Here is a 72,089-nt window from a genome sequence, read left to right on the forward strand (position 1 = left end):
ATTGGCATTTTTGTCAAGCGTGATCTCATTCCATTTGAATACCCACATCTCCATACACATTTTTTTTTGTTACTATGTTCTTCAAAACTGACTTTGGATCAGATTAGGATTAAGTCAAAATGAGGCATATTGGTTCAGAACATTATTATAGAGGATGCAAATACTTGTTAGAAACATCAAAATTGGCTTGGTCATTTTATCACACATTGCAAGAAATTGAGACATTCTAAAACCCTCGTATGTGTGGGTCATTGCACCAATCTAGCAGAATGCTCTATGTAAACTCCCAGAGAAAATATGGTAGAGGAAACCAAAATGCACAAGGATTTGAGCATTTTTTATTCAGGTTTTAAGGCCCGGATCCCCCCCCCCAATACTTGAAATATTAGTAAATAAAGAGTTGATCTCAGTGTTTAATCTTCCTCATGATAACTTTCCCTTGCAGATTTAGAATATGTATAACTTCTCCACATCTAATCTTACCAAATTGTCAGTCCATTGATGGATCACCCAGCCTAAACCATATTCAGTGCCCTTATTAGCAGTGATTACCTTGAGGGAATAGCCAGAGTTGCAATCCTCAAAGGTAAACAATATAGTACACTAGTTGATGTATCAAAATTCACCAATCAATATTTGCAGCATACATGAATCACTTAGTCATCAAGCAATCATTGACTTGAAGGCTAGATAGCTTTTGGAAAAAATGATTATAGAATTGGCCATCAAATTAATATTTGAGATAGTGGAAGAAGATGGGTTGTTTGAGGAATTAGACAAAATTAACACATAACTAGCTTTGGCACTCTCTAAAGTTGTTGTTCATAAGGAAAATCTATCACCTATTGCCTATGGTCAGTCCTCTCTACCAAAAATACTTTGTGAATTATAGGAATGCCAAAATCCACTTGATACTTGTAATCTCTTGACCATTTAGGATATTTCAGAACTTGAGCACGAAGACAACCTAAAGGAAATCATACATAAACAAGGTGGAGAATGGAAATGATATACTACTCTTTTAGTAATGGACTATGAGGAGATACAATATCTTGGCAATCAGGAGCAAGATATGAAACCTCAAAATTTAGAATAGGACATAGGTGCCTATAAGAAGAAGACTCATGAGATAAAAGAAGTAACTTCAGATTACTCATAACCAAATCCTAATCAAACCTCAATACAATCAGGTTGCAATTACACACTACTATATATCCAACAAACCCCCTCTATGAATGCCCTAGTCAAGCCCAAAAGGAAAAAAGAGGAAGAAAGCCCAAAAACACTCAGACTAAAGAAGAAATTGTAGTAGGTATCCAGTCTACTATGAATGGAAAGTTCACACCTACCCAAAGATTGATGAGGAGAACAATGTGTTCTCCTTGTTAGTAATAAAGATTATCTCATGGAATGTAAGAGGTTTAAATGCCTCTAACAAAAGGGATAAAATTAAGCAATACCTTGATTCTATGAAAGTAGATATCATCTTGTTGTAAGAAACAAAATTGTCACTGGAAAATTTTGATAAAACAATTGGGAAATGGACAAACTAGTAATTGGTCTAGAGACCACACTTGGGTGCCTCTGGGGGCCTGGCTATATTATGGGATCCTAAGTCAATCCAAGGATAGATCACAAATCAAGTGGATAATTGGCAAGCAGTAAGCATGAGTTGTTATGACAAAAAATTCCTCCTCATCTATGGTCCCAATGCAACAATGGATAAGCAAAGAATCTGGCAGGAGTTGACACAAATGATTCAGTCCCACTAGTTATACCACATAATTATGGGGGGTGATTTTAATGCTATATTAAAAGTGTCAGAAAAATGTGGAGGCATTAGTCCACCCTTGAAAACAATACAAGATTTTTCTCACTTTGTACAAGATAATAATCTTGTGGGCATTGAGCCAAGTAAAGGGACATATACTTGGACCAAAAAAAGAGTAAAAAATGCTCAAATTACCATTAAACTAGACTGGTTTTTTGTATCGCAACATTGGGTACTTTCTAAGATAACCTTTCAATTAGAAATCTTACCAAAAATAGGCTTAGACCATTTTCCCATCAACATCCAAGTAAATTTTAACTTGGTTTCTCAGAATATATCTCATAATTCATCCTTCAAGTTTGAAAGAATGTGGTTATGGTAGCCATCATTCATACCTCTAATCAAACAATGGTGGATGAGTGTCCCTCACTTGGACAATACCAAAATGCATCAATTTGCAACCAAGTTGAAATATACTAAAACCCAAATCAAAAAGTGGACTGAAGTAATATTTAATCTTTGAAGTGGGAAGAACTATGCAATAGAGAAGAGATTTATTGGAGACAAAAATCTCAGGAATTATGGTTGAAAGAGGGGGATAAAAACATAAAATTCTTCCATGCATCAGCTAAACAGAAAACAACAGCTAGACGAATTTTCTCAATCAACAATGTAGAGACAGGTGCCTTAATTACATATTCCCAAAGCATACAAGATGAAGGGGTGAGATTCTTTAAATCCTTTCTGGCCCCCTAGATCCCACATCCCTACTTGGTTGACTGGGAGGTAGATCTTCTTGTAGCCATTCCATCTATTGTTATAGAATTAGATAACATTAAGCTAATGGCACCATTCACAATTTAGAAACTAATAAAAGTAGTCTTCTCCCTTCCTCTAGATAAAGTGCTAGGTCTAGATGGATTCACAACTCTCTTCTTCCAATCATGTTGGGACATAGTAGGATGGGACTTATTGGGAGTTATTAAAGAATCAAGATCTAGTATGACCATGTTAAAATACTTCAATACTACCAATATAGCTATTATTCCCAACATGAAAGTACCTAAGACCTTTATGGAGTTTAGACCCATCTCCTTGTGTAATACAATCTACAAAATCATTAAAAAAATCATATATCTTAGAATACAGCAATTAATTCCAAGTATAGTATCTCAGCCTCAAGGTGGTTTCGTCCCTGGTCAGGAAATAATGGAGGGAGCACTAGTAGCACATGAAACACTCCATTCCATTAGTATAGGCAAAACTCCAAATTTTTTCATTAAGTTGGATATGATGAAAGCATATGATAGGGTCTACTAGAATTTCCTATTTAAGGTCTTGCACAAATTTGGATTCTCAAACACATGGTGTAAATGGGTACGAGCCAATGTATCAGGGGCCTGGTTTTCAGTAGTGATTAATGGAGTTCAAGCAGGATTCTTCTCATCTACATAAGGGGTTAGGCAAGGAGATCCTCTATCCCCAGTTCTTTTTATGGTAATGGTTGAATCTTTTAGTAGACACATCCAACACAAGTAGACTACAGGACTATGGAAAGGTGCATGTATTAGTGAAACAAGCATTTTCATTACCCACACCTTATTTGCATATGACACCCTTCTATTTGGAACTTATTTAGTTTAGAAGCAAAACAAATTAAATAATCTCTAGATTTATACACATTAATCTCAAATCAGAAAGTGAATTCACAAAAATCTAAGATTTACTTGTTCAATACAAATCAAATAATTGCCAACAAAATTGTCAATATTCTAGCCTTCACAGTTGACTTTCTACGATCAACTTATTTGGGAATTCCTTTCTTTATAGGAGCCAACCAAATAAGCTATTGGATACCAATTACTAATAGAATCAAATCAAGAGTGGTTGCATGGAAAGTAAGGTGGTTGTCTTTCCTAGGTAGAATCCTTCTTATAAAGATAGTGGTTTCAGCAATTCCAAATTATTATCTTTTAGTACTCAAAGCTCCCTCTTCTATCATTAAAGCCATACAAAAGATTTTGAGTGATTTCCTATGGGTAGCAAATATGAATGGAGAAAAGAAAATTCCTTTGGTATCTCTTGATTGTATGACATAAACAAAACAACTTGGCAGAGCGGGGAATCATGACTTCCATAAAAGGAACAAAGCATTTGGAGAAAAGTTAGTTGGCAAATGTATTCTAAGCCCAACAATATTTGGTGTCAAATCATGTAGCAAAAATATTTAGATAATAACAATCCTACTAGAATCTTGACCATCCTTGATCCTCTAAAAGGTTCAGCAATATGGGACATCATGGTAGCCTCAAGGGAGATTGTAACTAACTATATTTCCTAGGAAGTTAACAATGGGTATCAAGTTAAATTTTGGACTAAGCACAATGGAAGGATTTGATCACATGACAATTGCATTCAAAAATTTGTGGGGGTCACTTCTGATAAACTATGTATCTACAATCTCAGTACATTCAAGAAAGGTGATCTAGAAAGATCCATCGGATTTGAATCTTCCTCCTCAAGATTTCCAACTGTTGGAAAATATTTTTTCAAAAAAGATAGTGTACTTATCAAATACTAATGACAAGATGCTTTGGGCCCCTAGAAAAGAAGGTAGTTACAACATTAAGAATGGGTATGACATCATCCAACAATAGGAAATCAAATCTCCTTACTACCGAGCATTCACATTTTGTTGGAGCCAATTAACATTACCCAAAGTAGGTTGCTTCTTATGGTTAGCATTGAAAAATAGGGTTTTAACTAGTGACAGACTTCACAAACTAAAGATTGCACAACCTTTTAATTTCTTACTATGTGACCAAGTATCAAAAAGTGTAGACCATTTGTTCTTATCCTACACATTTCCACTATATTGTTGGACTTTTGTGCTGAGAAAACTTCATTATTCAATGCCATTAGCAAGAAATCTCTAGGACTTGTTCCAATCTTGGCTAGAATTATATCTAGATTCCTTATTTTTTGCATTATGGACATGTATACCAGCATTGGTTGTGTGAGAAAACTGGTGGGAGCAAAATAAAAGAATCTTCTACAAAATCTCCTCTACAATTGAAGCAATACTATCTAACTTGGAAAAGTCAATCTCTAAAATGGTGAACTCTAGTCATTCAAAGCTTAAGTGTAACCTATGTATGACAAGTTGGGATAGTGTGATTGCAAGGGAATGGAAACACATACATGTACCATTTGGTTAGTGTCAATGAAATCATAAATTAGATTCAAAAGATCACAAACTAATTTTTTGGCTCCCTCCAACTGAAGGGATTGTGAAACTAAATTTTGGCGGATCCTCTAGAGGTAACCCAAGTGATTAAGGAGTAGGTGTATGTATTTGAGATCATCATGGAGTAGTTAAAGCATTAAAATCTTTCCCTCTTCCTTGTGGTACAAATAACATGGACTATTCATAGGCCTCACATTGGCTAAAGCAGCAGAATTTAAATGAATGTAAATAGAAGGGGACTCTTTGATCATTATCAATAGCTGCATAAAATAGGAAACACGCAATTGACAATTAGGATATATCTTTCGACAAATTTGGTTCCTTTTGGATTCTTTTGATGAAATATAGATATCTCATACCCTTCGCAAGAGGAATGCAGTGGTAGACTATCTTGCTAATATAGCATGTGATGGCAAAGACATGATGTCACTTGCACTTGCTAAACTCATTAATCAAGACACTAAACTATAGGATCTGGTTTGTGCGGATATGATAGCCTCCTTATCAGAGAAAATTGTGAATTTGGAAACTTAAATGATTACTTGGTGTGGGTGTTGTGAGGAAATACATATTGTGAATTTGGCAACTTAAATGATTACTTGGTGCGAGTGCTACGAGGAAATACATTCCTAGAATATTTTGTCAGAACTCTTCATTCCCAATGTACAAATGAAATCAACTTACTTCATCCCTAAGATTTATGGAGATTTGATGGACAAGGTAATTTATGGCATGAATGATGGGAGTACACCTATGGTTCTATTTGTTTCCTCATTCACACTTACACATCACTCAGTTTGTTTAGTCCACCAATTTACAACAATGGAGTTGTGGACTAAGCGGATTTTGAAGTGTAGACAATGCAACAGGTATCACCATGATGTGTTTCCAAGAAATTATAGACTAAAGATACAAGCTGTGGGAAGGAAGAGGTCTTTCCTGGGAACATTAAGGATGACTCTTTTGATGCCATGGTTGTATGCCACTCACCGAGAATTTAGACAATTATCAACATAGTAATTGGGGTATAAATCTTGGCACTGAATGTTCATCAATTCTTTTTCCCAGCACAATGTATAGCCATCTTCCTGTCCAATGCTCTAGATCTCATTCAATTAGTGTCCCTATGCATTTCATTGGCAAGGAAAGTCATTAATTGTAGAACAATGAGCTTATGAAGGCGATACAAAAATCCAATCTATGGGGCAGACTGGCATTAGTTGGTGGTTTATTTTCCAACTGCCAATTTTTGTAAATATGGCCAAGTGCTAATTGGATATCTTATGTAACTGCATATGTAACTGAATACTATTGAATATATAATTGTATATAACAATGATCTTAGGGTTTCTTACTGGTTCTTCCATAGGGGAGTTATTGAATCAAATTATTATTAATAAAATATGGTGGATATTCCACTTTTGCTTCTTCTTTTTTTAAACATCCATTGAACTTCATAGGTTTCACTACTTTCAACATGACACTAGAAGATGTTGTTTTCTTTTAGACATTATCAACATGTTTTTTACCACTATTTCCATTAGGGATCAAGAAAAATTATAACTCTCTTCTAATAAAATAAGTTACATTGATGAGCTCTGCATAGCCATCGGACATTCTCTAATGATGTTATCAAGAATTGAGATGACTAAAAATAATTCTAGCCGATAGTGTAAGCTCTTTCAATAGACTTCACGAGTGTAACATTGTTTGATGCTTTGTTTTTCCTTTGGTATATTCTTTCATGATCATTTTCTCATATAATCCTTAAGAATATTTCCATGTTGCAATCTCCATTGATAATTCCATCAAGGATCCCAAAAAAAACTTTTTGCCAATATTTCTAGTCTTGTCGATGGATTTCCTTGTGCATGCTTTCCCAATATGTGATATTTCTGAATTCTTTAGGTCAACAATTAGTTTAACTTTATTTGATATATGTTTCTTTCCTTCATTCTTTCCCCACTTTATCAGTATGTTTCTCCATGAAAGACTTTTTTATCTTCTTTGGCTTGACTTCTCCCAATAAGTGATATTTTCTTACTTTGAGCTTTTTGCATACTTTATCCAATTTTGAAGTACCCATTCTGATTGCCTCTACTTAGATGAACTTTCCTTTATCCTTAGGAAATCAATAGTGATGCTTTCCTGCCTGTATTATAGCCAATCTTCACTTTGGACAAATGAATGATATTCAATTTCAATTAGAATTGACCTAAAGTTACCCATATTATCTATAAGTTATGAGTAACTAAAGACACATGAATGATGGATCCATCTACGATAATCTTCCATCTTGTATAGGCAAATCAACAATAATTATTCTAATAGTTAAGCCTACATCATGCAAAATTTTGAACCAAAATGAAATAAAACATGAAATAGAAATAAGTGCATAAGGAGATAAAGTGGAAAATGTAGGTGCCAATAGTGGCTCTTTTTGAGGATGTATGCCCCTTGTAGGCATAATGAGATTCCAATTTCTCTAGAGAGAAGACCATTAACATTGGAACATAAAAATTGAAAATAACTTGAAGTTATATTAATCTTAAAATAACTATATTGATTAACTATATACAAAGAATTAATCTTAAAACAACTATGGTTTCTCTGGACGAAAAGGGAAGAAAAATTGTTTACGGGAATTTCAATGTAGGTACAGACAAGATGGGGCTTGTCAGAGAACATGTTAACCTACAGGTGCTCGAGGGAAGGGATTGTAAAATTTAGTTGGAAGAGCTTATTGATCCTGGCCTGGTGATTCTTAGTGACAATGCGCAAAAGATAGTTATGAACTTCCTGAACAATGCCAGAAATAGCCTCGTGGACAATTTTTGGTCCTTGAAATGGATATTTCATGAAATTGAGGAAATAAAGTACAAATTGCAGGGTCAAGAAAGGCTAGAAGGGGTGGGAGAGAATGTCAAAATTGGCAATCTGGAAGCTAGGGTTTCAGAGATTGTAAAAAGGGTGGAGAGGATGGAGACTATGCTTCATAGCTCGACTAATTAGAGCCTTAACATTATAAAGGTCTAAATGATAACATCATTCAATTGTATAGGATGATGGAGGAAAATAAAAAGAGTAAGGTGGAAAAGGACATAGACAGGACCAAGGTGACTGAGGAGGAGGAATCCTTACAGGAGGAGAGCCATAGCATAAAGAAAAGAGTGAAAAAGAGAAAGAGGGAGGAGTTGGCTTCTCAGGATGACAGTCACCCAAAGACTGACAAGGTGGAGGCCAAGGAAGAGATGGAGTTAAAGAAACAAGAGTTGGTTAAAGACCTTGTTCTATGATCACTCTTCCTAGTTTTTGTCAATTTCTTTGCTTTTGGACTTTTGGTTTATGCTTTCATTTGTTGGTTGGGCCTGACCTTCTTTTTTTTGTTGCTAATTATCTAGACTTGAATTGTTAGTTTATTTTTTGTTGTTAACTGGTGAGTTTCAAGAACCCCGATAAAAAACCTATTTTACTTAACCAAAAACTATTTACAAAGAATTAATACCCTTTGGATCTATTTAAGATTTAAAAAATGCTCAAGGTATTACCCGTGAATTGGGAATTCATGTATGTTCCCCTTAGTATCTTGTCAAAAATATGTGTCTTCACCTCCTTTTCCCACAATGATGTATGGCCCTAGCCAAAGTGCTTTTGTTTTTCCTTATCTTGAACTTTGGCATTTCATTCCAAAACCCATTCTATTTCTTTGATTGTTCTACCTTTTTCTTTATTATCATACAAGAACTTTTCTTGTTCTTTCCTTTAAAAAAAAATGGCTTGTCTCTTGCTTTCATCTAATTTAATGAATGCATTAAACTTGTCTTCCATGAAGTCCGTGTCTTCAAGCTTCTCCTCTGTAACAAATTGGTAGACATGTTACACATTATGGAGTGGCAATCTAGTTTTCTTTCTATATGCCAACTCATATAGGGCATATCTAGTGGATTTCTTAATTGTGATCATGTCAATCCATAATGTCATATTCAATTTAGAATAGCATGCTCTTTTTTATTATCAAGAACTCTCTTAATTATTTAGTATATTTTTATTACATGATTCATTTTGGTCATTCCCTTGGGGATGATATGGGATGAATAATTCAATACAATACCATAAGAATTACAAAAAAAAAAAAATATTTAGATGTGAAACACATTCCATCATCTATTACAAGTTTCTTTGGAAATCCAAATCTAGTTTATTTTAAGAAATTTTATTAATACTTTACTGGTAGATTGCATTGTAGGTATTTCTTCAAGCCATTTTGTAAAATAGTTTGTAGCCACAAGAATCCCTTTATGACCTCCATTAGATTTATCAACAATCACTCTAACAAAATCTATCCCCTACATTTAGAATGGATCTTCATTGTGTACTCTAAGAGGTAATCCACGTTTCCAAAAAATTATTGACAAGCATCATATTTTCTAACATATATATGGCACTCCTTAAAAATTGAAGGCCAGAAATACTCAATTTATGTGTTGTTGTTTTAGCTAAAAATGCCCCTCACACACTTCCTTATGAAATTCCTTTAAAATGGTCACAACCTAATATGTATCTAGGTAAAAAATTTAAAATTACATCCATGTTCTTCCAATATAAATCACCTTTGATAATGAGATACCTTGCAACTTATATCTTGACAATTCTTTTTTGGCTATTAGACAATGCTTCCTTGCACTTCATGTGTCTTAAATAATACACAATGTCTAAATACCAAATGCATTCACTTTGAGAGTTCAATACCAATCCCTCAAAGAATCTCGTTGAGAAATTTATTTCCCTATGTTAACACTCAGTGATAAATTTTCTTTATCATCGATTTTCAATGCTTACCTTAGTATCTCAAATTTTATCTAGTTAACAAATGTTTCTTCAATATTTGATTTGGTCAAGAGTTTGGAAAAATCATGTCCTCTCACTAACTTGGTTATTTGGATGTCTCTGTTGAGTTCATGGACTTGGTTTATCCATTGATGTCTCCTATGAGTAATTTCAGACTACCCAAAACTATCTTTGATGATAGCATTGGATACATATGTAGTTATGATTGCTCCTACAAGATACAGTTTGAAATATTTGATCTCTCACCAAACCATATGCTTTTTTCTCATTTATATCATAATTCAACTCCGATGATTGTAGGATATTGCTGAAAAAATCTATTAGTTGTTCATACCCCTCTTCATTATTTTTATCATGTTTCTATATCCAACCCTGATTCATTCGAGATCATTTTTTCATACTTAAATTAATACCATAACCTTTGTCCATCATCTCTCCAACACTAAGAAAATTATGCTTCAAATCTTTCACATATTAAAAATCATCTACATTATCCTTTCCATCTAAAGAGATGGAACCTCTACCTCATAGCACACCCTTAGAACTATCTACCCATCTTAAAATACCACTATCATACATCTCATAGTTCAAAAAATTTCTATTGTTACTAATAATATGATGGAGTATTCATTTTCTATAACCCATTCATCATTTTTTTTACATCAAGAAGCTAGGGATTTTTCTTCAACAACACAACTATTAGAACTAGTAGGCATGGAAACTTCAAGATTAGACTCTCCATATTTAATAGAAACTAATGTAAATTAATCATAACTCTTATCAAGATCATTATATTCATCACTTATAACTTCATAAAAATCAATGGAAAATTAGTATTTCCTCATAACAGTAGGTTAGTTATTATTAAATATAGGAACCATTTCAGGACATCTAGATGTAAAGTGTCATATCTTATTGCATGAAAAACATTTGAGAGGCATCCTACCTTCATACTTATAATAACATTTTGGTATTCTTTCGGCAATTAGTTCGTCCATCTCTTGAAGCTCTCATTCTCTTTAATTTTTCTCATATCTTGGCACCCTTCTTGTGGATCCTTCTCCTAGATCTGGTCTTTGCATGTCTTTTTCAAATATAGCAACTTTGAAAGATGTATTAACCTTAGGTAATGAGCTAATAAACTCACTTAACTCAAAGGTATTATTATTACCAATTAACTTATATCTTTTCACAAATTTCACTTTCTTAATTTCCTCAATTGTTGTAATGTTGTGTCCATAGGCCAGGAGGAAGTTGTTAGAAATTCTTTAGAATAATTGAGAGGAGGGTGAATTAGTTATTCAAGGTCCAAATGTCCTGATAAAACTTTTTCACTAAGTATAGTGAACCCATTAAACTAACGATGTGTCCAAGCTAAACATTCATCTTAGCAAGTTACTGAAAAATCAACATGCAAGAATAAGACATGAAAGATCAACACATAACATAGTGATTTACATGGAAACCAAATTTGGAAAAAACCACCAGTAACATGCTACTCAATTCTCACTCTTATGAAGTGATGCCCTATGAAAGGCCTGCCCTATTAAAGGCTACAAAACACAATGTTAAATGTGACTTGGTTAAACGATTTCAGCCACCCTATTAGAAGTGGGCCTGATTAAAAGACTTTAGAACATTCACTTAGAATGCCACCCTATTAAGGATTTACACAATGGTTGTTAAACCAACCTAATTCCATAGGATTTTACCCTAACTGATACAATTGTTAGAGAGTAACAATAAGGGCTTTTGATCTGATACAACTCACAACATAACTTGTAGATCTCATATCTCAATTTAGCTCACAAATTTGTTTTTCTTTTAGTCTTCTGCAATTCTGACAGCTTGTCCTCCTTTCAAGCTTTGTCTCCTTGAGTCTCCATGCTTTTTGTGCCAATGCATTCACCTCTGTGGTCACTTATTGAAGCAAAGTCTCTGTACTCTGTTCTTCCCTCTCAATGTCTTCTCCTTGACACCACACACTATCTCCAACCACTCTTGCTTCTTGACCTGTAACTCCTTAAATAGAAGTCTGGAATACTTTTCCCACTCATTTTTTTTGGTTCGAATGGATTAGGTAAGATACAATGTATCTACCCCTTATCTTGTTTCTTCTAGAAACATCATGTAGAATCAACCTATATTTTCCCAAAAATAGTTTACCTAAAATTTTGTACCACTAGCTCATCATTCTTATCTTCCATCTGGTTCACAAACTTCAAGGTAACAAACTTGTCAACTCAAATCTAGTGAATCTTTGACTTTTCAAATAATGCAGCAGCTCGACACTATTGAATTTCTGATGCTTGGCACATATTGTGTTACTCAACACCTATTGTGGATTCACTTGGCATCACTAAGTTTTACTGATGCTTAGCACCTATTACATTTCTATCTAGCTCGCAACCTGAACTTTGCTCAGCATCTTCTGTCTCACTCGGCACACACTAGATTTTGCATTTGTTTAGCACTTACTAATAATCTACTCAGCATGAACTAGCTTGCTTGGCACTCGCTAATGAATTTAGTCAAGCTTCGCAGACAACTTTGTTACAACTTATTCTTCTAGAGTTTATAAGTGTAGCCAACCTCTGTATCTTCAAGTGTATTATCAATACATCACTTTACCATTGTCTTAACTGATCCTTGTACTTCATTAAAAAACCATAACTCAACCTTTCCCTTAGGTGCTTTTGTTACATCTTATTGATTAAATCCTCTTCATCAATCAACTAAGTGATAGTACTTGGATCTTATAAGCAATTGTCATTCGAACAAAGAGTAGGTTTGACATCAGTGACAAAACAATGATTGAAAATATTATTTATCAACAATCTCCCTTCTTTTCAACAATCTCCTTTCTTGAATAATGATCTTTTCAATCAGATTTCAATACAAGTGACCTCAACACCATTGCAAAAATTTCTTCTTCCAATGTACCTCTATCACAATTGATAAAATAAACTTCCTCATTTATAGTAATCATAAAATATGCAATATTTCTATATTCAAGGCTTCATATTTTCCCTTCAAATTATACAATGTGGCAATGGTCACTTATTTGTCTCCTTAATACAAGGTCAGCAACTTCTTCCACATCTCATTCATCATTTCAATTCCATGAAATTGGTAATTTCAATATATGTTAAGGCACTCAAGAGAGATTCATTTTTCTTTATATTACCTTGGGCACCATTGACCTCTTGTGATGTAGTAGGGATTGTACGAGCATTGTAGGTTAACTTGGTAACCTTTCAATAATATCCATTAATACATCTAAGATGAAATATTGTGTGACTCTTCCACAAGGTTTAGTTTGATCCATCAAACCTTGGACTATCCCCTTATAAGTCAACATCTTTAGATCACCCTCAAGTTGTTAAGTTATGTTCAAGGGACCAAGCTCTTGTACCAATTATAGGAAATATGGAAGCAAGCAAGTGAGACGAGTTGAGTCAATTGCTTCAAATAGGCATTTTAAAACTTCTTATCCCTTAACCTTAAAACCCTTATTGCTAATCAAAGTGAAACAAACTGGTATTCATGATCATAAACATATTCACAATAAATAATATAGATTATCATTGCTGAAATCCAAATAGGGTATAAACACCCACATAAAACTATACATTGTTATAAGTATAAATTATTACAAATGGGGAGTTCACATGCATTCAGGAACACTTTCTAGATCTCACTGCTCAATTGCAAGAGAGCTACAACCCTAATGAAGGGTCACTACCTTACAGGCCACTACAACGATCATAGAAATTTTGTGAACTGAATAATGACATCTAATACATTATCAACATTGGCATTATCAACATTATGGTTGACATGGGTCTTCCCCCACCCCCATTGTGGTTTGTGGCCCAATTGTGGTGGATAGTGTGGATTTCTACAAATATCACAGGTTGCTCTATAAATTTGTGGGACTCTAATCTTCTCTTCCAAATTCATATTATTGGGTAACTAGTTCTTGTGACCCTTAGTTTCTACCAACATTGAGCTCCACCCTTGTGCAATGGGATTTTCTATTACTTTATTTTCTTCTTCTAAAAATTTTCATTTTATTTAAAACAAGTTGTATGTTTTGGGAAATCACCCCTCGGGCAATATCCTTCAACCCCCTTCTTGAACCACTCTTTCAAGGGATGTAGTGCTCATGTTTTGGGAAAGGCCATGGACTCAAACATTGGATTACAAGATCTTTCCCTTCAATTTTTAACACTACTTCTTTATTGGGCTTATGTTTCTATGTTATTCTTTTCTACATTAAAAATTTGTTGCTACTTGGTGGAAGGATGCAAGTGATGATCATTTAAGAGTGTGTATTTTTTATTCTCTTTCTAATTCTTTGTTTTAGTATTCACAAGATATTGATGGTGATGAAATACCTTCTAAAAATATGGATGATGCTCCTATTATTGATCAAGATCAAGTTTTTAATGTTAATTCAAGTCTTTCATTAGTTTCTACTTCGGGTATTGCCCCTTCCACTATGGGTTCACACCCTTTAGTCATGAGGACTTTTCCTCTCCTTCTTTGCACCAATATTTTTTGACACTTCTTAGCTTCTTTTTCTCTTTATTCATTCTAGTGACAGTTTCCCTAGCAGAGTTTCTTTAATTTGGGAGCCATCCTAAGGATAGAATCACCTAGAAAACCATATGATAGTGTAGGAATTACTATTCTTCAAACCCGTGCTCATATTCTTTTATGGTGTGAGTTTGGCCTTTTCTGTGAAGGGATCCTAGCCTTTTTGCTTCATGTTATATTTCTTCTGTTACCATCTTTTGTATTGTTGATGGCATGTATGACTTTGCAGCTTGTTTATGTAAGTTTTTTCCCCTTTTTAGGCTAATAAAAAAAACTTAACCTCTCTTTTATCAATAGAAATATAACTTGCTAAAAAATAAATATAATATTAGATAAAGATAGAGGAGTTGATAATGACATAGACTATATATATGGTATTTGTATAAAGATATCAACAATTTGTATTTTATACAACAAAATAGTTCTTGAATAATTGTCTCTCTTGTCCAACCATGTCATCAATGGATGCTTACTCTCACTCTATTTTGTGACTCATGGGACATTAATGGGTGCAATTCCACCTAAGACTGTGAATGGTTTCTCAGTTGTTGGTGTGGGGTTTCTATTAAAGAAAATATCACCGGGCACTCTTCTAGGAGACTTGTTCTTGGATATTCTAGTGTCATGAATGTGTCCCCACCCCACCACCCACCCCAAAAAGTAACATCATTTTATAGATATGGGTAATGTTTTCCTTGTGCTTCCACTTTTTTGCGTAAATATTGACCTCTTCCTTGTGCCAAGGCCTCTCTATGATGGTTTTTGGCCTTGATGTGATGGATATTTTGGACTTTTACCAAAATTGTGGATTGGTTTGTATATGTTTTGGTTTCTAGCTTTCTCTACCTAATCTTCATCATTGGGTAATAAATTCTTGGAGACCCTTAGTCTCTAGTAACATTGAGATTTTTCCTTGTACCAAGGGCTTTTTTGCTGATTTTATTTCTTTTGATAAATGATGAGAAATGTGTAGGCTTGGGGGAATTGCTTTCTTTTGATCAAACCTTGGATTTTCTTCTTCAACCTTCTTACTAAAACACTCAATGTGTGTCCATTATAAGTTTTTCTTCCTTATTTCCCCCTTCGTGTCTGGGAGAATTCTTGTTTTGAAGCCTTTAATAATTTTGATGTTCGTTTCTCAGTGGTGGATGATATACTCATTTTGGTTGATATTGAATTCTTCATATCTCTTTCTAGAGATGTGGCTCTCATTGTTGGGGATAGGTTATGGACTCCATCATTTGATTATGAGATTCTCCCATTTCAATGTTATGTGTGATTCTTTACTAATTGCATGGAAACAAAACTATTCCCTTATTTCCTAAAGGTGTTATGAGTTGGTCGAAGGATGCAGATGGAAAATTTTTCATTGTCCTAGATTTTATTTCTTCCTTTGATGACTCTTCATAAGTTGATGATGGAAGCGCTTGAAATAATGCTCCTAATGTTGTTTTGGCCTTCTCAAACCTTGTGGATCCCACTTCACCTCTTTTGTTGATGTAGTTGTTGCTATCCTTGTGGACCCCTCTTCAAATGTTACTCTTACTCTACTCTAGCCTTTGGCTCATAATGCACATCCTTGTCAATACTTTACTCCTTGTGCTGATAGTTACACAAAGAATATTTCCTCACTAGCCCCTTGTGGTGGAGAACCTAGTGATAGTATTACATAGGAGGTTGTTCTCTAGCATAGGAAAGATCATTCGTATGTTTCTTATTCTCCTCCCATCACTATGGATGAGTTGTATATCAACTTTTGATGTTAGTTACTAGTCATTGTGCTAATGTCGAGGGAAAAATGTGAATCGAGGGAAGTAAGCCCAAGTTCATCACATAACCCTAAACACTTAAGAGGGAAGTCAATGAAGTTGATACTTTCAATTCCAATTCTTAAGTAACTAGATCAAAGAAGAGTATTACTAAAAAAGTGATAAAGGAGCACTAATGCTAGCCAAGATCTAGTAATGACAACTAAAGAAGGGATACAAAAGTCCTTAAAACCCTAGATGTAGCATGAGCTTCAAAAATAAGATGCTAGATGTAGGTAATAGGTTTACTAAAGTAATGAAGCTAACTAGGAGACTCACCTAAGGAACGAAGAACTTTGAAGTTGATTTTCAAATGTTTAAACAACTATAGTGGACAAATAATTCAAGCCCCCTGCCTAAAACTATGAGACCTTTGGAATCCAGAGTTGATTTTTCTCAACAACAATGACTTTTCCCTATGCAAGGAAGATATGCAGTCCTAATTAGTAGTGTCTGAACCTGATTCAGATTTTGCACCTCCAAAGTTCCACGAAATGGGTATTTGGATCTGCAGCCTATATGTCTTTCTAAGATCTACAACCTGCAAGAAAAATGTTATGTTTGTTGATGTGGAGATTCACCTTGGTTAAACCTCATTTTAGGAATTAACCTCGAATTGAAATAATTAAAATGTTGAAATGTAAAGTAAATACACAAGTTCTCTTTACAATAGCAAGATCTCTCCAATTGGATACAAAGAGCCCACTTTACCAATTAAATTGGATCAAGAGGAATGATGAATGGATGTAGAAGATGCAACAAAGGACCTTAGATGGATTAAGGGATATCTTGAATGCTAGATAAACTCCTTTAATTACTTGAATGGTTGAATCCTTTATCTTAAATAAGGGAAATGCTTAAATATTTGAATACTTTAGAACTTGGATGCTTTAGTTTTCAGTGCCTGAATTCTTGATAATAGTATGAGATAATGTACAAAATGGAGCAAATGGATGGGCTTATATAGGAATCAAAATTAACTTTCTTCTCTAGGTCAACTGGACATGAAAATTAACACCTCGAATCAACCTGGATACGAGACCCAAAGAGTGGACCCAATATAGGGCCCAAGAAAGGATGCACTACAACCCTAATTAGGCAGAGACGCATTACATTGCTACCAACTAGGGCCCAGAGCCCTCAAGGTTCTAAAACGGGTCCCAAATCATAGAGATCAAGTGTAAAATTTGAGATATATTGGTCGTTATGATGCAAAAAATAGATTTTGAGTGATTGGATGAAGGAAAGGGAGGACCTAGGTGGTTAGATCCTTCCTCAAGATTTACACCATCAAAATAGGAACTTTAAAGAGGTTATATTAGGTCCTACCCCATTTTCACCTAGGAGAAACGAGAAGATAGGGGAGATAATGGGAGAGATGTGATCTTGCTTAGATAGGTGCTAAAATATCATTAAATTTAAGTACTTCAAATTTAAGATGGTACAGGTATTGTTTTGTTAATGGTGTGTTCTTTACATCATTGTAAATGGCTTTTGTGGTATGTGATTGTAAATGCCAAAACCCTTCTTTTGTTTCTTTTTATTTTAAAAATAACTTGCATTTCATTTCAATTATAACTGAATCCTATAATTCCCTAACAATCATCACAAAAAATTTACTTTAATCCTTCTTACAAATTAAGATTTAACAAGACAAAAACATTAAACAACCTAATAATTGTATTAATGTGATTACAGTGAAAGATTGGTCTCTTTTCAAATAAAACACTTGTAAGTTTAACAATAACGTGAATAGAACAAATCAATTAGTAATTACTAATTTATTAATTAGATAATAGGCATATTTCTCTATCATTATCAATATAATAAGAAATAAAGAATAAGCATGAACCTACAACACAACGGTAAATTGTGAGCTTCTTATTTGGTAGGTCTTTGGTTCAATTCTACATGATCTTCAAAAATGATAATAAATATTGATAAAAATTAATAATTAACCTTGGCTTCAGCCTATTTCTCATAAAAAAATTTAAAAACAAATAAACAACAAATATATATATATATATATATATATATATATATATATATATATATATATATATATATATATATATAGACCGACCTAGTAATGAATAAATCAACTAGAAATAATTATTTTTAAATTGAAAGTAATTGTAGTTCAACAATCATTTAACTATTCCAAACCTAAGAATAATTGTTACTCTATTATCTACTATCTTTATTTATTTATATTCTACTTTTTGTTCTGATTTCTTTTTTTTAATAAATTTATTGAAGTCCTATATTATTATTTAATTTTAATTGCTATTATCATTTGCAATTCTTACCTATATCACTATTAAATGATTAAATTAATTTATGATCAATTTAATATATACTTAATTTTAGTGAATTGTTACCATCAAAAATTATTACAAAATAATTATTTATCCTAATAATTGTTTGGTCATTTTTTCTAGGTTGCAAGGTTATCAAACCTAACAGCCATTAGTGCAAAAGGTTTATGTGATTCCTTGCATGCATGATGAGTTTTTATTTTAGCTAATCATGATAATTGTTTTGGAGAATTAATCGGCAATGATATAAAGCCATTTTTTGTGATAGTTGGAAAGTCACTAAGAAAATCCATGCTTATGGACTCCAACATGTATTGTGGTACCATAATGAAATTCATATTCCCTTGTTTGAAGGCTTGGCACTACTATAAAGGGCATAGTATGGCACTCGATGTTTGCATCTAAAGCCAATAAAAGATAAATTGAAGCATTGCAAGTAGTTTAGTGATACCAAAATGTCGTATCATCCCTTATATGTGTGCTTTCCAAATTAGTCATTGGTAGGACAAGCTTACAAGAATACAAAATGACTATGCTTATAAAGAATCTTGTTGAAAAAAATACAACTTTTCAACCTGAACATCTTGTGCAACCATAGCTAAAGGTAATACACAAAATCTATCAACTAAGTAAAGTGGCACCTAATAAGTATAGATAGTTGTAGGAGCCTTTGCCACGATAAGTGCATGGATTGGTTGCTAGTTAAGGTAATAATTACCTTTTTGTTGAGAATATCACCAAGAGGAATTATTTAAGTCATCCATTTGATCTATTATATGTTATCTGACATATCACAACCTAACATCCTACATATCTAGCTACCAAAAATAAGATTGAAGGCACCAAGATAGTTATGCCAATGAACAAGACCTATTATGCATTACTAAAAGTATGAAGTATGACAACCAAGCCAATTGGTACAACCTTCAAGCCAACACCAACATGATGGGAACTATTGTTTTTCAAGAGTATTCAAATTCTTGAGCTAAGCATAGACTCACATATTTGTACACTAGATGTGCAATTATATGGCATTGATCACATGAATATCATGGCCTTTCATATAGTTGTAGGTGCCACTATCCAACGAAACTATATTTTCAATGGTGATTATAATCCATATCTATTTCTATAATCCATAGATTTTAAAATATTAACTACAAACATTACCATAATAGCAAAATATTTTAAAATATTTCTATAATCCAAAAATTTTAAAATATTATTTGAAGTTTATAATAGCAAACATTACCATTTTGTTGTATTGGCAATGGACTTATGAACACATTTGCAAAGTATACATGCTTGTGTACTTGTATAATACTTAACATAGTACAAACAAAGAACATAGTAGTATCCATCATTCGATCAAAAACAAATAAGCCAAAGTTTGTCTTGGTTATGTCATTGTCATTTTTTTAAGACTTCAAACAACACATTGTGTTAAGTTTATAACAGCAAACATTATCATTTTGTTGTATTGTCAATGGACTTCTGAACACATTTGCTGAGTATACATGCTTGTGTACTTGTATAATACATAACATTGTACAAACAAAGAACATATTAGTAACCATCACTCATAGTGTACACTTATAATTGTACATATGTCCTAAAATATATTCTCTCTTTCTAAATCTTGTTTTTTAAATAAATTTAAAAGATCACATGTTTATTTTTTCTCAAAGCACAGCCCACAATTTCCAAAGAAATATTAATATTAATGAATACTAGATCAACTAACAACTTCCACTTATAGTTCCAGATCACGTGTTTATTTTTTCTCAAAGCACAGCCCACAATTTCCAAAGAAATATTAATATTAATGACTACTAGATCAACTAACAACTTCCACTTAAAGAGAGGTGTCTCTTACTCATCCACAACAATGTGCATTTGTACAAATCAGATGACAATGTGCATATATACCTACAACAAAGTTTTTTAATGAATAGGTATTTTCCATTGATATTAATATAAAAGTACATATTCAAAGAATTGATATTAATATAAAAGTACATATTCAAAGAAAAAAAATTTACGAATAGTTATTTTCCATTGATACTAATATAAAAGTGCATACTCAAAGAAAAAACTTTGGAATATGAAATTATGCCCAAGTTTTCAAACAAGACCAAGTCCGAAAAGACATAGACAAAGCCCAGAAATTAATCTCGCCATAAGAGGTTAGAGCAGTGCCAGCTGTGCGCTTCAAACATCTCAGAAATAAAGAATGAGTCCACAATCAATAATCATTTCAATTTGTATCTACAATCATTTAGCCCGATATCCTCAAATATATAACCTAAAAGAGCAGACTACAGTATATCAATGGGCTCAAAACACAATTTAGGAGACATTGGAACATGAAAGATTAAATAATAACACATAAATGACATCTATATGCAGAAAAGTTGAAATGAGAAAATCAAAAGAGAGAGCGTGCGACATGTGTACCTAACCACAACCACATTACGGAATCCTAACTAATTCATGCTTCACAAAACTGCTTAGAAAAATGGTTCAATAATACAACTGAGAGAGGGAAAACACATTTGTGTGATACTTTATCTTTCTTAATCATTAGTAATATAGTACTATTCACCTTAGAGGTGATGAAAATAACAGTTGCATTTCTTTGAAAATGGCATAGTTCATGCATATGGAAAACATAACACATTCGAGTAAAAGGATAATATTCCAGAATCCCAGTTAAGAACGGTATATTTTTTCTGCCAGAGAAAGTCTTAATGTTAAAATTGTATATGCTTTAACCCATTGCATACTTCTGGGTCCAGCTCCTTGCAGTCGTTTCATATTTAGATCTGTCTGTCTTGTACATGTGGGCAATCTCAGGTACAAGAGGATCATCTGGGTTTGGATCAGTCAATAAAGAGCAAATTGAAAGCAAAACCTGCAAAAAAATGAATTCACTCTTTGGTTATATGCTTCAAACAATATGCTGAATGGTGAAGATTCAACAATATTCATTATTACTGCTTGTTACAGCCACAAAAATGGAAACATGATAACCTTTGAGATTGTCAATGCAGGACTCCATTGTTCCTTCAAAATATCAAGACAGATACTGCCGTTGCTGTTAATATTTGGATGAAAAACTTTCGTCCTGAAGGCAACCTGTCACAAAAATATTATTTACCAAATATTAGCAAAAGTTAAATGATAAAATAACATGGAAATTGCCAAGAGTCGCTGTTTTTTTTTCATGTATACATTACCAAGAAGCCCCTCAAGATAATCAAACTCTAAACATTAAAAACCTCAAAAAATGGTGGATGTTATATAAACAGACCTACTGTTTTCTTAACTTTGGGTCATACTATATATACCTCAACAACAGGGACAAGTGCCCAGAAAGAACCACCCAAGAGCATTATTTACCAAGGCTATCTTAAAACAATTACCACGAAATGTTATAGTTACTATCAAAAGTTTTAATGGATAAAATCCAAGAAAAGTCATATAAGATTTTGAATCTTAAAACTAACTACAGCAGTCATTTGTCCTCAAGATTAGACAACAGGTTGATCCAATTGCCTTCAAAGACATTTTAATTAGCCCATGAGAATCATTTCTTAATAGCTGCAAAAAATCATACCAATGGTAAAGATCTTGAGGAAGTCAGACAAAAACGAAAAAAAGCTCTCAGAAAAAATATGCAAACTGTCCACAAATGTTGAGAAAATTAGTTGATAAGCACTATGGCAATGCAGAATATCTAAGACCATTCAGCACTCCACTAAAGATGATACCACTAATCTAGAGCAAATATTAAGCTCTATGTGCACATGTTTCATCCTACTCTTTATTTTAGCCATTCTTTGACCCAAAACAATAATTATCTTCAAGCCCAATAACTAGAGAACTATAGGTTTAAAGAGGTATTAACATACTAAGTACTCCAGTAAAAATATATATTATAAATTCTGATGAATGTTGACAGACCCAATCCTACCTTTCTTCATCAGATATTATGTGAAACCTGTAATACTCAGCGGAGTCAGGCTACCCCAGAGAGTGCTAATGCAATTAGTAATCAGCAAATATTAAAATGCATATAGCGATTAAGATCTGTTGTGGTAGAATGCATCGCTACACACACTGGGAGACGAGAATCTAACAGAACAATCAACTGAATAAAAGATAAAGAATTTGGAAGAGTACAGGTCCAATCAAAAACAAAATATTTAAGCTATTTCACCAGTAAATTATACAACACAGTATCTAAATATATTATGTTGGTACTGTAGACTCACTTTATGTGATTCTAGAAACCGGTTCAATTTAACAATGGTCAAGCGAGAGACGAATTTCATCCTCAAATCATATAAGCAGATCCAAGCCATCCACAGGTCTCTTTTAGTTCAGTTGGGTAAAGGAATGTACTCCTGATAATCCCATGTGCCAATAAAAGAAAGCCATAAAAAACAATATTATATTAATAGGACAAATATTTTACAAAGAAACAACTCAAATTTCATAACTCAACATCTGAAAACAGAAGAATTAATCCCAGAGAATACTAGGGTTCCATAACAAGATGTTATAGAAAAAACATTTACCACTGATAATCCTTATAAACTCTTTGGAACTCCTTGCAAACTGACTAGGTAATAAATTACAAAACAGAAGATTATGTATTCATTTTTAATTCGATCACTCCCCACAAGAGAACTGTGGCCTTAATTAATTAGGAACAGTCAAAAATCTTTTTAAAAATGTAACCATACTGGTATATCCTAGACAATGATTCAAAATGGGCTCTGACATCCCACGAGACTAGCTACATTTTCATTCATAGCATAATTCAAAGGTAAAGAAATGTACATTCAACATGAAAACTTATGCATTCACTTTTGAACCACAATATCTCGTATATATCAATCATGAAAAGCTTTTCACATTTGATGACTATGTATTTACTTCACCAACTAGCCTACATCAGAGACCCCAAAGATTAATTACTGATCAAGCATACATAAGCAAATGTTACTCTAGAGGCAAATTTAATCCCCTGAATTATTATGCTAACTGCGGAATACTTCTTGCCATTTAAAAGATTTATGAAAAATTCCAACATAGACCCTGAAACTAGACTTACAACACTCCAGAAAACCTAGACATAAAGAACACCAGGAAAGCTAAAATGGACCAGAACTCATATGTTTAGCATAAGGAACAATGCTCACGCCACAGATGATTGACACTTGTAGTAGCTTGCCTTTCACTTCAAGTAGTAGGTTCAATTTCATTTTCTATTAAGAGATATTTTCTTATTTACATGCAGGTTGCTTAATATTTCAAACAGACTTCATGTATGATAAGAAGGAATTTTTGAAATGGAGTCTATTACCCCTTGCACATGTTCTTCACAGAAGAATAGACAGATTGAAAATGCAGTTGTTTTCAATGTAAAGCTTGCAAGTGCTGCCTTGCAGATCTGCTTTATTTTGTGTTGTACCTCGCAGTACACACTTTGACTCTCAATCATGATCTTGATCTATAGGCAATCTCAGGCAGAGTTCCCAGTAAAAAAAACTCATATTGCCCCAGTCGACCTCAGTGAGAACAATGTTCAATTCACAACAGGCAATGCCAACCAGTTCAATAACTGATTTCCTTGAGATGGCTCTGGACTTCATGGAGGTGAAAGAAAGAATGTAGGTGTGCCAAGGTTGAATTCCTTGGAGCGTTAGGTTCTTCTCAAACCATCTTTCCAAAGTTACTTCCTTTGCGAAAGATATAAGGCTTTCACCAAGATCCCTTCCCTTCTATTAATCTATCTCGATCAGATTTTTACCTCTTTACTCTGTCTGAATAATGATCAATCAATCTTAGCATTGTGACCAAAACCTTTCCCAACATAAATTCTGCACAATTAATGCAGAGAACAATTCACTATAGATATTTACATGCACTAGTAATGTACCAATGCACGGCCAATGCTATTCAAGTCTTCAGGAAGGCAACTATCTCAAAAGATCCAAGAATAGAAAACGAAAAATTCAAGAATTGCTATATTATTTACTTCCTCTAATACTCCCCATTCAGCTTATGATTGTAAATTAGCACCTGCAATTTTGAATGCTTTAGCAGTAGCACGCCACCTTGCACTCAACAGCACCTGTGCCCCCTTTATAAACTCAGCACAAAAATTTTGCAAAGTTCCCATTCAAAACAGCTATACACCTGTTCAAGAAAAAGAGATTTATTCTGCAAGAGGGGATCAACAGACGCATATATCAAGCTCTATCCAAAACCAGAATCCCTTGAATTTTCCATCCAGCCAGTTTCCTAGGATTATGCAAACTTGACTTAATTACTCTGAGAGAACTGCTGCCTTTCATTTAAATGGGATTCAGTAACCTACACATGCATTCATCTTCTCCAAGATGCTTAGAATCATCCTATATTTTCAACAGACCTCCATACAAGTCCTTTGTTGCTGCAAAACCAATGAGACCATCTCATTCTCTTTGAGGGACTCTTTCAATTTCCTTAATTGAAATGAATAAATAGAAACCCTTCAATTATAATAAAAATTCAAATTGTTTTACAATACCTCAACAATTAGAATGTTTTGGGTCCCCAAAGCTTCAAGATCCATAGGATGTCAAAAAACTCTTTCCGTCATCCTCTTTAGACCCACAACACTGTTCCATCCAATCCCCTACAAGTCATTTTTCCCCTCTATTGGAGCGGATCTTATTCAAGCTCTTATAAAGGACCTAGAATGAAATCCATTATCGAAGGCCTACACTCTTGACAAGTTGTTCCAAAACTTTAAAAGTGCCATACCTCAATAATTTCATCTTTCTTGCTGCTCCTTCAAGCCTATCGTCAACCATGTATAACAAACTCTATCACCCACCTTAAACTTTGCTAGGTGCAGTGCCATTCATATCTCCATTTATACTTCTCTTGGCACCCAATTAACTTTTCTTGCATTTAGAGCTGCACCTATCAAATGTTTCTTGTAAACTTTCAGCCTTGCGAACCTTTCTGTCCTAGCACTTTTGCCCTTTTCTTCGTCCCACAACAAATTTGAGCATTCTGAGAGCTAGAAAGCCATAGCATATCTCAAATGGCAAAAGGTTTGTTACAGAGTGAAATGCCAATTTGTAGAAATGCTGTGTAATCAAGACTCTATCCCAGAGTCTTAGGATGTTTCATTTAATTCCTCTAAGCAATGAGACCAAAGTTCTATTGACTACTTTGGTTTGTCCAACAACTTGAGGATGTAAAGCCAATGCTTCTCGTCAATATGGTACATATTTTTTTCAAAAAAGTACACCAAGCATAACAGAATTGTTCATGACTCCACTTATACTTCTCTTGGCTTTCATTAAGCCTTTCTTGCACTTGGAGCTACACCTAAAACTTGCAGCCTTACAACTAACAATTGCCCTTTTCTTGCAATTATCCCAAAACAATGTCAAGTGGACTAAAAAGGTAGAAAGCCATGGCAAAAAGGTTTGTTGTGTACACTCGAAAGTGTCCCACTCTAAACCCTTCTATCCAAACGATTCCATGAGTTCGGAATGCTTGGATGCCGGCTTAGAGCTCCCTATCCATTGAGTGCAAGAGAGTGTATTTCAAGTTCAAGGGCTCTCAGATGAGCCTTAGAGATACTCTTCTTGCTAGTAAACCATGCAATGGGAGGTTCCAAAGACAAGATGCAAGAATGCAAATGTCTCAAAGAGTTCCTCAAAAATGTAATGCAACTAAAGATTAAATTAGAATGAATATGAAAAGTGCAGCTATTCTAAGCATGGATGAGAGCGTTACAATACCATTATTAAGCTATGTGAGATTAAGCTACATGTAAAAATGAAAGTGAAAGCTAAGCTAAGCTAGAATGCCATGATGCCATGGATGAGATAATGTAGACAAAAAAAAGAAGTTCTCCACAAAGCTCCAAAGAAACCTGTTAGAAAACCTGCAGCATAACAATATTCAAAATGAGGATGGATTGAGGGGGAAAGCTCTCTCCCTTTTAAAGTTGTACGGACGGTAGAGATCAAGATGAAGATGGTGGATGATCAACGGTGGAATTTGAAAAGAGGAGTGATCCATGTGCACACACAAGTCAACCAATAGAATATAAGTTGACTTGTCATATAAGACAAAAGTCACAAAGCCTTTTCTTTTAATTGCAAAATAGAAAAAGGACTTTATGTGTGCACTTTAAGTGGGTTAGAAGAATGGGGTCTTTTATTTAATTAAAAGGGGACATGTTCTTTTAATCAAATAATGAACTTAGGATAGCATAGTCAAACTATAGGTTATAATCAAATAGTGTGATTCATATCCTCCAGCTATTCATATCCTGATGATGAATCACAGAGTGTGATTCGAAACGTTGATGCAAAAAAATGGCACACAATCGAATCCAGAATGCGCATCTTCATATAATCAAATAAATTGATAATTAGCAATTTGGTCTAGGTAAATGATTGAATTAATTTTGCCAAAATGTTAAAAAGGGGGCTAATAGTCTAGATGACCATTTTTAGGTGATTACATTTGCCCCTCTTTGACTAATGTGTGATCGATCTAGGAACACATTATGTCAAAGAAAATAGAAAGCCAAGTAGGCGGTGATAGATATAGACGTCTAATTCCAAAGAATGAAATGCAAAAATAGATAGCAAGTCCTAAATGCACAGCCTGATAGCGGTAGTACTGAACATTAGGAAGATGATGTTAGGATCCAAAAAGAATTTTAACACCTAGCAAAGCGAATAGATCGAGAGCAAGTGATAAGGTCAAACAAATGCTCCTAAGAAATAGATAGTTGTAACAATCAGCAATAGAGTATTTCTGCAAATGCTCCTAAGAAATAGATAGCTGTAACAATCAGCAATAGAGTATTTTTGCAAATGCTCCTAAGAAATAGATAGCTATAACAATTAGCAATAGAGTATTTCTGCCCCCTCGGGATCGAAATTGAAATGAGGTACGGGGATGCAGAAACTGGCTAGACATGAGAAAATTAGAATATAACAATGTCCAAGATGACAGATAGATGATTAGAACCCAAGAATGACTATAAAAAAACTGATAAAATGCCCTAGTTTGACTAGAGTTGACCTTGAAGGATATAGCATAAAAATTAGGTCGCAACGAGTAGAAAGGTGATTTTAGACATGAAACAGTGAATTGAAGTAGATATGAAGTATGGAAATGATGAAGACATGAAGAAATGAAGATGCCCCAGTGATGATTTAGAGATTAGACCTCAAAAGGTCAGCTAACTGCTCAGAAGAAAGTAGAATTTTAAAAGACAATTTTGACCATCAAGATGAACTCAAATTTGGATTTCGATCCCGAAAATGAATCTAGGACATTGAAATTATTTAAGAGGTCAAAACTTTATATAATGTGATGATAAGATAGAAAAGAGATGAAGTGAAAGATTAAGAAGATGAAAAGACAAAAACAAGAAGAAAGTAAAGAAATATATGAAAGGAGTTAGCTGATATGTGCATAAAAAAGATGAAGAGAGAGCTCTCCCCATATGTAAGAATGCAAGACTAAGCTAGAAAATGAACGTAAAATGCAAGCTAATATGCAAAGTGGTTTACCAGCAAGAAGCGCATAACATTTAGACTCTTAATTTCATCATTGAGCATTTATTAGGGACATCATGAGATCATACAACCATCACTAGTATAACTATGAAGATATGAATATGATCGATATCAGATAGGTATGTGGAAATCCAATCTAAGCATCAGAGACATGTAAGTCAAGATAACTACGCGATTAGATTCCCTAAGTTTAATTTAGCAAGATTACACCTGTATCAAGGCATAAGTGCCAAGATAAACCCCAAGTGCGATATTGCGAAACAGTCAAGGATGACACATTTGTAAGTCAAAATGTTGAATAGGTCAAGCATAAATGCTTACAACACTATAGACAAAAAAAGTATACCCACAAGCAGAAATCAAGAAAACATGCCCCATGCCCCCAGTCTTCTAGTCAATGACATCCTTGAAAGACTATTAGGGATGGAACATATAATAAAGAAATCGTCATAGACAGCACACAAAGTAGATAAATATCAGCATAGCTCAGTTGTTTAAGTGTTAAAGTGTGTGTGTGTGTAAGTCACTTGGCCATTTCTTCAAAACTTGATTCTGATAGTGAGAAATATCGTGATATCGAAGACTATAGGTAAACTATCTGAAAAGTGTTGAGAAACACTTGATGTCAAGGTGGGGGAAGTGTTGAGAAACACTATTTTGTGAGTTATCAAAGAAACCCTAATGCACAAGAATACTTCAATAGGCTAAATAGCTATGCCCCCAAGACGAGGACAAGAAACAATTCCAAGCCAGGAAATGTGTATCGAAGTGGATGATTGAGACTGATAGACATAGGTGCAAGGGTTTCAAATAGTGCTTGTTTCTAAGTTTTCACCACTTGACAGATTTTTTTTAGGACTTTTTTCAATTTTTTTGTATTTTTCAATTTTTGAATTTTTTTGGTGATACATCAAAGTGCCTATTGCTAGGTTTTCACTAAGATGATCATTTTTTCAAGACATTTTCTGATTTTTAAGATTTTTTTCAGGATCATATATGATTTTTTTTGGAATTTTTAAAAGGTTTTAGAGATCACTAGTTCTCAAGCAAGATCACATCATTTTCTCCCAATGTCTAGCAAGGTATAGGACACGATGGAGAAACAAGCTAGTGGATAAGAAGAGATGGATAAGAAAGGAGTATGAAGCAAGTAAAAGTGATCCTTAAGGATTGACTCCTCAAGAGTACCCAAGCTAGGGAAAGAGGTGAAATAGTCATATGAAGCATGTTTTGGATAAGCAATGGAAGTAATGAGAAAGATAGCATGTAGGATAAGTAGTGAAGCCAACAGGTGATATAGCATGAAGCGTGTAGTCCAAAAGAGTAGCCATGTCAAGAGACCTATGAGAACCATGTTTCATTTATTATGATCAAGATCAAGGGGTCAACTAGATAGTATAGCAATGGGATAGAGCAATAACAATAAAGCTCAAGATAGAGGCTATGAGTGAATGGGGGAGCACAATAAAAAATCTGGTGGATAAGATAGCCAATATGCAAAGATAGCTCAACATTGTCAAGATCAAAGAGAGAAGAGGGGATAGATGGATGGTGGAAGAATTACGCATGACGCCTGTTTGCCAGGTTTTCATCATGGTACTTATCCAAGGTGCCACAAGAAGTAGTTTTCACCATAGGATAAATTTATTTCTCTTTACTTTTGCTACCAAGGTGCCAAAAGAAGTGGTTTTCACCAAGGCACATTTTCATTTTTTTCATTTTTTCTATTTTTTTTTTCTTTTTTTTTTTTTAGAAAGAGCTCAAGCTTTTTGAATGTAGATAGTGCTCCTATAGGAAAGATAAGTCATGATAAGCCAAGACCATAGAAAGGTATGCTCAAAGATGTTGATAGGGTGATGAAAGAGAAATGGTAGTAGGAAGAGTATATGGAGGATAAGAGTTCATGTATAGAAAGTAAGTGTAAGCTTTAGAGGTTTTCATGAGGGTAGGTAAAATATTGGACAAGATCAACATTGACACACACCTTGAAGGGTTTTCACCCATCTATACATCTAAACCAGTCATATCAGCCTTATTCATCCACAAATCCCAAGTCCTTTGGAAGTGAGAATAAACATAAGAATCCATTGAAAAAGAAAGATCACTATGTCCCATCTAATCGACATGTGAATGCTAAGAAGGAGAATGCACAAAAGAGACCGCAAAGGTCCACTATTAAAAAAGCTAATCAAAGAAAATATGGGTTCCTAAACCCATTATTGAAGAAATGTATTTTGAAGTATCCAAAGGAAAATCTAAAGCTATATGGATTCCCAAGTCTCTTTTAAAAGACTTGAATTTTGAAAATACTTCAAAGTTGACATTCAAGCTTCCAAAGGCTTCCATTACATCTTCTTCCAAAAATCTTTCTAAAAATATTCCAAAGCCTTCCACTCCACTTTTTTCCAAATCTCTTCTACCTTCTCATAGATCTAAACCTCAAGCTATTTCATCCATGATTCCTCCATCATTCCAATACCCTTCAAGGTGTGTGTCAAAAATGTACGCTCAAAAGTGTCCCACTCTAAACCCTTCTATCCAAACGATTCCATGAGTTCGGAATGCTTAGATGCCGGCTTAGAGCTCCCTATCCACGGAGTGCAAGAGATTGTATTTCAAGTTCAAGGGCTCTCAGATGAGCCTTAGAGCTACTCTTCTTACTAGTAAACCATGCAATGGGAGGTTCCAAAGACAAGATGCAAGAATGCAAATGTCTGAAGGAGTTCCTCAAGAATGCAATGCAACTAAAGATTAAATTAGAATGAATATGAAAAGTGCAGCTATTATAAGCATGGATGAGAGTGTTACAATACCATTATTAAGCTATGTGAGATTAAGCTACATGTAAAAATGAAAGCTAAGCTAAGCTAGAATGCCATGATGCCATGGATGAGAGAATGCAGACAAGAAATAGAAGTTCTCCACAAAGCTCCAAAAAGACCTGTTAGAAAACCTGCAGCATAACAATATTCAAAATGAGGATGGATTGAGGGAGAAAGCTCTCTCCCTTTTAAAGTTGTACGGATGGTAGAGATCAAGATGAAGATGGTGGATGATCAACGGTGGAATTTGAAAAGAGGAGTGATCCATGTGCACACACAAGTCAACCAATAGAATATAAGTTGACTTGTCATATAAGACAAAAGTCACAAAGCCTTTTCTTTTAATTGCAAAATAGAAAAAGGACTTTATGTGTGCACTTTAAGTGGGTTAGAAGAATGGGGTCTTTTATTTAATTAAAAGGGGACATGTTCTTTTAATCAAATAATGAACTTAGGATAGCATAGTCAAACTATAGGTTATAATCAAATAAATTGATTATTAGCAATTTGGTCTAGGTAAATGATTGAATTAATTTTGCCAAAATGTTAAAAAGGGGGCTAATAGTCTAGATGACCATTTTTAGGTGATTACATGTTGAAGACTAAATAGCCCAATTGTAGAAACATTAATTGCAATCAAGACTCACATACCAGGTGTCAGGATGCTTCATATTATCCCTTAAAGCAAATAAACCAAAGTTCTATTGAAAAGTTTGGTTTCTCCACCAATTTGAGGATGGAAAGACATGCTTCTCTTCAATCAAGTACATGTTTTTTCAAAGTGTTTGTGCCCATGCGCCAAATCACTATGACATCAAGTTTTGTCAAGACTATTCAAACAAATCATCTCCTACCACATGCCCAAGTTAAACTCAACTTTTGATAAATAAATTCGCATTTCTCATTATTCAATACAAAGGTGTTCTCCTTTAAAATCTACAACATTTTCTCTATATGTGCAACATGTTCATCATATATCCAGCTGAAAACAACAATGTTATCTAAGTTGAATATCACGTACTCATCAATCAGGTTGTACAGCACTTCATTCAGTAAGCTCAATGAGGTTGCCAGGGATCCCACTAACCAAATGAAAGCACTAGTTAGTAACTTAGTAGTCATTCAAAAAAGCCTCCAAGCCTTAAACATAGTTTTCCAAACATCATCTTTTCTTATTCTTTCTTGATAATGCCCAAACCATATATTCAACTCAGTGAAGATTCTAGCATAATGCAACTAATCAACATCAACAAATGGCAGGGCATGAATTATTTACAGTGATTCTTTATAGAACCCTATTATCAATGCATATAGAATAAGACCCCGTCTTGGTTGGTACCACCACTGTTGTGGAACAAGGTAACATGCTAGGCTTTATGACGAAGCAATTTAACAATTCGTGCAACTGCTATTTTTCCTTCATTAATCTTTACAACATTTCACGATTAGAGACCTATGTTGGGAAGTGAGCAATCGGGCAACAATTGGCATTCATACTCTATGAATCTGTCTTGGTGCACTCAAAAAGCACTCTAGATCGGCACATAAGCTGGTCTACACCTTCCTTTTCCTTGTATATATATGTTGGAGTACACCTTTCTTTTCCTTGTGTGTATGAAAAAGCACTCTAGATCAGCATATAAGCTGGTCTACACCTTCCTTTTCCTTGTATATATATGTTGGAGTACACCTTTCTTTTCCTTGTGTGTATGCAGTCCATGAACAGTTTAGATCACTGCAACTTGCTATTATTCATGGATCTCTGCCACTTGCTATTATTCATTCTAACCCCACAGAAACAATAACACAAGCTTTACACTGGCATTTATGAGATGCCTAGCATGGACAGCAATTGCCACTAAAACTTTGTGTTTACACACCTGTAACTTAATCATTCTTCTTTCCTCACCATCCTTAATCAGATAGCACTTACTCAACATCCTATTGAAAATTACATCTTGTTCATTGATATAGGGAGTTTAAAACACTGGACCAGAAAACATCAAAATGAATGAAATCGGCAATTACTTCATCCTTGAAGACTATGAAGTATGCAGATTTAATAGAGCATTGCATCCATACCAAAATCTGTCTTACATCAGCCAACCCAAATATTACAATGCTGGGTGTTTCTTCTTCTCCAACCCAAGCCCGTGCACCAAGCTCTATGAAATCAGGTTCAGTTGACATCAAATCAAAGAATGCACCCAATTTTCAACCTTTCGACTGCAACTTGACATGAAACAAATTTTCACATAATATATTGCATCAGCTTGGTGTATAAATCCTAGACACTTAACAAGTCAACATTATTGTTGTTCCAACCTCGTTAAAATTCAGTCAAATTTCACTCAAATTCGTTGTTGAGAATTCCTAGACACTCTATACACTTCTCTTTGGCCAAAAAGGGGTATTGGATTGCTTGTGTTCCTCATATCATTTTCTGTAATATCATTTATTCAAGTCTTTAAAGTCTTCCCATTTTGAGATTGGTGCAACTTTGCTCATTTGTAGGTAAGAAGCATAAGCCTGTTACCATTTTAAGACATGCCTCAATAGCTTGAAACAGGAAAAGGCAATTTGTTGTTGAGGATTAAATTTTGCAAGCTAAAAGAGACATCCATTTATGCAATCTGTTGGTCCAAATTCTCTGCATCAAAAAGGCTAACTATCCATCTTCACCTCAGCTTTGAAGGGAAGATTGTTGCCGTTGTTTAAAGATATCTCCATGTATGTATGTGGTCCTTGGTTCTTTCTCTTTGGGGCTCTCTTGTTATACCCAATTATTGAGTGATAGCACGTGTACTGTCCTCTTCAACATAGTTAATCAGCAGACAATTAGCCTGTTTCTCAACTACTCATAGGCTCATTGGTATGAAATGGAGGTCTCCAAAATCCTTGGAGAGGTTCATTTTTAAAGATTTTTTATTCATTGTGATAAGCTCAGTTGGCAGTGAACACCGAGCATCATCATAACATTTTAAGAAGCAATTTCTGACATTTGGTAAGCTCTCCAAACTTCTCCAAGTGGCAATCTATATTTGAAATGGCACCCAGTTGACTCCAATCATCATCCCAAACCTTCACTTTCCTGTTCGTATGATCAGAGTTTGATTTTCAGATCATTTCAGTGCTTTCCGCAACTCAGGTAAAATAATTTAACTATTCCATAAGTTTATAATCTTATAAACTTTAGAGTGGCAGAAAAGTGGAATATCCTTTTTAAGAGATAAAAAGTGCTACGAAGTGGACACCTAGGTCATGGGGTACCTTTTACAAAATGAAATGTAATTAAAACTTAAAGATCATTTCGAGTGACAAAAATTATTATAATTTTTAATTTAATATTTCTGACCAAAAGACTATATAAAGAGGTTTTGGATCATTTAAAGAGAGATTGGTGAATGATATTCTTATGTTAGTAGAATGTACTTGAGATCTTCCAAAACTTCTTGACGACAAAAAAATTAAAAATCTCTTGGACTTACGGGCTTCACAATGATACAAAAAAACCCATAGCTTGGACTCCTTATCCAAGAAATCACTTAATTTTGATGTGAGAAGACATTGGGAAAATTGAATACATCAAAACTATGGTTAAAAGACCCTAGAAAAGCTATCAAATTGATTATAAACCATACTTATGACCTCTCTATGATGAGAAGAACACACATGTTGAAGAGCTTGTGAGACCACGATTTTACTACCCACTACCTCATTGTGTAGATGATTATAGCTATAATTATTCTTCTCAAGCAAATTCTTGTAAGCAATGCCTAGACAAGTCTCCATATGCCAAAAAAGAGGGCAAAAGCCTGCAAGGACAATATTTGATGACTTGTTCATCCAAAATGCAGAAGAGTTAAGGTAAAAAAAATTAAAAAGCATTAATCTTACAAGGAGTTATATACAAGATTCAATACAGGATGCTATATGATAATAGAATGTTCCTCTCCCTCCATTTTAACCGCACCATTTTGTAGCTAGATCAGAAAGGGGTCTGAGAGTGCAATGACAAGCAAGATCCATGAAGAAAAGGAAAGTAGAGGAGCTTAGGATTAAACTTATAGAGGGGTAAATTTTTTAATATATCTCTAGATGCATCTCCCATTTATCAAAGGCAAAGACAATGCATCTAATAAAACTACTGCTAGTGAAAGATGGTACTAGACATACAATATCAAAGGGAACTAAAGTGCCTATTGATCTAGGCTTCCAGCAAAAATTAGCAAAGCAGGTCTTGGATAAAGGAATTTCTTATTTTGTTCTCTCCACACTAAGGGAGAAAATGCTGTATGGAAGTGGATGTAACAGAATTTGGAAAACCAAAAATAAGTTGACAAATTGTTTTAAACCCACAACAAGAAATGGATTATTCTAAAGCTTGAAGAAAGAATTGGCATATTTTTGTCAAAATATGGAAAATGTGAGCCATCTCAAAGTAGTGCACAAGAAAGGCAAAATGATGTAGCTAATGAATACATGTGGCCTAACATGAGTGCAACAACAATTTTATACAGCAGTTAAGAGATCTTCAAGAGTGTGTTATTTAGTTTCTCTAGGACAATATCTACTTGATGGAGAATGATGAAATGGACAATGCAATTATAAGACCTCCTATTGCAATCACTAGAAAAGGACAATCTCATCCCTCTCATAGATCATCAAGCTCATCTTCTTCTACCTTAACTGCGAAAGCTTTTTCAACTAGCTGATTAATAATTTGAATTTGTTGAGCATGATTGTAAGATGTTTTCAAGATGGTCAAGTATGGCCTCTTTTTATAGTTTATTTTTCATTTATGTTTTATCAAAAAATATGCATTGTAGATAAGTCCTATTCTCTATTCGCACCGTATATTTCTTGGTACTACATATACATACTTTAATTCTATATTTTGTAAATGTAGCTTGTAGCATTCAAATGATTGATGTAGAATCCAAACTTGATCTAGCTTTTGCAAATTCAATTGACTATAGTTTTTTGCAAGGTGCAAACCCTAATAAAACCCTCAATTTACCCATCATAAATAATAATGATCTTAAGTCGTGCTACAACAGGAAGAAGTCAAAACCTGAAGTGAATATTTGATATATTGTATTGGAGTTGTTTACATCTTTTAAAGTGAAACAAAGCATGGTCTTTACATTTTGAACCCTTTCTTTATACAATTGTACCCTAGAGTTTGATCCAAAAACAATCAAACAGAAATCTTAAACAACATTCTCTTGTCAAAAGCACCAACAATTCAGCAAATAATAACAAGGTGATGGACTCGAATTAGCAAGATAGGCATGCTTTAATAATATACAATTTATCTACAAGCTTGCCAAAGATTACACAAATTAATGCCATAAGATAGGCAAGTAATCAATTATTTGCACAAGTTTTGAAAGTTGGTTGAAGAAATGCCTTAGCCAACACATGCCAACAATGCGGCCTTCTCTATCCCCATAGGTCCCTTCTCTTCAGGTCTCTTCTAACCAGCGAAACACATGCCAAGATCACATAGGATTTCGAGGAAAAGGAAAAGGGGAAATAGTGATAACACCTACCCATGTGAAACATGCTGTCCAAGCATAGGCTTGAGGAAACACATCACCATAAAACAATAGGGGCCACTATCATGGTGTTGCAAGTGATGATCATGTATCTCCACATGTTCAAGAAATTTATCCTAACAGGTCAGTGTGCACCAATGCAATTGCAACCTTTTTGGTTGCAGCCATTATTATGATGATTAGTTTTATACATGAAAGGGAGTCTGAGTTTAAAGGGGCTCTGAATTTTAGAAGAAAGACTAGTCTATTTTCAGTATCATGTTGAGCCTCGGATTTGCTCAAACTTTAATTTTATGTTGTGTTTGTCATTTTAAAACTCAATTGTGTTTGATTCTAAGGCTTTATAATATCATGTTGATTGTGAATACATGAAGATTCTATGTCAAGTAAGTGGCTATTGTTGGGCTGACTCCTACTCTTATAATTCTAATTGTGAAGCTTCCTAAACTATATCATGTTTGAAACTCTTTTGTTTGAAGAATAGTTGAAAATTTAGAATTATATCATAAGTGTAGTGATAATGGAAGTAGATGGATGAGAAATATAATAGTGTTTGTATCTTCGAAGCATTTATGGATGCACCCAAGAAATGATCTGAATTTTGTATCTAGTATATTGTTGCTTAGTTCTCATTTCAACAATGCAGGGATTTGCAGTATACTATGCTCATTTTGTGGATTGTGCTTAGGTTCTAATATATGCTATTAGGTATGGAGTTCTTAAAGTAATTTTGAGTTTTACAAGAGTCGGCTTCTCAATTCTAGATGTTGTTTGATGGTTTGTATTTAGGTCCCATAGCCATTCAACTCCCCATAAGGTTTCTTACCTCCCTAAACTGTAAATCTTAGGTTCAAGTGATACCACATTACAATTGACACCTCAACTATGTCAATTTCTAAGGAAAACCTCCAACAACTACCTTTCGAAAACAATGACTCAAATCAATACAAAAATAGCTGTTTGAACCCCACAAAGCTGCAAGTTTACAACAGATGGGGAAGGAGGAGTGTTGAGACTATGCCAGATTTAACGGGTCTAAATAGCACTGTTGCCAAAAGGAAGGGGTGAACACCTTCAATCAAGAGGCTGAAATTGGAAGTGTCAATCCTAGAAGGGATAGTGACATGCTTAAATAGGAAATTGACAAAAGCAATGGGGGACACAAAAGCAAGAGAGTGGAAACTAAGGGGTTTGTTAGCAATAAGGGTTTTACTTGCAAGTTTGTCAAATGGCAAAGGTATCCACCATGGGAAAAACATGATCACCAAAGGAGGCCAAAGAATCTGCAGTCAATTTAGATATTAGAGGTGTTGTCGAAGAGCAAATAAAGAAGACAATTCATTAGGCAAATGAGAGAATGAAGGAGAAGAGGCCCAAGATGGAGGTAGCAAGACCACTTCACACATTTTGGATGGTCTAAAGATTGTTGACGGAACCAGATGACACTAACACTACCTTTGGGGGTTATGTGGGGTGTTTGGCTCTTTCTAATGAGGCCAAGATGTTAAAAAATAAGGTGGATTTCCTAATAAACCAATTTTCTAATTTGGTGGGATCAATGAAGAGTGTGTCTAGGTTGGTCGCAATTTAATGTATAGGGTTGCCACTATGCAATTATTCCTACAAGAGGATGTTGATGAGAATGATAAATACGATAATTGTGAGGTCCTAATTTCCTAAGGAGGACTAGAATATAGTTTTGTGCAATGTTGGGTGTTGTTCTAGACCCTTGTATTGCCAAATCCTTTGGATGTGCTCTTTTGAGGATTTTGTGTGTTTTTTGTTGTTCCTTTGTTGTTAATCACCCCTGCAAGGTTGCCAATCAATTGTCTAGCACCGCTCCTTCATGGGTTGACTAAATGCCTCTTTTTGCTACTAATGTAATTGGTTTAATTGGTTGGTCCACTTTGTAAACCCTTTTAAGTTATTACTTTGTAAGGCTCAGCACCCTTCTAATGTTGCTTTATTAGTCAAAAACATTTCTTTACACTTGTCAAGGTTGGAAAACTTGACAAGTACTCAAGAAAAAATACACGTTTTTCCAAATATTAAAATGTGGTTATAGAAGTTCATGATAATTTTCAACAAGATATTTTACTCGTACTTTCAAGGTACTTAGCAAGTCTAAGTATCCTTTAGTCACACCTTGCATGAAAGATGTGGATCAAACACTCAAAAACAAAGACTTTATACAGATTGTTTTGTCTCTAGATTTTTTAGAAAAAAATGCATTCACCATAAAAGTAGATGGCTTTGAAGGTCTTCATTTAACATTGGTAGCAGGGAGGAACTCTAACCCTTAACCTTGCCTTATATCACAATAGGGGGAATACACCTAGGACATTGCCCCAAGGCCCTGTAAGGGGTACCACCTGCAAACACTTATATGTTGTGTCTATATATTGCATTGATTTATGTTTCTTTCATAAAAATTGAAGTAGACTGAATGTTGTCAAGTTTTGGCTAGATCAAAGTCAAGTCAAAGTGTGCAAACTATGGTACTAGTAGTAGTAGCATGCAAGAACCTCAGAGGGCCTAAATCATGAGAGGGCACTAGATCATGTTATGTCAACTACTTGCTCCTTATAACAATTGAGTGATAAGGTATATCCAAAATGAACTCTATATTTTATCATATAAATAGATGCATGTCATATACAACAATAATCTTGAGAATCAAATCGAGCCATTTTGAGGAGGCCACATCCACAACCTTACAATGACACTAAAATTCGCAAAAATGATGGTGAATGCTAAAGCACTACTTGCTATTTAGAAGACATTATAACCCCTAATCATAACTAGACCAACTAATTTTATAAATTATATTTATATCTTAACCAAATAAAAGGTTTATGCATGTGACGTTTCAATCACTCAATAACATGATTTGTCTAATAAACTAAGGTTATAGCACAAATAACATCCAAAAGCCTCCAAATAGGAGTCCAAGTCCTAAAACTATCTCAAAAATAGTCAAAAGTCATCAACCATTAGAAAAAATTTCTACACATTGAAAACCTCAGATGTTGATGTTGATGAGCAAGCTAATTTTCCACATGACCATCCATGAACAATGATGTCAATTGGATATGATTTAACTTCCAAAAAAACTGATGTCTGAGGAATTCAGAATCTACATGTCAAGAGGCCATAACAAAGAGCAATATAAAGCAATACAGAGACAAGTGTAAATCACAAAGGTGGGAACTAAGAGAAAGGCGACTGAAGCCATAACAATGACCTGCGAGACGGATGCTGACAAGTACTCAAACCAAATGCTCCACTTCCAAATTTGGCAGTTGATACACTCACAAATCTTGACAGAAAAAAATATAGTGAATTCATTTTTAGGTGTAGGCAGACAGTACATTTACTCAACATTGAGGGGCTTACAAGAACCCAATAGAGCAAAGAACAAAGGATCAGAGGCTTGGATAAGTTTTAACTTGTATCGATAAATCCAACAATAAAGTTGTGTGTTTAATGTTTCATCAGTATTTAATATTTACCAAAAAGTGCAATTTTGTGATAAGTAATTTTCTGGGTGTCTTTACTGGATCCATTACAAGCATACTGAAATTCGTATCTCCAAATTTCATGGCATTTTCATGAAATCCATGACACGGCACAATAAATGATATATTCAGAAAAATCGGTATACATACTACAATTACAGAGCTCACACAGTGACACAATGTCTACACAAGATGAACACAACTCAAAACATATCCCCAGGCACTAATGAAAGCATAATCAACAAATAATCTGTCATGAATACAGTATCAGCTGAAAATGCCAACGATGTAAATTAACAAATGCACCTTGGATGGCTATACGACTAAGAGTGCCAGAGATGTAAATGAAATGCACGAAGTGAACATTGATAATGTACCTTGGGTGGCTTGAATGGATAATCAGGGGGAAAATGGATTGTAACCAGAAACACACCACCAGCATAGGGGCTGTCTGGAGGTCCCATGATTGTTGCTTGCCAATGGAACATATCCTCCGCAACTGGTCCTGCACATATATGGTGGCTAATAAACAAGGCCTAATAAATTTATTTCCATCATAAAGCACACTTAATAAAATCTATTTCCAAATAGTTTCCATACAATTATTGCATATTTAAGACATTTAAATGCAAAATTATTTCTGCTACTTGCCTGCATCACCCACATGCAAAGCAATGAATTTTTTCAAATCTAGACTGAAATTTGTTAATAGAACACTATGTATGTATCACATGTAAATACCGATTCACTAGTATATTCAGCGCACAAGGAATCTAAAAAATAATGTGAGATTGTAAACAACCATTAGAAATAATAAAAGAAGGCACGGCAGTCCTTGAGAAGGGGTTCATCTTAAACGTCTTGAGAAGTATTCCCTTGGTAGTATGGTTCCTTAAAAAATGGGAAAAATACATGTAGATCTGCCCTAAGATATTACTGTCACCTTTGAATATCCCATATACAGAACCCAGAAATGACTATGACTACTCTAAAAATATTAAGAAAACATTCTATGGATAAAATATGGTGCTCAAGCCAATTTCATCAATTCCTTAACGTTACTAATGCAATGGCAGCAAAACATAACGACAAATCACTCATAAGCTACAACAGAGTTACTGACAACAAAAAATAGACTAGTGCAACAATTAACAAAAGATAAGGGAAAAGGGAACAAAACGGCACTAGATCTCTGACCAACTACTCTAATCATTGCTAGCGGCAACATTTTGATTATTATAGTCAAAGAAGGTAATGACGAATAAGAATACCAATGTTACAATGTTTCTCAGTATTTATACATCTCAACTTCTCTACAGTATGATTGTTGTGAAATTATACTCAAAGAAGGTAATGAAGAATAAGAATACCAATGGTACGATGTTTCTCGGTATTTATATGGCTCAACATCTCTACAGTCTGATTGTTGTGAATACTACCTGAACAGAGAAGCTCCTACAGAAACCTATGGAGGTTTTGTAATTGTCAAACTTGCATTAAAGTCATTTTATATACTCATTTGTACTGTACTTCAATAAACTATCAAAAATTTTAACTTATTATGTCGAACCCCTTGAAATGGAAACGGAAGGATACCCACATGCCGCGTATCTAAATATGTCAACACAGACCTTTGGAAATTTCACTTCCTTTGTCCTCTGTTGAAGGAAAATCAAAACATTTTATTTGCAGTGCTCGAAGCCAGAGACCTTTTTATAAGTCTGAAAACTAGAAAGCCCAAAATAACGAAACAAATGTGCGGCCCTTTACTGTTTACATTAGGCCGGTTCGATTCCACGGAACCTTTCCATTATATCAAACAATTCTTTACTGAACGAAATTTGAAGGGCACAAGGCATTCATTGAATACAAATACAAATCGGCAAGGACTGGAATTAGCAAGAGAATACCTGCACTGCAGGAAGTAGGAGGATCCTTCTGAAGATCCTTGAGCTCCTTTAAAATACGCTTCGACGCCATTCACACACCTAACGCAGGCTAAAAACAAAACTAAATTCAAACCCTAATTTCTAAGAAACAGAAATCCATACAGAAGTAAAATGGGAATAGCGTCATGCCTGCAGAGAGCTGGTGCGAAAGGAGAAAACGAGTATGATGATAATAAGGAATGTTCCTCGCTCACTACTGCTACAGCTACCTCCACTCCACTCCACCTGCGCTCCACTGGGTAACACTTTCCACCCTCGCTACCTCCCCCTCTCCACCAAATACTTATACCCGTGGATCAATTATCAAATATAGCTAGTGTAGCGTGCTACTCATTTTTCGGCTAAAATTTACTCACGACATTCGCTTGGTTTGGGTCTACTTCGCTAGTATGGTTTTATATAATCAATTTACTTTCTTTTATTTATTTAATGGATGTGTATAAAGCGAATTAGTAATTATTGTCAATCTTAGGCTTTTTAAAAGAATCTAGTAGTTGCGGGTAAGATAATTTTATTAATTTGGAAATGTAATTAATTGATAGAATTTAAATATTAGATATGATTGATAAGTGGGAGGGAAATTTTGAAATAATTAGTAGGGTAATTTTTAGTTTTATTTATCTTTAGTTTTAGAGTTTTGTTTAATGGGATTTCTTCTTTTGTAAAATACATCATCAAATCCTTTCTATATAGATTGTATTTCTTATGAACTAAAAATTTTATTATTTAAAAATTTGAATAAGAGCATTCTAATACTTAGATTAAGAAAAATTGTACATAAATAGTTATATAGGAGGATATAGTTAAGAACAATAAAATAAAAATTGTCTAATAAATTAAAAGGATTTTAAAATTTATTTATTTAATATTAAATTAATGTAAAAATTTATATTCTATTTTTAAAAATAGTTCAATTTATTATCTATTCTTATCTATAAAATGGTAATAAAAATTTTACAATCTATGCAAAAATGAAGGGTGAAAACCAAGAATCACCTCCTAATGTAGGTATGTTTAACACAAGAGAAAGTGTCAATTTGTAACCTATGCAAAATAGCTAAATTGCTTGGAGTTACTTCTCCCTCTCCTCCACAAAGAGAGGGTTTTATATAATGTAGTAATGTAATGTAAATCTGAACCTAAGGGAATTGAGATGTGTATTGAAATAAAGAAGGGAAGAAACTCACATTGAGGGATACAAACATGTAAATATGTTATCAAATGATGTCATAAACTACTGAAACTCAAATTCTAGACTTGAAACTATGAGATCTGCAAAATCCAAAAATTGTTAGGCTCTAGTACAAAGTTGACCTTACAAGGATGGTGCTAATCTAGGACGAGGACAGTATGCAAGGACATGGATGAAATGTGTCATTGTCCTTGTGTACCTATTAGCACCATCCCATCCTTAAAATAAAATAATAAGACATTTAGAAATTATCACATCTCATTAGCAAAGTTTACAAGCCATTTTTTTAAAATTTAGATTACTCAAGAGATTATCGCCTTTTATGTTGTTCCCACTAGACTTAATATTAACTAGCCATTTTCAGGCTCTTTTGTCCAGGGCCAACTAGTCAATTTATCGGTCCAACTCTCTATCCAATTAGGATAGGCAATTAATTGCTTTTAAGTGACCATATTTGGTCATACCTCTACCCATACATGGTACGCTAACAAGTAAGTGTTTGAGACTCTATACCTCCATCTGTCTGGGATGGGTTACTAGTTGGACACATAAGCGACCTTCTCAGATCATACCTCTACCCATACAAGGTAGGAAAACTTACAAGTAACCTAGAACTCATACCTCCACCTCATTGGGGTGGGAGATTATAGGGGATGGGAATAGGAAATTCTCTAATAAGAGTCTTTAAGCCTTCTGGACCAATCTGAGTCTATGGTAGCTCACAAGAAATTACACAGTCTACCCAAGATTGAGTCAAGATTCTTTGCAAGGTTTATTACTATAACCAAAAGATCTGCACCCTCTCTTGGATTTTAGGCTAGTAGCTAGGTGCAAGACCACTAAGAGAATTACTAAATTTGATACTACCTCTCAGTCTTTGGGCATCTAGTCGGGTATCAATACCTTCTTGAGACTTATTTTGTAGTAGTTTTCTAGCGTCTAAATCTTTTCTCTAATGTTAGGCTTTAAAATATAGGGTCTAACATATTAGTAATTTAATGTTGAATGGTGCATAGGACATTGTGCCTAGGAGGTTTCCTCCACCTCCAACCTACCTACATACCCATATCCACATGATCAAGCCCCTAATGTTACTCACTCTAACGAATATGTAGTTCTGGTTTCTAATTTGTTTAATGTAACTTTTATGGAGACAAAGTCCTTTTCGAGGCTTTACATCCATCCCTAACAGTTCTTCACCCTCATACACCCACTCGAGTGAATTAGGCGATAACCCTAACTATTTTCTAGAATATCATTAGTATTAGGTTCAAGGTTATATATTAATTGCATGAAATATTTACCTATTTGTATGTGCCCTTCACTCTCACATAGTTTTTTTATCCTTTAGTTCTAGGTTGCATCTTTTGACTAATTTGAAGAAGTTGTTAACTCTAATTTTGGTACATTGATATTATTATAATCTATTTATATTTGAACCATAATATTAGAATAACTATATCATATCTTATAAGAAGGCCTAAGATGATTCTTGGATATGAGAATATCTATTTCGAAGATAGAAAGTAACATTATGAGAATAACTGGAAAAATATAATTGTGAATATAATAACAATCCATTTTTTAGAGAACAAATATGGTTATAAACTATGTTACTAAAATCATAACACAAACAAACATAAGTTGTAATGGACCTTGAAATAAATTTATATTTTACTCAATTCGTAATCCACTTAATAGAAGGATTCATTACTAAATAGAGAAAGTAAACTAGTTCAAAATTTAAGTAGGCCAATTACGATTGTAACAAGATGTCGGTTGGACATTTATTCCAATAGTAAAAATAAAGAGGTTGATGATAGTTCTGAAAATCTCCAAGAGGTTTGTCTTGGAGATTGCATTCAATAACCTTTTCTTGAAGGGAATTTCAAAGTCTTTTCAAAGTTTTAAAAAGGTAAAAACCACCCAATCCTATGTATCAAATTTGAACAACAATAGGACTTTTCTTAAACCCATCACTATAGTCTTATTTTGCTAAAATCTGAAATGGATTATATGTTGGTTGAAAACTAACTTTGATGTTTTTTTTTTTGTTTTTTTCTTATGAAAAGCATTGATTTCTTAAGTTGGTGTGATAATAGTGCTTATAAATGAAAACAAATCTAGATTTACTTCCAAATTGTTTCTATTTCTATAATTTGGTTTATTGTTGTTATAAACAAGGACTTTTCAATGGACTAGTAAACTATACCCAAAGATTTTGTAATAGTAAACTATCATTCAGAAAACTTTCTAGAATTAAAAGGTATTATCGTAAAAACATTTCTAGCACCCAAATACATAACCATAAATGATATCGAATACATAGTTTGTTTAAAAATGCTCTGAGGCAACCATTTTTAATAGTAGGGCATATTATCAGAAAAAAATAAATAAATAAATAAAATTAACATTCTTTCTATATAGTCTCCTACACCTCACCCCAAACAAATTTAAAATAGTAACATTACAACTTACTATTATCATAACCAAAGGTTGGTCAACGAAATGTTTAAGCTCCAATCATTATAGACACACACCAACCTTATTTTCAAAATTAATAAACATTGTTAAAAAAATAATCCTCCAGTAGTCTCTATTTATATTATCTCGCAAAGTTTTTTAACTCTCTTTAAATCTATTGGAATAATTACAAAATTGCACCAAATGAAATACCATTTTCTTTTCAACAACCAAAACAACTTAAGAAGAATGTATTGTTTCCTAGAGCTCATTGTTGGATTGGGCTAAATGGTAAGCACAATTGAAGAAATATAGAAGGAAACAAACCCCAAACCCTCTCTATTTAACTTTAGTCACTTGTGAGCTGGAGAGATAAAAATAAATTTTCCAAATTCATTCATTTCTAAGTAGAAAGGAAAAATGTTACAAATTCTAGAATGAATCATACCTAGTATATGTGTGTGTGTGTGTGGTTATTATGAGTCTTAGCAACATATATTCAGGTACAAATTGTACAATTGTTGCCTTATTTTTTCCTCCTGTAATTTATTATTTCCTTAGAACAAGAAATTTAAACAAAGGAGGAATGTGATATGTTCCAGTCATATGTCTTATTGCACACCTCCGTTTTCTTTTATACCTTTTTCCATTCTGTGGAATATTGGTCCCAAAATATTCTAGAAAAAAAATGTTTTTTAGCTCATTTGCATAAGATTTGTTTTCGTATTTGAGGCTCCATGTCTCGAAAATGCATCACAAACCCCTTGTTATCTTCATACATGTCTTCTTCCTACATGTTTTCCTTTCTTCTTGGGCTTCTATACCTCTTATCCTTCCATGGCTGGATGCATATGCAACCCCAAACTTTGCATTGTTAAATTTTTAACTTTATAAAGTCCCCTTTCTTAGCATCAATAAAAGAGAGTCAAGTATTTATGTTTGATACTCACTATATTATTTTATAGTTTAGGTAATAATTATTGTTATAATAAGAACAAATATATTTTTCTAAAAAAATGTCTAGAAAAGCAGGAAATGTGAAACTTGTGAAGAAAGCAAAATTTTATAAAAATGAAGCCCGAGAAAACACAAAACATGTCATTGACAAGGGCATCCCTGCAAATAGATTTTTTCCTAATAGGGAAAACATCCACTAAGATCCCATTGAGCCAAATAGAAGAAAGACTGAGAGGATAATAGGTCCTCCCCTATATTTCGATCAGTAACAGTTTTGATGTGCTTGCAAAGGAAAACTTGAAGACAGATTCTTTCGACACCATGGTCAAATTACATGAAGCAAGAAATAGGAAGATCATAACATCATATCAAAACCTATTCCTAACCTCCAGAGAAGACGATGGTTGGCAACAAGTAATATCAAACAAAAATATGAGGAAAAATAAGTCTCAGAATGCTACAAACAATATGGAAGAACACACAAACAGGTAGAAACATTTTTTTATAAAAATACGATATTCAAAGGCACAAGTTCGGTGGCTAGATTTAACATCACCAAAAGCAAAATTTGGCAATAAGTGTACTCATGAGATACCTAAACTTGCTAAAATATTAGTAGTTAACCGCATTCCATTAGGGAAAAATCAGTAGCAAGTACCATTAAGAAATGAAGTTAGGGTTCCCAAGAAAATTTGGAAAATATACATTCCACTGCATAAAAGAATAATAGACAAAGTAGGCAATACCGTAAAAGGATTGTCTCCTACACTGCTCCCACATAAAGGAAATAATGGGAGGAAGGACATTGATACAATTTCGTCGTCATCCAAGACAACAAAAACTAATAGAATTGATTTTTATAACATACTAATTATCAATATGTCGAAAGCTTGGATCCCAGGCCTCACTCCTAAAATCAATATATTTTATTGGCTGGCCTTATAGAAAAAAAATTCTCACTTAGGATAACCTTATAAAAAGAGGACAAATTCTGCCAAGCAGATATAGTTTATGTAAGAACTAGCTAGAAACAGGCAACCACTTGTTCATTCATTGTTCCTTCTCTAGGGAGGTCTGGGACTTCCTGACCCAAGACTTAGGGATTAGCTGGTGCATGCCAGATAATCTCCTAGATTTTTTCTGCCAGTGGAAATCCTTGTTCAAATCCCCTGTTTTGCAGGAATTAGGAACCTAGATCTTACCCCACTACTACTAGAGCATATGGAAGGAGAGAAACAATATAATCTTCAGAGATAGAGAGGAGCCAGCCATAGTTCTCAGGAAGATGATTCACAAAAATATAAAGGAAAACTACCTAGTAAGGAAGGGGGGAGATACTGAAGTGGTCGGTAGGAAAATGGAGAAGGAAAAAGAAAGAATATTAAATAGACAGGAAGCCAAGTGGCTTCTCCCCTCAGAAGGATGGCATAAAGCCAATTTTGACAGGGCCTCTAAGGGAAATCCTAGCTCCTCGAGATGTGGAGGCATTATTAGGAATGAATTCAGGGATGGAGTAGCGGCCTTCTCTCTCTCGTTGGGATTCCAAACTAATCACTTTGCGGAAGCAAGTGCGGCCTGCCATATGGTGAAACTAGCTTTTGAAGTTGGAGTTACTAATCTATGGCTTGAAGGGGACTCGAATAACATTATTAAATGTTTAAATGGAAAATCTCATTATTGGTGGTCAATTGCAAATCTTATTGATGAGACACATGAGACTCTTGCTAAATTTAATAAAGTCCATGTCACTCACGTTTTTCGGGAAGCAAACCCAATGGCAGATTGGTTTGCAAATAAGGGTTTCCAATTTGACCAAAAAATGACTTGGCAATTGGGAAAGAGTTTTTCGATGGATGTTAAGAGCCTAATCGAGCTGGACAAGATCTAGGGGAGTACGGAGGAGATCAATTTGCAATTATGAATAGGAAAGGCTTATGGGGAAAGGGTGTGTCTCTTAAAGGTTGTATTGGTAAATGCAAGAAGTGAGAATTATTACAATTTATTCAGCATGCTTTATGGGTCTTTTTTTGCATTTGTAACCTGAGCAATGACAAGGCTTATTTCTTCAGTCTCTCTCTAAAACACAAAGAACCCTATTAGGTGGCGAGGTGTCAGAGGGCTATGCTTATGAGAATTGTGGGAGAGCAAAGTGTCGATATGGTGGGTGAAAGGTGCAGAAAAGAATTGGTGGGAAAAATGGAGAAATGGAGAAGCAGGAAGGAAGTGTGGGAGAAGTTGGTTCAGGGCAGGATTTCAAGGTATATCATGAAGCTACATGGTTATGACCAAAATATGACTGTTAGCATGGTCAATTCATGGAAGGATGGTACAGTCAAGGTGAATAGGATAGCCTTTCTGATAACAAAGGAGTTGATTTCGATTGTTACTGAGATTTTGATGGTGGGCTTTAAGTTCTTTAGGAACAAAAAGCTTTCGGCCAGTGCAGTGAAGGACTTTGCCGACAACTCTAAGGAGTTGAATGCCCTGAAAAAGAGTGATACATTTTATGATCCGGATTCTATAATGAAGATTTGGAGGTATGTTCTACATGCTATCATTGAGTACATTACTCTTGACCCTAGGTTTGATCATGTTCGCACCCACCATTTCGTTCTTTTGAATCATTTTTAGCATGATAGCAAAGTTTCTTTCCCTTTCTATTTGTTGAACTCTATGAGCAAGGTGGTGTCAAGCTTCAAAAAGAAACCCTCTAAGAAAGGGGGGCTTACTTTCTTTGGTAAAAAAGCAATGCCTAATGTAAAGAAGTCACCCTCCCCCATTACCCCTAGAAGAAAAAGCCCTAGAGATCATGGTCAGAAGAAGCTTGGGAATGAGGAGCAGGACAATTATGATGAAGAGGAGGCTATGGAGTCTGAAGATGAAGAAAAGGAGAGGCAGGAGGAAAATAAGGAAACCAAGTGTGGGAAGAAACGCAAGAGGGTGGGCACAGAGGATGAGAGGTTACAGTAGGACCCAATCTCTTCTCCTCTCCCTCTCTCCCATGTCCATCCCCAAGCCCACCTGGAGGAGCAGATAAAGGATAGTTATGGAGCTGAGGGAGGGGAGGTGCTGGTCAAAGATAGAAGGAAAGCCTGGAGAAATTTTAATGTGAGGACTTCAAAAATGGGTATTTTCAAAGAAGTGATGAACCCCTAGATCCTGGTGGACAGCTAGGAGGAACCGCATCTTGAAGAGCTCATTGACCCTGCGATTGTGGCAATCTCTGATAATGCCAGGGAATCTGGGATGAACCTCTTGAACAATGCCTGCAACAGCATGATAGACAATTAAATGTCAATCAAGTGGCTTTTTCATGAGCTAGAGGCGGTTAAGGAGAAGGTGGGTCAAATGGAAGGAGCCAGGAATCTAAAGGGCTTGGAGAAAGGGGCAAATTATGATGATAGGCATAGCCTAGCGAAAAGGAGGATCCACAACCTAGAAAATTACAATCAGAATCTATCGAGCCAGATGATCTCACTGCTCAACTCAATCAATAACAACATTCTATCTTTAACTATTTGGCTTAAAGATAGAGGCATGCAGGGGGATGTGGATGGAAAAGACAGGGGTAAAGCTAGATTTGATGATGAAAATACCACTGGTATCACTTTTTCAACTCTAGACCAGGAAGAACACAGGACTCACCAGCAAGAGGCCAAGGAGAACCAGATGGCCCAGGAGGCTACCCAGGTCATGCAAGAGATGGAAAGAAAGATTAAGGATTAGTTCCTATCTTTTTCCTTTTTGGCTAGTTTTTTGTTCAGGCTTTTGACTATTTCGTTAGTCTTGTCTTTTCGGTTTGGCTTTTTCTTTGGCCTTTGTTTAGTTGGTTGGGCCTAGTGCTTATTTTCAGCCTTTAGACTTGTAACTTTTGTGGTTGGGCTGCTAATGCTTATTTTTAGCTTGTTATGTTTTAACTCTCGGGTTTCAAGATCCCTGTAAAACCTGTTTATCTAATAAAAAACATACTAATTATCAGTGACAGGTACATAGAAGAAAAGTGGAAGGAATGTTCAAAGTTTGGAGTATATGCATGTTGGAGTAGACCAAGTAAGTATCCAATAAATTTGATAAAGAAATTAGAGAAGATCTACAAGCAACAGGTAAGTTTTAGTACCTCCTCAAAGTCATCAATTTATTTACATTGCAAAAATAAAGAAATTAAGGATAATAGTTTTAATACTAAATTGTTTTAGATTAAGGTAAAAACAAGTTTTGAAGGGACCCAAAACCCTTTACAAAAAAAAAAAAGATAAACATTAAAGCACCATCAAGTTTTACAAGGACCTGAAACTAAATTTTTAGACAATGAAACCAAGTTTTACAGGGACCTGAAACCAAATGTTTAAACCATAAAAAGCAACTAGGTTTTACAAGGACCTAGAACCTAGAGTTTAAACAAGTTGGAAAGCAAAAAGTAAAAACTAGAAAAAGTTGCCCAAACTAGCAACCAACACATCTGCTCCACAACTAGCACCTACAATAGCTCTTTGATAATGTTCACCACCTCTTTACCTACTTCTATAGTATTGTAGATTATGTCAACTAGAGTAAGAACAAGAGCCTCAAGAGCCTCAACAACCTTTTTCCTCATGCTCTGCCTAATTCTCTTACTAGGTCCTCTTGGACTCCCCATTCCTGCATTACTAGTAGACATTATCTCCTCATTATTCTTCTTACCCAGATTGGTCACCGCAACACAGACTAGAAGTGACTTATTCCATTTTTTGACCACTTTTCTTAATTAAGTAATGAAGCTCCTACCTGTAATCACCTAAAAATGGTCATCTAGACTATTAGCCCCCTTTTCAACATTTTGGCTAAATTAATTTAATCATTTACCTAGACCAAATTGCTAATAATCAATTTATTTGATTATAACCTATAGTTTGACTATGCTATCCTAAGTTCATTATTTGATTAAAAGAACATGTCCCCTTTTAATTAAATAAAAGACCCCATTCTTCTAACCCACTTAAAGTGCACACATAAAGTCCTTTTTCTATTTTGCAATTAAAAGAAAAGGCTTTGTGACTTTTGTCTTATATGACAAGTCAACTTATATTCTATTGGTTGACTTGTGTGTGCACATGGATCACTCCTCTTTTTGAATTCCACCGTTGATCATCCACCATCTTCATCTTGATCTCTACCGTCCATACATCTTTAAAAGGGAGAGAGCTTTCTCCCTCAATAAATCCTCATTTTGAATATTGTTATGCTGCAGGTTTTCTAATAGGTTTCTTTAGAGCTTTGTGGAGAACTTCTATTTCTTGTCTACATTCTCTCATCCATGGCATCATGGCATTCTAGCTTATCTTAGCTTTCATTTTTACATGTAACTTAATCTCACATAGCTTAATAATGGTATTGTAACACTCTCATACATGTTTAGCATAGTTGCATTTTGCATCTCCATTCTAGTTTAATCTTCCATCTTGCATTACATACTTGAGGGATTCCTTGAGATATTTGCATTCTTGCATTTTGTCTTTGGAACCTCCCATTGCATGGTTTACTGGCAAGAAGAGTATCTCTAAGGCTCATCTGAGAGCCTTCTTATTCTTGAAATATACTCTCTTGCACTCCATGGATAGGGAGCTCTAAGCCGGCATCCAAGCATTTCGAACTCATAGAATCGTTTGGATAGAAGGGTTTAGAGTGTGACACTTTTTGAGTGTACATTTTTGGCGCCCACCATGGGGCTTGAATCAAATTTTCAGCTCCATTTGCTTTCATTTCTTATCTCTGGTTTTTTACAACAGCATATTGGATCTAATCAAGTGGTTTTGTAGAATTATCACTTTGGTTTTAAGGCCAACCCATAAGTAGATTGGTTTGAAGGCCAAAAATCTAGTTGGTTTAAAGATTTAATCATATCTTTTAAACCGCTTAGAGTTTGGTTCTGAAATTTTGTTTGTAGGTTGGGTATATGCTCAAAATGTTTTAGTTCAATTTTCAAAGCATTTTGACATGATTTGCGGGAGTTATAATTTTTTCTTTTTTTTTAATAAAAAGCTATTTTTTATCGCAAATCAGCGCATTTTTTGGAAAAATTTACATTTTCAGAAAGGTTTTTGAATTCTAATGGGGGTTATTTCTTTGTGTTTTGACTTTTGAGGTCGTATTAGGGATCAAAAACTTGATTTGATAAATCTGACCTGTTTTGACAAAATTGGTCTCTAGGGCGCAAATGAAGAGATTTTTTTGAATTTCTTGCATTTTTTGAAAGCTCTCTAATTTTTAGTAGGGGTCTCTTCTTTTCATTTATGTTTTTGGATCCAAAATAATAGCAAAAAAGTCTAATCTTGTTGACTAGGTCAAAAGCAAAGAGTAAAAATGAGAGCATTTGTGATTAGTTTGCACTTTCTTTGCATACACTTGATTGGAAGATAACTTGGATATTTGAGGCAACTAACCACTTTTTATTACAGTATTTTATGTTATTTCACACTAACTTGTGGTGCTAACAAGTTGTGATTGCAGGTTGCCATCCTTGTGAAAAAAAATTGAAACATTGCATAAAAAGAATGCATGTCAAAGCTTCAAATGCGCAAGGGCTACTAACATTGTTTGCAGGGCTACCCAAAACACAAAAACCCAAAATTTCTTGCTTTTTTGTTTTCATGTGTGGCATTGACTAATTGTTCATTTTTCATAGGCACATACAACTTGTGATTGGAGTCTTTTGGTAATAGGAGAGTATGCTCTTCACCCTTGTGGTGAATCAGAAATCTTGACTTGCCATTTGGTTTCAAAAGCAAGGGGTGACTAAATCTTCTTGGCTTGTTTGGGAGAAAACAATTGGAATAGGAGAGTATGCTCTTCACCCTTGTGGTGAACCATAAATCTTGACTTCCAAAAGTTGATCCACTTTGTGTAGTTAGAATCCTTTAGAGGGTCTGCTCTCGGACAACCTGAGAGGAACGACCCAAGTGGGGACAAGCCGATTACCTAGCTCTTCCAACCCACTATAAACTCAAGGCTACCAAGGACACAAAAATTTGGTAGACGTAGTGTTTGTCTTTGCCTAGTGTGATCGCTTATGGGATTTCGACCATAGGGAGATCACTAGGCAAGAATGCTTAAGGTACTCTTGTGATCGCAAGATCGGTTACTCATCACAAGGTGAGGTGTCTCGTAATTGGGAGCAAGAGGAACACTATGAACAAAAGCCCGATCTAAAAACCCTAAGTTAGTAACTACCTTTTTTAGCCACTCAACTTCTTGGTGCAAGGACCGATCCTAGTGGACTACCCGGATCACCCCAAGATTTTACACTCACCATCTGTGTTCCCTTGGTTATGCTTATGGCATTTCCATGACAAAGCCAATAACTCTTGTGGGCAACCACTTGGTGTGAGGCAAAGGAGCATCAAGCATGGGCCAAGTTGTTGAGTAATGAACCATGTCCTTTAGGTAGATATTGCTTGATGTGTTCTCAAATGTGGTATACCAGTGAAAATCTTTTGAACATACACATGACGATAATTCTAGAGAATTCTTTTGAGATGTCACATATGCTTGTATCATGCAAGGTTGCTTTGTCCCTTGCTTGATTGTTTGAAGAATACTCCATGTGTCACTATCTTGCTTGGAAAGAAATTGCTTTTGAACATCAAACTTGCTATGCTATCAATTATTGTCAAACTTTTTCAACCAAGTCAAAACATCAAATGCAAACATTTTTTTTGTGTTGCTTGCTAAGGGGAGTCTCATCATTTGATTTTTATTTTCTATGTCTCTAGTTCTTGAACATGCTTAAAGTGGCTCTTTGGTCTTAGTGCTCTTGGTCTTTTTGTCTTCATGGTCTATGTCTGCTTGCTAGTTATCCTTTTGCTGAAATGGTTGCCTTGATTTCTTGACTACACTCTTGGGTTGGAGAGTTGTTCACTTGTCACCCTGCTTGCTCTATCTATTTGGCTATTTGGGCATCTTGCCTAGCTATTGACTTGAGTCATTCACGTCGTAAGTTTCTTGGACATATTGTTTGACAAGTCGCTTTAATCTCTCTCTAATATCTTGGAAAGTGAATACTCTACCTCCTATAGTTTCAACATCAAGTTATCTTCTACACTATTTTATGCTTGGCTTTGCATCTAAAACTATGGGATCTAAACCTTGTGCTACCAAACTTCAACCGAATCTAGATGATCATGATATTGTCCATGTCACTAAAGAGTTTCAAGATCTATATGCACAATACAAAGAACTAGAAGAGACAAATGATCTTTCTTACCTTCATCTCTCTAAGCGCATGACAGAAATGAAGTCTAAACATGAGAAAAGGTTGGAGGAGAAGATTGCATCATTACATGAATCTTCCTTAAGGTCTTTACATGCATGTGAGTCACCTTCTTTGAGGTCATCCTCTTCTTCTAGGTCTACATGCTCTACTTCAAGACATCAAATGTCTTCATCTTCTAGATCTAAAGACCTCTTTAGAGAACAAGCAAGTGATACCTTCTTTGAGCCTATGCCAAAATTTCATGATGGACCTATCTTTGACCAAGATAATGATGAAGACATGAATGCATTATATTCACTTGAGAAACAACAAGAAGATCCTATACATACTTCTAATAGAACTTTTGCTCCCTTGGAAGATTCTTATGATGACACTTTGTAAAAACTTCTTAGCAATAAGATCATCATGTTACCAAAGTCTAGCTCATATGGAAACCCATTCTTGGATATCTATTGTGCTTATCATCAACATAATGAGCATAGTACTTCAGATTGCATTGAGCTAAAACATAAAATCCAAGATCTTATTGATAATGGAATTATTGATACCTCTAATGATTCATGTGATGAGGATACTTTTCTTGAGCAAGATTATATTAATGAACCTATGTCTAGTAGCGGCTCTATTATATCTTCCACTTCTTCCAACACTCGTGCATCTCCCAACACTTCAAATCTTTCCAACATGCCTCCATCAAATAAAGAATCTAATGCTTTCCACATTGACTATGTGTATCCTCAAGGGCTATCTCTAAAAGAAACTCAAGCTAACCTTCACTTGGCTGCAAACCTTTTCTATGCTACTAATCTTAAACATCCTCAACCTTCATGCACTACTATACCTAATCCAAGCACTACTCCATTCACTCTTCATTCTCCCTTGTCCTTAGAAGTGGCTCCATGTCAAGAGGACTCTCAAAAAGAAAAAGCTATAAATGTCAAAAAAGATCAAGATCAAGCACCCTTTCATCTCTTTCAAGATTTTTCCCCTCCATATCCTATATCTTATCCACCTCCTAAGTATGATGAAGATACCACTTCCATTATCTCCCTTGAGCTTACTGAAAATTATGAGAAAAGTTCTCTTCCTATGCTATCCAAAGCTACTTGTCAAGATCAAAGCATCCCCTCATGTTCTACTTCTCCACATCCACTTCAAAATTGTGCTCAAGCTTCAAGTGCTCCTATTAAAAATGGTGTTCCTATCAAAGGTACTCATGAGTCTATTGATGGCTTTGACCATGTTGGTCATTCTAAAGATGTTGATATCCCTTCCCACTATCCCTTTGCATCTTCTAAATCTATCCTTGGTCCTTATCCATCTAAGCTAAAGCATTCAAACCTTCCATCCATTTTGGGGTCTTATGTTCCTCCATCTCCTACATTCACTCCTAGCTCATTCCCTAGCTCTCCCATCATACCTCAAGATCAACAAAGACACTCATCCTTGATGACTTTTCACCCATCTATACATCTGAACCAATCATATCATCCTTATTCATCCACAAATCCCAAGTCCTTTGGAAGTGAGAATAAACATAAGAATCCATTGAAAAATGAAGATCACTATGTCCCATCTAATCGACATGTGAATGCTAAGAAGGAGAATGCACAAAAGAGACCGCAAAGGTCCACTATTAAAAAAGCTAAATCAAAGAAAATATGGGTTCCTAAATCCATCATTGAAGAAATGCACTCTCAAGCACCCAAAGAACAAGGAAAATCTAAAGCTATGTGGATTCCCAAGTCTCTTTTAAAAGACTTGAATGTTGAAAATACTTCAAAGTTGACATTCAAGCTTCCAAAGGCTTCTATTCCATCTTCTTCCAAAAATCTTCCTAAAAATATTCCAAAGCCTTCCACTTCACTTTTTTCCAAATCTCTTCTACCACCTCATACATCTAACCCACAAGCTACTTCATCCATGATTCCTCCATCATTCCAATACCCTTCAAGGTGTGTGTCAATGTTGATCTTGTACAATATTTCAACTACCCTCATGAAATCCTCTAAAGCTTACACTAACTTTCTATACATGAACTATTATCTTCCATATACTCTTCCTACTACCATTTCTTTTTCATCACCCTATCAACATCTTTGAGCATACCTTTCTATGGTCTTGGCTTATCATGACTTATCTTTCATATAGGAGCACTATCTACATTCAAAAAGCTTGAGCTCTTTCTAAAAATTCAAAAAAGAAGAAAAAAAAACAAAAAAAAAAAAAGTAAAAAAAAAAAAATGAAAAAATGAAAAAAAATGAAAATGTGCCTTGGTGAAAACCACTTCTTGTGGCACCTTGGTAGCAAAAGTAAAGAGAAATAAATTTATCCCATGGTGAAAACTACTTCTTGTGGCACCTTGGATAAGTACCATGATGAAAACTTGGCAAACAGGCATCATGCATAATTCTTCCACCATCCATCTATCCCCTCTTCTCTCTTTGATCTTGACAATGTTGAGCTATCTTTGCATATTGGCTATCTTATCCACCAGATTTTCTATTGTGCTCTCCCATTCACTCATAGCCTCTATCTTGAGCTTTATTCTTATTGCTCTATCCCATTGCTATACTATCTAGTTGACCCCTTGGTCTTGATCATAATAAATGAAACATGGTTCTCATAGGTCTCTTGACATGGCTACTCTTTTGGACTGCACGCTTTCATGCTATCTTACTCATTGGCTTCCATCACTTATCTTATATGCTATCGCACTTGTTGGCTTCACCACTTATCCTACATGCTATCTTTCTCATTACTTCCATTACTTATCCAAAACATGCTTCATATGACTATTTCACCTCTTTCCCTAGCTTGGGTACTCTTGAGGAGTCAGTTCTTGAGGATCACTTTCACTTGCTTCACATTCCTTTCTTATGCATTAATGCTTATCCACTGGCTTGTTTCTCCATCATGTCCTATACCTTGCTAGACATTAGGAGAAAATGATGTGATCTTGCTTGAGAACTAGTGATATCTAAAACCTTCTAAAAAATTCCAAAAAAAATCATATATGATGCTGAAAAAATCCTAAAAATCAGAAAATGTCCTGAAAAAAGATCATCTTAGTGAAAACCTAGCAATAGGCACTTTGATGTATCATCAAAAATACAAAAAATTGAAAAAAAGTCCTGAAAAAATCTGTCAAGTGGTGAAAATTTGGAAATAGGTGTTACTTGAGACCCTTGCACCTCTGTTTATCAGTCTCAGTCACCTATTTTGCTACATATTTCCTAGCTTGGAATTGTTTCTTGTCCTCGTCTTGGGGGCACGACTGCTTAGCCTATTGAGGTATTCTTGTGCATTAGGGTTTCTTGGACAACTCAAAAAATAGTGTTTCTCAACACTTCCCCCACCTTGACATCAAGTGTTTTTCAACACTTTTCAGATAGTTTACCTACAGTCTCCGATGTCGCGATATTTCTCACTATCAGAATCAAGTCTTGAAGAAATGGCCAAGTGACTTGCACACACACACTTTAACACTTAAACAACTGAGTTATGCTGATCTTTATCTACTTTGTGTGTTGTCTATGATGATTTCTTTGCCATGTGTTCCCTCCCTAATAGTCTTTCGAGGATGTCATTGACTAGAAGACTGGGGGCATGGGACATATTTTCTTGATTTCTGCTTGTGGGTATACTTTTGTTTGTCTATAGTGTTGTAAGCATTTATGCTGGTCCTATTCAACACGTTGACTTACAAATGTATCATCCTTGACTATTTTTGCAAGACCGCACTCAGGGTTTATCCTGGTGCTTATGCCTTGATACAGGTGTAATCTTGCTAAATTAAACTTAGGGAATCTAATCATGTAGTTATCTTGACTTACATGTCTCTGATGCTTAGATTGGATTTCCACATACCTATCTAATATCGATCATATTCATATCCTCATAGTTATACTAGTGATGGTTGTATGATCTCATGATGTCCCTAATAAATGCTCAATGATGAAATTAAGAGTCTAAATGTTATGCGCTTCTTGCTGGTAAACCTTTTTGCATATTAGCTTGCATTTTAGGTTCATTTTTTAGCTTAGTCTTGCATTCTTGCATATGGGGAGAGCTCTCTCTTCATCTTTTTTGCGGACATATCAGCTAACTCCTTTCATATATTTCTTTACTTTGTTCTTGTTCATGTATTTTCAGCTTCTTAATCTTTCACTTCAACTCTTTTCTATCTTATCATCACATTATATAAAGTTTTGACCTTTTAAATAATTTCAATGTCCTAGATTCATTTTCGAGATCAAAATCCAAATTCGAGTTCATCTTGATGGTCAAAATTGTCTTTTAAAATTCCACTTTCTTCTGAGCAGTTAGCTGACCTTTTGAGGTCTAATCTCTGAATCATCACTGGGGCATCTTCATTTCTTCATGACTTCATCATTTCTATGCTTCATATCTACTTCTAGTCACCTTTTCACATCTAAATCATCTTTCTACTAGATTTGACCTAATTTTTATGCTATATCCTTCAAGGTCAACTCTAGTCAAACTGGGGCATTTCATCAGTTTCTTATAGTCATTCTTGGGTTCTAATCATTTATCTGTCATATTAGACATTGCTATATCTCAATTTTCTCATGTCTAGCTAGTTTCTGCTTCCTCTTACCTCATTTCGATTTCGATCCCGAGGGGGCATAAATACTTTATTACTGATTATTACAACTATCTATTTCTTAGGAGCATTTGTTTGACCTTATCACTTGCTCTTGATCTATTCACTTTGCTAGGTGTTAGAATTCTTTTCGGATCCTAACATCATCTTCCTAATGTTCAGTACTACCGCTATCAGGCTGTGCATTCAGGAATTGCTATCTATTTCTGCATTTCATTCTTTGGAATCAGATATCTATATCTATCATCGCCTACTTGGCTTTCTATTTTCTTTGACATAATGTGTTCTTAGATCGATCACGCATTAGTCAAAGAGGGGCAAATGTAATCACCTAAAAATGGTCATCTAGACTATTAGCCCCCTTTTCAACATTTTGGCTAAATTAATTTAATCATTTACCTAGACCAAATTGCTAATAATCAATTTATTTGATTATAACCTATAGTTCGACTATGCTATCCTAAGTTCATTACTTGATTAAAAGAACATGTCCCCTTTTAATTAAATAAAAGACCCCATTCTTCTAACTCACTTAAAGTGCACACATAAAGTCCTTTTTCTATTTTGTAATTAAAAGAAAAGGCTTTGTGACTTTTGTCTTATATGACAAGTCAACTTATATTCTATTGGTTGACTTGTGTGTGCACATGGATCACTCCTCTTTTTGAATTCCACCATTGATCATCCACCATCTTCATCTTGATCTCTACTGTCCATACATCTTTAAAAGGGAGAGAGCTTTCCCCCTCAATCAATCCTCATTTTGAATATTGTTACGTTGCAGGTTTTCTAACAGGTTTCTTTGGAGCTTTGTGGAGAACTTCTATTTGTTGTCTACATTCTCTCATCCATGGCATCATGGCATTCTAGCTTAGCTTAGCTTTCATTTTTACATGTAACTTAATCTCACATAGCTTAATAATGGTATTGTAACACTCTCATACATGTTTAGCATAGTTGCATTTTGCATCTCCATTCTAGTTTAATCTTCCATCTTGCATTACATACTTGAGGGATTCTTTGAGATGTTTGCATTCTTGCATCTTGTCTTTGGAACCTCCCATTGCATGGTTTACTGGCAAGAAGAGTATCTCTAAGGCTCATCTGAAAGCCTTCTTATTCTTGAAATATACTCTCTTGCACTCCATGGATAGGGAGCTCTAAGCCGACATCCAAGCATTTCAAACTCATAGAATCATTTGGATAGAAGGGTTTAGAGTGTGACACTTTTCGAGTGTACACTACTTATATTCTTTAAGCTTTTCAGGGATGTTACCAATTTGCACTTCCATCTAAGCTCTCTTAGTGTGTTCAATGTCCAACTCTTTTAGATAATCCTCATTTTCTTCTTGAGAACCATTGTTTCATTATATAGCCAAGAATCACCCTGAAGGGAAGTATCTGCTTTAACCTTAGCAGTGTGAAGAAAGAAAAGTTTTGCATCTTAAGAGTCATCCCTCCCATCTATCTCAACCCTAGGCTCAAAATCAAATTATTATTATAAAGGTTATATAGTTAAATTCCAAGCTTGGGTGCCTAACTAGAATGAGGAAAAAGAGTATTTAACACCTAGTTGGTTTGAATGCAAAAATATACCAGTAGAAATTAAGCATTTATATACTCTTATCAAAATAGGTAAATCACTTGGAAAACTTATAGGTATTGACTCGAATTATGATAATGTAAAATTCTTAATAGATGTAGAATAAAATCAAGGGAAATTGAGATTAAAAAAGATTATAATAAATAGATCCATATATGATTTAGAATTCACAAGATATGAAGGAAATATTAAAGGTATCATTAGATCCAACCTAAGCATAGACCACAACATTTTGAATCTAAAAGAGACAATAAATAGCATCAACATCAAGGAGTATACGGATCAGAGGAAAAAGGAATCATATAAGGACAAAAGCAAGAAGGAAGGAGAAGAAGCAAGGGAAAATGTCATAGGGCAAAACATTCAATTAGCAAGAATTACATTAGAAGGGCAAAGCACAGAACAAGGGAGACAAGAATGTCCAACTAAATAAAAAAAGAGAGATAAAGAGATACATAAGGGCTTGTCAACTATTGCAGCTCTAAAGGAATGTAAAATCTATCAAAAGGAGAATAATATATTGAAAGAAATAGAAATGAGCATTCAAGAGTGGCACAAAATGACTCATGATATAATGCTCTTACAGATGGATATTTAAGACTAGGTTATGTTAAGGGAACAATATCATCTATAACATGAATCTAGAGAATTGCATATAGATCAAGAGGAAAAAGAGGAGCATAGTAATATAGAAACAAATAATGTAGACAATATGGATATTAACTTGACAAACTACCCAAAGGTATATAGATCAAGAGAGGTCAATTGTCAGAATCCCTGGAATGGAAAGAATATCTTAAATAATGAAAATATAGACAATCAAGCAAATGTGGCAATTAAGACCATAGATGAGGAACCTATTAAACCAATAGAAATCTTAGAGGAAGGAGAAAGTTCAATCTCAGCAGTAGACTTAGAACATTTGAGTAATATAGCAATTAAAAAAAAGCAAAGAAAAGAAGCTACAAATTTTGATAGACACCAATAGATGGGAAAGACATCTTTGGCATAAATACTAATAAAGATGTAGACAAACTAGACGAGTATTTGGTACCTCTAGAAGTAGAAGCTTTCCTAAAAGCTCAGGAATAGGGGGAAAAATTAGAAAACCACACAAATATAGAGAAAAGGGACATGCAAAATTGGGAAGAATTTGGTTTACTAAATGTAACACCTATAACACAGGAAAAGACTAGCATAGAAAATGAACTAGAGATAGATGAAGAAGATAATGAAGTAGCATAATAGATTTTCAAAGAATTAATAGATGAGGATGCAGACAAGGAAGAGATCACAAAAGAAATCAATGATCAAACAATCATAAATAATCTAGGTATCTCCATTAGTCAGGAAGGATTCAAAACTTCGAAATGTGGCAAACTGAAAATGAAGAGAGGAAAGAAATCATTAAAGGAACTAAGAGAAGTAGATGCTCAAGCTAAGGAACAAAAAAAGATATTTGAAGTTCTCAAAATAGGGAAGGGGAAGAGCCTTCTTGAAGCTCAATGAGGATCACTACTTGGAATATTAGGGGCTTGAGTCCCCCTAGCAAACAACAATTGCTACAACATAATCTAAGCCTATTTGAATTAGACATAATTTTGATACAAGAAACTAAGCTAAATAAAGAAGAATGGGACAAATTAGGGAAAAAATTAGGCAGATGGAAAGCAAAAATAAAAGAATCAAATGGAGCATTAGGAGGTATTGGAATCATATGGAATATATGAATAGTAGACATCAGAATAATAGCATCCAATACTAACTGGAGGGCAGATTGAGGTAGCTAGGAATGGTGGATCAATTTTGATGGAAATTAATCATACTTTCCTAACCTTAATTCAAAAAAAATCAACAATTGACTCACCTTCTGACTTTTGTCCCATAAAATTATGTAATACATTATATAAAATCTACTCAAAAGCAATTGAAAATAGGATCAGAACTCTACTTCCAAGGATTATCAATGAGGAACAAAGTGGGTTTGTACTAGGAAGATCAATCTTGAATGGGATATCTATTATGCAGGAAACTATTCATTCAGCAGTCAATAATAAGGAAGCATGGATGTTTATGAAACTGGATATACAAAAAGCATATGATATAGTTGATTGGAGGTTCTTATGCAAATGTCTAGAAGCATTTGAATTCTCCCGACAATGGATTAAAAAAAATCTTTAATTGTATATCTACTCTAAAAATATCTCTGTTAATAAAATGGTACCCCTGAAGGACTCTTCAATATTTCAAGGGGTATTCAACAGGGAGATCCCATCTCACTTTTCTATTCATTATTATGATAGAAGCCTTTGGTGGATCAATCCAAAAGGCTCAAGTAGAAGGCACAATCAAAGGTATAATGGTAGCAAAAAATGTATCAAACATTACCATCAACAATTTGTTGATGATACTATTCTCCCTAGAATAAGTAGTAAGGAAGAAACCAAAGATTTTAAACAAATTATATTGAATTATACTATTGCATCAGGTCAAAAGGTGAATGTAAAAAAGTCTAATTTTTTTCATTAACACAAAGAGATATGGAAGAATACATCTGTAATCAAATGGGATATAAGAAAAGTAACTTCTCATGTAAATATCTAGGGATCTATTTAGAGAAAGGGGTTAGGAATAAAAAAGGATGAAACAACATTCTTGAAAGAATTGATAAACAAACAAAGACTTGGAAGGGAAAATGGTAGCTAAAATTAAATCCATACTTATAGCTATCCCCACCTATCCTCTTTCTTGTCTCCTACTACCCAAAGCAATTAATAAAAAGATGGATTGAAAACTAAAAAGTTTCTTCTAGAGTGGAATAGAAGAAAATAAGAAACAATCACTTATAAAATGGAACAAGATCTATTGGCCAAAGAATCTAGGTGGTTTGGGTATAAAAATCTCAATTGGAAAAATGAGGCACTGGAAGCAAAACTAGTATGACAAATGTATAATAAAAAATAAAAGAAATGGGCAAAAATTTTATATAACAAATATTTAAATCCGAACAACCCTTCTTCTTTGTTTAGAATCAAAAATCCCCTAGCAGGTTCAAAAATTTGGAATTTTATGATGAGATGCAGTCCTTTAATCAACAAGTACCTCACTTGGGATTTATATAGAGGAGAAGAGGCTCTTTTTTGGAAAGATTCCTAGGATGACCAAAGCTCTAATAATCAATTTAGGTATCTAGAAACATCATAAATGATTTAACCAAATTATGGGGTCCAAAGATTTCAAACTTTAAAACTCAGGTAAGGATTGATGGGGAAGAATCATGGGTATGGAAATCGTTGTATAATGTAAATATACCAACAGTAGACAAAAAACCATCCTTGAAAACATATTCAATGAATGAATGGTGAATCATAAGAATCAAGAAAATAAACTCATATAGGGTGCATCCAAAGATGGGTATTACAAAGTAAAGTTAGGATATAACATCATCATCAATTCACAAAGATGGGAAAACATGAATATCCCGTTGGATTTATGTTGGGATGCGACTTGTCTACCTAAGGAAGGTATTTTCCTTTGGGCGGCAATCTAAAATTGGATCTTAACTGCCAATAGATTTACCAAAATGGGATTTGAAGGTCCTTCTAGATGCACAAGAACTATGGAACATATTTTCTTCAACTACCCTTTTGCACAAGAATGCTAGTATTGGATTAAGAATATGCTTAATTGGACTTCTCCACTCCCCCTAGACCTATAGGATCACCTCTAGGGTTAGCCAATTAAGAATAAACTAAGTATCTATGATAAACTTTGGAATATAACATGAACAATTCTTATGTGGGAGATACAAAAGGAGAGAAACAAACATATATGTCAAAACACAAAATTTAACATGTTATCCTTTCTCAATAAAGTTGAGGCAGCTATCACTGAAGTTATGAATTACCACCTTCGAAAAACATTAAAAATTGAAGGGATATTTTTGGAATGGGATGGGATGATGAGGAAAATTTGGCAACACTTGATTAATCCCCCCTTATTATACCCTAAAAAGGATAATATAGCTAGGAAAGAGTGCAAATGGGTAGCACCCCCGAAAGGATGGAAGAATTTAAACTTTGATGGAGCTTCTAGAGGGAATCTAGGAAAATTTGGAATAAGATGTATAGTGAAATCAGAAACTAGAGACTAGATAATAAAAAGAACCAAACCTTTGGGCAATGTAACAAATAATATAGTAGAACTAGAAGCACTAACCAAAGGTTTAAAATTAAGTTTAAAAAGTAAGATCACCAAATTAATTATTGAAGGAGATTCACAAATTATTTTGAATGCAATTAGAAAATGCCAGACACCAACTGGGTGATGAATGCGAAACTTGAAAATGTTCTCTATTTAATAGATCAATTTGAAGAGATTAAAATCCAAAACATTTTTTGTGAAGGAAATGTAGAGGCAAACAAGTTATCCAATAAAGGGGTGGAGGGTGAAGAATTTACACTTATAGCATCTTAAAATATATTAGAGATCGAATAAACTTAATATAATCAATAATTGATGGTAGGAGTAAGGATTAAATTTTATGCAGGATTGTGTGTTATCATCAATTTCTTTTAATAGGAACCATTATTATAATTACTCTCATATGAAGAATATAACTAATAATTGTTAAGAAGCATGGTTATAATGTGTAGCCATTTCCATAAAGTGACAAATCATGATTATTTTAAGCAAATCTAGCATTAATCATTTTTTAGTGCCTTGAGTGCAATCGTCTCCTATTTAAGGCTTGACATTATTAAACTCATTACGATTTTGGCATCCTGTTAGTTGGTCAATATAGAGTCTATTATTTCCCTCTTTCATGCTTTGGAAGTGAGGACTATGGCATTTAGAGGGTTAGTAAAATATAACAGGTGGAATTAGATCCTAAATTTGATAGATGATGTGTTTAGGTTTGGTATTTCTTGGACAATTGGGGAAAAAGAGTTCAATTATGACTACACTTGGTGTACAAATAGCTATGTCATCAACTCATTTGCATGACACATGGTTAGGGAAAATATAGAGAAAGGGGAAATAGTTAGGTTATGTTATAATATCTTTGATCGAACTTGGCTTGTGGGTGTAGAAAATGTTGTACTCAACATGGATGAGAAGTTGTGTATCCTGCTTTTGGAGGTTTATATGGCATATGATCCAGGAGAAATACTGCATATTAATGTAGCTAGGAGGCCATCAATGTATATTAGGGATAATCTCTAGTTCTTCAATACTTGGCCTAAAATGGAGGCTTGTATTAATTTCTTGCTGAGATGGTGAGGAATTAGAGAGGATCCGAGCAAGGAGTGGCTCATTAATTTTCTACAAGCATTTGAAGCCTATGTTGAGTCGAACATCAATTTCAAGGATCTGGATAGGTTGGATTTTATTTTGCCCAATTTCATCAAGTCCAACAAAGAACTTTCAACGTATGTGTTCCTGTCGAGCTCGTGAGCAAATGATGTGGACAAAGCTAAAGACATTCTGATGGTTTGCTAGAAGAAGGAGATGGAAGCTTGACATTAAGTTCTAATAATTGATGTTTTAGGTTTTTGCTTGCTTTGTCTTTGTCTATTTCTCTAGTGGGTTTAGATATAGACTGTATTTGAACAAGTAGTCGTATCGACGCATGGTACTTGCTCGACCCTAGATGTGGCCTTTTTGTTGTTTCATTTTGGTTTTATCTAGTTGTTACCTCTGGCTATAGTGTTTCATCCATAGTGTATATATTATCATATATAAATAAAATGATGTTATGAACATTTGAGTCATGGAGATCATGGTGTCATTATTTTGCTAGTTCTTGGCATTCCCCTTTATATTAACTTAGTGAATTGAGCTTCAATATCTAGCGATATCAAATTTGTAATTTCTAAGGATGATAGGAAAGTAAGGTAGTTGTATGAGTTTGAAAAATCAGTACCAGGATTTTAGTTTAGAGTGCATTTACAATTTAATTATCTTTAAACTGTTTAACATCTCTGCAACTAATTTTGGGGAAATGGTCATCTGCAATCATGACTTGGTAACTTAAGCACTTTAATCATGAACCTACAAAAAGATATTGTAGATTACTCTTATCAATTATAACATTAATACCATTAAAAATTAATGATAATCCAATAATCAAATTAATTTAGCCCCAAATTAAATCAGTAGGAAACTAGAAATCTAATTGATATTTAGAATAAGTATAGTAGAAATAGTATTATTTTGGTTTAGATCTAGGGGTAGGTAGTGATCAAGAAATGTTTTAGAATTCATTAACTTTCATATTTCTACTAAATTGATTAGTAAACGTTGTATCTTCATTGATACTATTGTTAACCCAAAAACAAAGTTTGTAAGAATGTGTGCAGAGAAAGTGGTTACTACACAAGACCATTGTGTATTGCTATAGGAGAGGGTTCTGATCATATACTATGATATCACCTATTACAAAGGATGAATCTTCACCAACCAAGATTATTATAAGAAATAAAGGTGTAATTAAAGAATTAAAATTGGGCTATGCCCCTTTTATTATTGTATTTTGTATAGGACTATGGTCCCGAGCTAGACTAGAGGTTTTCTTTTCCGTTCTTTCCTACTAGTGCCTGTTTGAATGGAGTAATTCTAGAAATTTATTAAAATTCAATATATATAATCAAAGGCTTCAGTCATTTATTGATTAAAAAAAATTATTGTTATAAGAAAAAATATTGCATATGAGTTATTTAATTGTAAATGTTTCTGTTTATTTATAATTTTTATAATTTTTTTATATTGGCCAATGATTTGTTTGTCTATAGTTAGTTTCTTAAATAAATTTGCTTAAATGTTGTTACGGGTATTTGAAATTGTTTTTTAAAATCTTGCCCTATGGCTTTCAAGCTTTCATTAGAAAATAGTTAAATACACCTAAACATTACTAAATTAAATGAGTGTGAAAAATAACAATTAAATGAGTAACTTTTAAGACATTAAAAATCAATGAAATGAAATAATTGTGGGATAATTATATAAATTGCTTCTAAGAAGTTAAAAATCAACTTAACTAAATATTTGCGTGGTAAATGAAGAAATATCATTCAAGAGAACAATTAAGTATTCACAAAATATTTGAATTATAGCCTCTTAAGAAGTTAATTTAAATATTCTAAGTAAATAAATTAAGTATTAAATAATATATTTGTGAAAATTTAATTAAATTACCTCTAAAGAAAATACTTTAAATATATACAAAATGTTTAAATGATAAATCTCTAAATAATCACATTAAATATTTAAATAAATTGCTTCTAGGAAATATTAAAATTTGATATAAGATCACATGGCATATCTAACAAGTCGTTTATAAGTATACAGGTAGTTGTAACAGATGAGTTATACAGAGGTCGTGGCATCCTTCCCCCCTTAAGAATGCAACATCCTGATGCATAAGAGTTACAACATAACTTTTAAAAAATAAAATTAAAAAATATCAAATTCATAGTATATATTTCAAAATTGTACATATAGATTAATTGTTAAATCTTAAAAAAATATATTCAATTCTATGCTAACATAGTTCATTCTTTTGTAGAGTTGATTCCTACTTATAATGATTCCATTCTTCATAAAGTTACCAAAACATCATATATCAAATGACAATTTAGTATCACTTCCTCGTAAGGTTTTATCAAAATATCATCTAACAAAATATTAAGCACTCGTGAATTTTATCAAAATAACATCAAAATAAGCAATTTTATAGCTAGTTTCAATCTTCAAAATCAATACGGCTAATGTTTCTCCATTTTTATAGTATCTTCCCAAGTTTCATTCTCCGTTGAATACTGATCCCACTAGACTTCACATTGATCCACCATTTGGTTGTGTAGTTGGTAGTGGTTCCCCTTTATAATTTGGCATAGTTGGATTGCTATAGTTCACTCTTCTATGTGTAGTGCATTCTAGTTCAAAATGTGTTTAGGATGAGGTGTATACCTTTTGAACAATGATACATGGAACATGTCATGAATACAACTTAATGTCAAAGGCAAGGCTAAGTGATAAGCCACTAGATTGATCTCCTCCAAAACTTCATAAGGTCTAACAAATCATGGAGCTAATTTGGATCTCTTCCCAAAAGATATAGAGCTCTTGTAAGGATAAACTTTAAGAAACACTTTTTCACCAATCTAAATTTTTTGTGGAGTTTTATTTTTATTCGCATAACTTTTATGCCTTTCAGTTGCTTCCTTCATTCTCTACCTAATTAGTTGTACTTGATTATCCATGTCTTGCAATATCTCAAGCCCAATTACAATTTTATCCTCCAATCTATCCCAACTTAATGGCATTTGACACTTCATTCCATAAAGCTCTTCAAATGGAGTCATACCAATAGTAGCTTGAAAGGAATTATTATAAGAAAATTCTACTAATGGTAGGTATTCTTCCATTTGGTTTCTTGGTCCATACAATATTATACATAGTATATCTTCTATAGCTTGGTTAGTTCTCTTAGTTTTCCCATAATTTTTTGGATTTTATGATGTAATAAAGTTTAATTATGTTCCTAATGAAGCTTGCAAGGTGGTCCAGAACTTTGATGTGATTTTGGCATCCCTTTCTGAAATAGTCTTTTCGAGTGTAGTCCTTGAACAAAATCCATGCTTATAACTTGTCATTTGTATTGGGGTATGTTATGTGGATAAAGTAGTCCTGTAGGGTGCATGTGTTCCACTTTTATTCATTGAAACTTGAGACAAATTTTTTGTTGTTATGACTATATCTTTTTTCATACCTGGCTAATAGTAGAGTTTCTTAAGATCAACATACATCTTGTTTACCCAAGGGTGTCCTGAGTAAGGAGCACTATCGGCTTGTGTTACAATAGTTTTTCTTAATCCTTTAAGGTCGAGGACATATATCCCCAACCTTGATATTTCATCATCCCTTTAGGTTCTAGAATATATCCTTCATACTTGGGTTCAATAGAAGAATTTCCAAGTGCATTGTTAACTTGTATATACCATTAATCTTTAACTTTCTCCATTAAATTTTGTTGTTTTGAGTCTACTTGTAAGGTAGAGATTGCCAATATATGCCTCCTACTAAGAGCATCAACTACTCAATTCTCTTTCCCCTTGATATACTCAATTTTGAGATCATACTCACTTAAAAATTCTAGCCATCTTCTTTTTCTTGCATTTAAGTGAGGTTGGATAAAAATATAGTTTAACCCTTGATGATCTTTTTTTAACTCAAAAGGTTTGCCCAATAAGAAATGCCTCCATTTTTGTAAAGCATGCACTATAGTTGCCAATTCAAGCTCATGTGGAGTGTAGCTTACTTCGTAAATTTTTAACTTTCGGGACTCATAAGCAACTAGACCTTTAACTTGCATCAAAACTCCTCCAAGACCTTCTATGGATATGTTTATGACTATGGTAAAGTGGTCATCAAGGTCGGGTACCCGCATAATAGGTGACATTAATTTTTCCTTTTAAATTTTGGAATGCTCTATCACATTTTTCTATCCATATAAGTCTCTTATTTTTCTTTTGTAGTGTAGTAATGAGATTGTTTATTCTTGAGAAGTCTTTGAAAAAACTTCTACAATACTTGATTAAGCCCATGAGACTCCTTACTTTAGATATATTCTTGGGTATTGGTCATTCTATTATATCTTTGATCTTATCAGGGTCCACAGAAATGCCTTCGACACATATATTGTGCCCTAAGTAATGAATCTTATTTTCAAAGAAGGCACACTTGGATAGTTTCCCATATATCTTATGTTTATGAAGCCTTTGCATTACTAACTTTAGGTAGGTTAAGTGTTCTTCTTCATTTCTAAAGTAAAGCAAAATGTTATCTAGAAATATTATCACAAATTTATCTAGGTAATCATGAAACATATTGTTTATTTGATTCATAAAAGAAGTTGGTGCATTAATTAGCCCAAAATGTACTACTATAAATTCTTAGTGACCATATCTATTTTGGAATGTTTTCTTTCATATGTCTTCATCCTTTATCCTTAATTGATGATATCCTGAATGCAAATCAAATTTTTAGAACATCATCATTTAACCAAGTCATCAATTTGGGATAAACGATACCTATTCTTTATGGTTACCTTATTCAAAATTTTATAGTTAATGCAAAATCTCAAGGTTTTTTCCTTCTTCCTTACAAATATTATAGGAGCGCCCCACAAGGCTACATTGGGTCTAATTAGTCATTTATCCAATCATTCTTGCAATTGTATTTTCAGTTCATGTACGTAGTACCCATCCTATAAGGGACTTTATATACTAGAGTTGTTCCTGACATCTTGGCATTAATTCTATTGAGAAAAAAAAATTTCTTTTAGGTGGTACCCCTGGTAAATCCTTAGGGAATACATCCTGAAACTCAAGGAGAAAGGGGTTATTATTGAAAGTAGAAATTTCCTTCTCCTCATTTTCGTTTCAAAGTCACCATAAAGATTTGATTTCCCTTTTTTTGCCTTGCTTTCTTCTACTACATAGTGGAAATAATCCTTATGGTTATGGGTTTATTACTCTCTAAATCTCATCTTGACACCCATTCTCATCAATGCATTTATACCATCTTATGGAGGAAATTCATTGTGGCTCTAGGCTCAGTTAGCCAATTAATTACTAAGATCACATCATAGGTTCCCAAGGGAGAAACATATAAACCCACCCTAGTGCTTACCGTAGGGAACTCAAATAGAGCATCCTTTAGACATTTATCAATTGTCCTAACAACCTTATCCCCATATTGAACTATCAATAACGTATCTATTTTCGTTATTGGTAATAACATATTTTTAACTAGCTCTGGAGATATGAATTTTTTTGATGAATTAGTATCTATTAAGATACAAATAGGTTTGCTAAAAAGTGTACTTGTGGCTTTCGAGGGTGCATTTTTGTGTTGGGATTGGTGGTTTCTTACTA

At 34.2% G+C, this 72,089-nt stretch overlaps 1 protein-coding gene across 2 annotated transcripts; it reads right to left on the bottom strand.

The window, feature by feature from the left end:
* Window positions 1-21,135: 21,135 nt before the first annotated feature.
* Window positions 21,136-42,314, bottom strand: LOC149538780 (ubiquitin-conjugating enzyme E2-17 kDa). Of its 2 annotated transcripts, none has more exons than XM_089800103.1 (5): window positions 42,188-42,314; window positions 42,020-42,097; window positions 40,487-40,614; window positions 21,628-21,732; window positions 21,136-21,508 (listed from the first exon to the last, which is right to left on the bottom strand). In XM_089800103.1, exons 2-5 carry the CDS (start codon window positions 42,087-42,089, stop codon window positions 21,365-21,367), a joined length of 447 nt encoding a protein of 148 aa, XP_089656229.1. In that variant the 5' UTR covers window positions 42,090-42,097; window positions 42,188-42,314; the 3' UTR covers window positions 21,136-21,364. The 2 variants fall into 2 exon arrangements, with proteins under 2 accessions (XP_089656229.1, XP_089656228.1); XM_089800102.1 differs by having other exon boundaries at window positions 42,020-42,107.
* Window positions 42,315-72,089: the final 29,775 nt, after the last annotated feature.

This window comes from Cupressus sempervirens, chromosome 9, assembly GCF_028749045.1.
Source record: "Cupressus sempervirens isolate cs-2001-9-10 chromosome 9, ASM2874904v1, whole genome shotgun sequence".
Classification (NCBI taxonomy): domain Eukaryota; kingdom Viridiplantae; phylum Streptophyta; class Pinopsida; order Cupressales; family Cupressaceae; genus Cupressus; species Cupressus sempervirens.

Excerpts from the sequence above, each read along its gene's own strand:
- LOC149538780 (XM_089800103.1), bottom strand. The coding sequence starts at position 42,089 with ATGGCGTCGAAGCGTATTTTAAAGGAGCTCAAGGATCTTCAGAAGGAT. Across the intron at positions 21,733-40,486 it reads ATCCATTCAAGCCACCCAAG|GTTGCCTTCAGGACGAAAGT; the intron begins GTACATTATCAA and ends TTTTTGTGACAG. Across the intron at positions 21,509-21,627 it reads CTGCATTGACAATCTCAAAG|GTTTTGCTTTCAATTTGCTC; the intron begins GTTATCATGTTT and ends ATTTTTTTGCAG.